At 50.9% G+C, this 51,802-nt stretch overlaps 1 protein-coding gene across 1 annotated transcript; it reads right to left on the reverse strand.

Moving 5' to 3' along the window:
- Positions 1-3,864: 3,864 nt before the first annotated feature.
- Positions 3,865-40,655, reverse strand: LOC116953951 (trafficking protein particle complex subunit 6B). The gene is made up of 6 exons (XM_032974288.2): positions 40,440-40,655; positions 30,569-30,636; positions 20,352-20,469; positions 12,524-12,607; positions 7,602-7,695; positions 3,865-5,264 (listed from the first exon to the last, which is right to left on the reverse strand). The coding sequence occupies exons 1-6, from the start codon at positions 40,518-40,520 to the stop codon at positions 5,233-5,235; spliced, it is 477 nt and encodes a 158-aa protein (XP_032830179.1). The 5' UTR covers positions 40,521-40,655; the 3' UTR covers positions 3,865-5,232.
- Positions 40,656-51,802: the final 11,147 nt, after the last annotated feature.

Consider the following 51,802-nt stretch of genomic DNA (forward strand, 5'->3'; position numbering starts at 1 on the left):
ACACCGCCACATTACCCACAGTGCAACAGTGACACCTCCACATCACACACAGTGCCACAGTAACACCTCCACATTACCCACAGTGCAACAGTGACACCTCCACATTACCCACAGTGCAACAGTGACACCTCCACATCACCCACAGTGCAACAGTAACACCTCCACACCTCCACATCACCCACAGTGCAACAGTGACACCTCCACATCACCCACAGTGCAACAGTAACACCTCCACATTACCCACAGTGCAACAGTAACGCCTCCACATCACCCACAGTGCAACAGTAACACCTCCACATTACCCACAGTGCAACAGTGACACCTCCACATCACCCGCAGTGCAACAGTAACACCTCCACATCACCCACAGTGCAACAGTGACACCTCCACATTACCCACAGTGCAACAGTAACACCTCCACATCACCCGCAGTGCAACAGTGACGCCACCACATTACCCACAGTGCAACAGTAACACCTCCACATCACCCACAGTGCAACAGTGACACCACCACATTACCCACAGTGCAACAGTAACACCTCCACATCACGCACAGTGCAACAGTGACGCCGCCACATTACCCACAGTGCAACAGTAACACCTCCACATCACCCACAGTGCAACAGTGACACCACCACATTACCCACAGTGCAACAGTAACACCTCCACATTACCCACAGTGCAACAGTAACACCTCCACATCACCCACAGTGCAACAGTAACACCTCCACATTACCCACAGTGCAACAGTGACACCTCCACATCACCCACAGTGCAACAGTGACACCGCCACATCACCCACAATGCAACAGTGACACCTCCACATCACGCACAGTGCAACAGTAACACCGCCACATTACCCACAGTGCAACTGTAACGCCCCCACATTCCCCTTTCCCAGTCATTCCAACGTACCGCAGATTGCCAAGTTCCCTGAAAAGGTGAATTATTAAAGTTTTTTTTTTAAATTAAATCATTGTTCAATCCTTTTATATTCACATTCACCATTATTATCACTTTAGTTTGTATTGTGAAAAAGAGGTTAGCAGTAGATTTGACAAATCCCAAATGTTTTGCATTAAATTAATGGTCAAAGCTGCTCCCGTTTATGCAAATTTCGTTCTCAGCGTCGCTTGAACGCACCCTTTTCGTAAATCAAGGAATGGCTGTACAAGTACGGATGTATGTATGTACAGGAATATGGAACTTCTTTCAAACCGTATGTAGCCACCCGCGCTTAATGTGAGGTATGCTGGCGGGAAGGACAAACTAAAGCCCCCAAAACAAAATCAATTCTACTTAAGAAATGGGTTTTAAAATCGAGATGATTTAAAAGTGCATAGCTCCAAGTGGCGTCCGAATTTGAAGACGATTTTTCAACACCAAGTGCAACCTCAGCCAAGGCAGTAAAGCTACAAGTCACGGCTGGTCACGTGACGTTTTACCAGGTAAGGGCCCCACTGAGCTATGTAGATCGTTTTCAGGAGCGACCTGGCCATCGGGGAAATTGAAAGCAGCCAAAATACTCTGAACGTGTGACGTCGACTCTAAAGGTGGAGGCAATGATCGGAGAAGCATCCACACGCCCACGGGGGAAAGAGACACGCAAACTTCAAATATCCAGCAGGCATCGTCGGGGTCGGGATTGAAGTCACGAACCTCCTGGTTACCAAACGAGATGGTTAACATCTCCAAAGCCACCGTGATTATGAGAGAGACACGCAAACTCCAAATACAGCAGGCGTTGTTGTCAGGGTCGGGATTGAATCCACGACCTCCTGTATGCCAGGCGATGGAGTTAACATCTCCAAAGCCACCGCGGACTTCCCGAGTGGCTTCAACCCTCGACGAGTGAGGAGCAGCCAACAACAGAAGCAGGCCACGTGGCACCCTTACGCATTCATTATTTATTCAGTTGTCTGTTCCCCACAGGTCACCGTTAATCTGCCCACGGGTAATAGGAGTGGGGTTAACTTCGATCTGGGTATTGGTTTTAGCAAATTCGTACGTGGGGGGGGGGGGGGGGGAGACAAAGGCGGCCGGGCCGGCTCAGTGCTGGTCTCACCACCCCCTCGTGTGCCACCGTCCCGGCCTTCATCGGTGCTAACTCGCTCAAAGCACTTGCCCCAACAGTCTGTTAAGGCTATACGGGGGCTCTTTGTCTTTTGACACACACAGACACGCTCACGGCCATGTGTTTGCGTGAGGTGTGTGGCGAGCGGTAGTGGAGAGGTTAGCGCTACGCTGCGCTATGAACAACACAAACAGAGTTCGATTGCCACTCACGGCCAACGCCAGTGACGATTATGTGAACAGGTCCTGGGCCTCCCCTAGGTCGACTCAGCCTCAAACGAGTACCTGGTGCGGTGTGTAGTGAACATCGCCACTGGAGAGACAGATATTTGTGTATGTGTATGTATAGCGAGGTGTGTGCATGGTGAGATGTGTGTGGAGCGGTGTGTGTGGGGGGGAGGTGTGTTTGTGTGTATGGTGAGGTGTGTGTATGGTGAGGTGTGTGTGTGTGTGGTGAGGTGTGTGTGTGTGTGGTGAGGTGTGTGTGTGTGTGTGTGGGGGGAGGGAGGGAGGTGTGTGTGTGTATGGGAAGGTGTGTGTGTGTCAGTCAACCCGTGGCACCTGGGTCTGCCCCGTGACCTCCTGCCAGCGGGTGTTCGACACTTCACGTGGCCTCAGGGTGCACATAGCCTGGCACAAGCGTCGTGGTGACGTCACCGCCATTTAGTGGCGAATGGCGGTTGTTGTGTATGTGTGTATGTGTGTGTGTGTAGGTGTGTGTGGGTGTGTGTGTGTGTATGTGTGTGTATGTGTGTGTATGTGTGTGTATGTATGTGTGTGTATGTATGTGTGTAGGTGTGTGTATGTGTATGTATGTGTGTAGGTGTGTGTATGTATGTGTGCGTGTATGTGTGTGTATGTGTATGTGTGTGTATGTGTGTGTGTGTAGGTGTGTGTGTGGGTGTGTGTAGGTGTGTGGGTGTGTGTGGGTGTCTTGTAAATATCCATTGACGAACATCGACCCCAATCAACGTTTAAGCTCGGGAATCAATTATTTATATTTCTGTGCAAATGAGATCGGAATGTTCAGTGTGTTCGTGGGGAACAAACACTCCACACACGGGGAGACAATTAAACCGCTGGGTGGGTGGAGGTGGGCGGTGGTGGGCGGAGGTGGGCGGTGGAGAGCGGAGGTGGGCGGTGGAGGGCGGAGGTGGGTGGAGGTGGGCGGTGGTGGGCGGTGGAGGGCGGAGGTGGGCGGTGGAGGGCGGAGGTGGGTGGAGGTGGGCAGTGGTGGGCGGTGGTGGGCGGTGGAGGGCGGAGGTGGGCGGTGATGGGCGGAGGTGGGTGGAGGTGGGCGGAGGTGGGTGGTGGTGGGCGGTGGTGGACGGAGGTGGATGGTGGTGGTGGTGGTGGTGGGCGGAGGTGGTGGAGGTGGGTGGTGGTGGGCGGTGGTGGTGGGCAGTGGTGGGCGGACGTGGGAGGTGGTGGAGGTGGGTGGTGGTGGGCGGTGGTGGGTGGAGGTGGGTGGAGGTGGGCGGAGGTGGATGGTAGTGGGCGGAGGTGGGTGGTGGTGGGTGGGTGGAGGTGGGCGGAGGTGGGCGGAGGTGGGCGGAGGTGGGCGGTGGTGGGTGGAGGTGGTGGGCGGTGGTGGGTGGAGGTGGATGGTGGTGGGTGGAGGTGGTGGTGGGCGGAGGGATCAAGCGTTGCCCCCTCGTGCAAGGCGTGCGTTTCCTCCCACGTTTAATTGGCCGATAGCTCCTCCACCGTGCAGCGCGAGCACGGTGGCCTCACGTCCCCAATGTCGATCGAACAAAACTATTTAATTCTCTGCGCCGGGATTCGACAACATTCAGTGAGGAACCAATTTTTATTTTTATTTTACAGAATTTATTTTGCGTGCAGCCATTGGTGAGTGGGCTGAGACCATCAACTCGCGACAGTTTCATCACAGCTCAGTCTACGTGAGTCGATGGGTCTCTGCGTGAGTCGATGGATCTCTGTGTGAGTCTATGGGTCACTGTGTTAATCTATGGGTCTCTGTGTGAGAGTCTATGGGTCACTGTGTTAATCTATGGGTCTCTGTGTGTCTATAGGTCTCTGTGTGTGTCTATGGGTCTCTGTGTTAATCTATGGGTCTCTACGTGAGTCGATGGGTCTCGACGTGAGTCGATGGGTCTCTACGTGAGTCGATGGGTCTCTGTGTGAGTCTATGAGTCTCTGTGTGTGTCTATGGGTCTCTGTGTGAGAGTCTATGGGTCACTGTGTTAATCTATGGGTCTCTGTGTGTGTCTATGGGTCTCTGTGTGTGTCTATGGGTCTCTGTGTTAATCTATGGGTCTCTACGTGAGTCAATGGGTCTCTACGTGAGTCTATGGGTCACTGTGTTAATCTATGGGTCTCTATGTGAGTCTGTGTCTCCGTGTGAGTCTATGTGTCTCTGTGTGAGTCGACGGATCTCTGCCTGAGTCTACGGGTCTCTGTGTGAGTCTACCGGTCTCTGTGTGAGTCTACGGGTCTCTGTGTGTTTCTATGTCTCTGTGCGAGTCTACCGGTCTCTGTGAGTCTACGGGTCTCTCTGTGAGTCTACAGGTCTCTCTGTGAGTCTACCAGTCTCTGTGTGAGTCTACGGGTCTCTCTGTGAGTCTACGGGTCTCTATGTGAGTCTACGGGTCTCTGTGTGAGTCTGTGGGTCTCTCTGTGAGTCTACGGGTCTCTGTGTGAGTCTACGGATCTCTCTGTGAGTCTACCGGGCTCTGTGTGAGTCTACCGTACTCTCTGTGAGTCTGTGGGTCTCTATGTGAGTCTACGGGTCTCTGTGTGAGTCTACGGGTCTCTATGTGAGTCTACGGGTCTCTATGTGAGTCTACGGGTCTCTGTGAGTCTACGGGTCTCTCTGTGAGTCTGTGGGTCTCTCTGTGAGTCTACCGGGCTCTGTGTGAGTCTACCGGTCTCTCTGTGAGTCTGTGGATCTCTATGTGAGTCTACGGGTCTCTGTGTGAGTCCACGGGTCTCTCTGTGAGTCTACAGGTCTCTGCGCGAGTCATTGGCGACCGGACTGAGAGACCATCAACCTCAATGCGCTTGAGAACCCGGCTTTAATCGTAGACAGCTGACCCCGGATTCGAATTGGCGTTCTCTGGAGATTGCTGGCTCAGCCTGTTGACCTCTGCACTGCTGAGGCTCCCTCCCCTGGTGGAGATGTTCATCCGCAGACGCTCAGGACCTCTGTATCATCACCTGAAATTTACCTGCGATACGCACGCACGCACACATCACAAGGAAGATAGAATCAATGATGAATGATTGTCTCTCTGTCTCTCTCTCTCTCTCCGAGGACGACTCCGAGAGAGAGAGAGAGAGGACGACTCAGAGAGAGAGGACGACTCAGAGGGAGAGGACGACTCAGAGAGAGAGTGAGGATGACTGAGAGAGAGAGAGGACGACTCAGAGAGAGAGAGAGGACGACTCAGAGGGAGAGAGAGAGGGCGACTCAGAGAGTGGGGACGACTCAGAGAGAGAGAGAGAAAGTACGACTGAGAGAGAGGACGACTCAGAGAGAGGACAACTCAGAGAGAGAGGACGACTGAGAGAGAGAGGACGACTCAAAGAGAGAGAGAGGACGACTCAGAGAGAGAGAGGACGACTCAGAGAGAGAGAGAGGATGACTCAGAGAGAGAGAGGATGACTCAGAGAGAGAGAGGACGACTCAAAGAGAGAGAGGGGACGACTCAGAGAGAGAGGACGACTCAGAGAGAGAGAGAGGACGACTGAGAGAAAGAGAGGACGACTCAGAGAGAGGGAGGGAGGGCGACTCAGAGAGAGAGGGCGACTCAGAGAGAGAGGGCGACTCAGAGAGAGAGGGCGACTCAGAGAGAGAGAGGGCGACTCAGAGAGAGAGGACGACTCAGAGAGAGGGGGACTCAGAGAGAGAGAGAGAGGACAACTCACAAAGAGAGAGGGGGTGACTCAGAGAGAGAGAGAGGACGACTCAGAGAGAGGGAGGGAGGGCGATTCAGAGAGAGAGAGGGCGACTCAGAGAGAGAGGGCGACTCAGAGAGATAGAGGGCGACTCAGAAAGAGAGAGAAGATGACTCAGAGAGAGGGGGACTCAGAGAGAGAGAGAGAGAGGACGACTCACAAAGAGAGAGGGGGTGACTCAGAGAGAGAGGACGACTCAGAGAGAGAGAGAGAGGACGACTCAGAGAGAGAGAGAAGACGACTCAGAGAGAGGACGACTCAGAGAGAGGACGACTCACAAAGAGAGAGGGGGTGACTCAGAGAGAGAGAGGACGACTCAGAGAGAGGGCGACTCAGAGAGAGAGAGAGGACGACTCACAAAGAGAGAGGGGGTGACTCAGAAAGAGAGAGAGAGGGCGACTCAGAGAGAGAGAGAGGGGGTGACTCAGAAAGAGAGAGAGAGGGCGACTCAGAGAGAGAGCACGACTCAGGAAGATAGAGGGAGACTCAGAGAGAGAGAAGACGACTCAGAGAGAGGACGACTCAGAGAGAGAGAGAGGACGACTCACAAAGAGAGAGGGGGTGACTCAGAGAGAGAGAGAGAGAGGACGACTCAGAGAGAGGACGACTCAGAGAGAGGGCGACTCAGAGAGAGAGAGGACGACTCAGAGAGAGGGCGACTCAGAGAGAGAGAGAGGACGACTCAGAGAGAGAGAGAGAGAGGACGACTCAGAGGCACCAAGAGGAGGAACCACCGATGAGGAGTGCCGAGGCAGCAGCAGCAGCGGCAGCAATGCCCACCGCCAAACTGCCCCGGGCCATCATCCCCCGCAAGCTCTGCGATCCTCTCCGTATGAAGCTGTTGCCCAGTGAACGAGTGTCTACAATCACTTCCCAAACTCAAGACGAAGGCTACGGAGGCAGTGGACAGATCCTGCCTGGACGTGTGTGGGCGTGTGTGGACGTGGGAGCGGTGGTGTAGTAGCGGTTAGCGCTACGCTGCGCTACGAACCAGGCGACCCCAGTTCGATTCCTGCTCACGGCCAACACCAGTGACGGTTACCAGAACCGGTCCTGGGCCTCACCTAGTTCGACTCAGCCTCAAATGAGTACATGGTGCGGTGCGTAAACATCGTCACTGGGGAGACAAAGGCGGCCGGGCGTGGTGCTGGCCACCCACCCCCTCGCGTGCCGTGCCGGCCTTCGTAGGTGTTATCTAACAGCACTTGCCCCTACATTCTGTCAAGGCTACACGGGGGATCTTTGTCTTTGTGGGAGCGGTAGTGTCGTGGTTAGCGCTACGCTGCGCTACGAACCAGGCGACCCCAGTTCGATTCCCGCTCACGGCCAGCAACACCGGTTACCAATCATCTGAACCGGGTCCTAGACCTCCCCTAGGTCGACTCGGCCTCAAATGAAAAACCCAGCTGCGATGTGTAAACATCGTCACTATAGCGAGACAAAGGCGGCCGGGCTTGGTGCTGACCACCCCCCCCCCACTCCTCCACCTCCTGTTGCCATGCCGACCTTCACAGGGGCCCACTCGCTAACGGCACTTGCCCCCAAGTCTGTCACAGGCTACACGGTGTGGGTGTGGGGGGAGCTTTGTCTTTGTGAGGGCCACTCACAGGCCGGCATGACCGACACCTCTGCCGTCACGACGCTGTTGATGCCCAGGTTGGAGAGGCCTCCTCTCACCAGGCCGCACGTGAAGGCCAGGAACTGCACGCACGCACAGACAAAGATCCCCCGTGTAGCCCACACGGACCGCTGGAGGCAAGTGCTGCTGCTGCTGCTGCTGTCGACGTCATTGTCGGCCTGTAACTTGCCACTGCTGGGCAGAGGCATCCCACATTGTCCCCCGTTCCTTCCTTTGTTGGGTAACCCTGACCCTGAGTGACCCTGAATGACCCTGAACTGGAGTGACCTTGACCTTGGGTCTCTGTGCGAGTCGAAGGCTCTCTGTGTGAGTCTATGGGTCTCTGTGCGAGTCTATGGGATCTCTGTGCGAGTCTATGGGTCTCTGTGCGAGTCTATGGGTCTCTGTGCGAGTCTATGGGTCTCTGTGTGAGTCTGTGGGTCGCTGTGTGAGTCTGTGGGTCTCTGTGTGACTCTATCGGTCTCTTTGTAAGTCTATGGGTCTCTGTCTGAGTCTGTGGGTCTCTGTGTGAGTCTGTGGGTCTCTGTGCGAGTCTATGGATCTCTGTGTGAGTCTGGGTCTCTGTGTTAGTCTATGGGTCTCAGTCTGAGTCTGTGGGTCTGTGTGAGTCTGGGTCTCTGTGTGAGTCTGTGGGTCTCTGTGTGAGTCTATGGGTCTCTGTGTGAGTCTATGGGTCTCTGTGTGAGTCTCTGTGTGAGTCTATGGGTCTCTGTGTGAGTCTGGGTCTCTGTGTGAGTCTGTGGGGCTCTGTGTGAGTCTATGGGTCTCCGTGTGAGTCTATGGATCTCTGTGTGAGTCTGTGGGTCTCTGTGTGAGTCTATGGGTCTCTGTGTGAGTCTATGGGTCTCTGTGTGAGTCTATGGGTCTCTGTGCGAGTCTATGGGTCTCTGTGTGAGTCTATGGGTCTCTGTGTGAGTCTGTGGGTCTCTGTGTGAGTCTATGGGTCTCTGCGTGAGTCTATGGGTCTCTGTGTGAGTCTGGGTCTCTGTGTGAGTCTATGAGTCTCTGTGTGAGTCTATGGATCTCTGTGTGAGTCTGTGGGTCTTTGTGTGAGTCTATGGGTCTCTGTGTGAGTCTATGGGTCTCTGTGTGAGTCTGGGTCTCTGTGTGAGTCTTTGAGTCTCTGTGTGAGTCTATGGGTCTCTGTGTAAGTCTATGGGTCTCTGTGTGAGTCTGGGTCTCTGTGTGAGTCTATGGGTCTCTGTGTGTGTTTATGGGTCTCTGTGTGAGTCTATGGGTCTCTGTGTGAGTCTATGTGTCTCTGTGTGGGTCTATGGGTCTCTGTGTGAGTCTATGGGTCTCTGTGTGGGTCTATGGGTCTCTGTGTGAGTCTATGGGTCTCTGTGTGAGTCTATGTGTCTCTGTGTGAGTCTATGGGTCTCTGTGTGAGTCTATGGGTCTCTGTGTGAGTCTATGGGTCTCTGTGTGAGTCTATGGGTCTCTGTGTGAGTCTATGGGTCTCTGTGTGAGTCTATGGGTCTCTGTGAGTCTATGGGTCTCTGTGTGAGTCTGTGGCTCTCTGTGTGAGTCTGTGGGTCTCTGTGTAAGTCTATGGGTCTCTGTGTGAGTCTATGGGTCTCTGTGTGAGTCTATGGGTCTCTGTGTGAGTCTATGGGTCTCTGTGTGAGTCTATGGGTCTCTGTGTGAGTCTATGGGTCTCTGTGTGAGTCTGGGTCTCTGTGTGAGTCTATGGGTCTCTGTGTAAGTCTATGGGTCTCTGTGTGAGTCTGGGTCTCTGTGTGTGTCTATGGGTCTCTGTGTGAGTCTATGGGTCTCTGTGTGAGTCTATGGGTCTCTGTGTGAGTCTGGGTCGCTGTGTGTGTCTATGGGTCTCTGTGTGAGTCTATGGGTCTCTGTGTGAGTCTATGGGTCTCTGTGTGAGTCTATGGGTCTCTGTGTAAGTCTATGGGTCTCTGTGTGAGTCTGGGTCTCTGTGTGTGTCTATGGGTCTCTATGTGAGTCTATGGGTCTCTGTGTGAGTCTATGGGTCTCTGTGTGAGTCTATGGGTCTCTGTGTGAGTCTATGGGTCTCTGTGTGAGTCTATGGGTCTCTGTGTGAGTCTATGGGTCTCTGTGTGAGTCTATGGGTCTCTGTGTGAGTCTATGGGTCTCTGTGTGAGTCTATGGGTCTCTGTGTGAGTCTATGGGTCTCTGTGTGAGTCTGGGTCTCTGTGCATAGTTTGTCTGTTCCCTCCCTCTCATCTACGTGGCTTTTTCTCCGGGTTCTCCGGCTTTCCCGCATAGCATTTTTTTTTTAAAACCCGTACAGCGTTACCGTACAGCGCTACACTACAGCGTTACACTACAGCGTTACACTACAGCGTTACCGTGCAGCGTTACACTACAGCGTTACACTACAGCGTTACCGTACAGCGTTACACTACAGCGTTACACTACAGCGTTACACTACAGCGTTACACTACAGCGTTACCGTACAGCGTTACACTACAGCGTTACACTACAGCGTTACCGTACAGCGTTACACTACAGCGTTACACTACAGCGTTACCGTACAGCGTAACACTACAGCGTTACACTACAGCGTTACCGTACAGCGTTTCACTACAGCGTTACACTACAGCGTTACCGTACAGCGTTACACTACAGCGTTACACTACAGCGTTACACTACAGCGTTACCGTACAGCGTTACACTACAGCGTTACCGTACAGCGTTACACTACAGCGTTACACTACAGCGTTACCGTACAGCGTTACACTACAGCGTCACCGTACAGCGTTACACTACAGCGTTACACTACAGCGTTACCGTACAGCGTTACCGTACAGCGTTTCTCTACAGCGTTACACTACAGCGTTACAGTACAGCGTTACCGTACAACGTTACACTATAGCGTTACCGTATAGCGTTACCGTATAGCGTTACACTACAGCGTTACACTACAGCGTTACACTACAGCGTTACACTACAACGTTACACTACAGCGTTACACTACAGCGTTACACAACAGCGTTACCGTATAGCGTTACACTACAGCATTACACTACAACGTTACACTACAACGTTACCCTACAGCGTTACACTACAGCGTTACACTACAGCGTTACACTACAGCGTTACCGTACAGCGTTACACTACAGCGTTACACTACAGCGTTACACAACAGCGTTACCGTACAGCGTTACACTACAGCGTTACACTACAGCGTTACCGTACAGCATTACCGTACAGCGTTTCACTACAGCGTTACACTACAGCGTTACACTACAGCGTTACCGTACAGCGTTACACTACAGCGTTACACTACAGCGTTACCGTACAGCGTTACACTACAGCGTCACCGTACAGCGTTACACTACAGCGTTACACTACAGCGTTACCATACAGCGTTACCGTACAGCGTTTCTCTACAGCGTTACACTACAGCGTTACCGTACAACGTTACACTATAGCGTTACCGTATAGCGTTACCGTATAGCGTTACACTACAGCGTTACACTACAGCGTTACACTACAGCGTTACCGTACAGCGTTACACTACAGCGTTACCGCTATTGACCCAAACAGCACAATTCTGGTAAATCCCCTGGAAATTACTCAGTGGGGTCTGCTCACGGCAGCAGCAGTAGTAGTAACAGTAGCAACATTAGCAGCAGCAGTAGTAGTAGGAGCAGTAGTAGTAGCAGCAGTAGTGGCAGCAGTAGTAGTATCAGTAGTAGCAGTAGTAGTAGGAGGAGCAGTAGCAGCAGTAGTGGTATCAGTAGTAGCAGCATCAGCAGCAGTAGTAGTAGCAGCAGTAGTAGCAGAAGTAGCAGCATTCGCAGCAGTAGTAGCAGCAGTAGTAGTAGCAGCAGTAGCAGCATAAGCAGCAGCAGTAGCAGCTGTAGCAGCAGTAGTAATAGTAGCAGCAGTAGTAGCAGCAGCAACAGTAGCAGCAGTAGTAGCAGCATTAGCAGCAGTAGTAGCAGCAGTAGTAGCAGTAGTGGCAGCAGTAGCAGCAACAGTGGCAGTAGTAGCAGCAGTAGTAGCAGTAGTAGCAGTAGTGGCAGCAGTAGCAGCAGTAGCAGCAGTAGCAGTAGTAGCAGTCGTAGTAGCAGCAGTAGCAGCATAAGCAGCAGCAGTAGCAGCAGTAGCAGCAGTAGCATTATTAGCAGTAGCAGCAGTAGTAGCAGCAGTCGTAGTAGCAGCAGTAACAGCAGCATAAGCAGCAGCAGTAACAGCAGCATAAGCAGCAGCAGTAGCAGCAGCATAAGCAGTAGCAGCAGTAGTAATAGTAGCAGTAGTAGGAGCAGCAGTTTCAGCATCACCCCCCAACTGTGAAAACGAGACTCACGGAGACTCGGTGAGGCCTTCCTGGGTAAATAAGTGGAACAACACTCACAACAACAACAACGCTAACAACAAAAACGCTCACAACAACGCTAACAACAACCCTCACAAAAACAACAACGCTAACAACAATAACCATAATAACATCGCTAGCAATAACGCTCACAATAACAACAATTCTCACAACGATACAACAATGTTCTTTGGTTCTTTCGGTAAAGTCACGTAGAATGAGAATAAAATAATAAATTGATAAAATAAAATAACACAATAATATTCTCACTATCGTGAGAATATTATTGTGTTATTATTGTGTTATTTTATTTGATCAATTTATTATTTTATTCTCATTCTACGTGACTTTACCGAAAGAACCAAAGAAGATGAATCATTAAAGTCACGAAAGCTTTCAATCGAGATACAACAATGCTCATAACAACAAAGCTCACGACAACAATGCTCACAATCACAACAACAATGCTCACAATCACAACAACAATACTCACAACAACCATAAAAACGCTCGCAACAACAACGCTCACAATCACAACGCTAACAGCAACACTCACAACAACAACAGCAGCAGCAACACTCACTCACCTTAGGGGCGTGCTCCAGATACTGTTTCCCGCAGGAAATCTGGGTCAGCATACGGAACCGGTTGTCTTGTAGCACGTACACGCCCTGCCACACACGGACACGCACACAGACAGACGAAGATCCCCCATGTAGCCTCAACAGACTGTTGGGACAAGTGCTGTGAGCGAGGAGCACCAACGAAGGCCGGAACGGCACACGGGGGGGTGGGTGGCCAGCACCACGCCCGACCGCCTTTGTCTCCCCGGTGGCGATGTTTTTACACACCGCACCAAGTTACTCATTTGACACGGGGACATACACGGACAAACGCGGAGACACACACAGACAGACACGCAGGGACACGCGCGGACACAGACGGACACACACATATACGCACGGACACACGTACACACGGGGCCACATAGGGACAAGCACGGACACACAAGGACAAACACAACAACAACAACCGCCATTCGCCACTAAGTGGCGGTGACGTCACCACGACGCTTGTGCCAGGCCATGTGCACCTTGAGGCCACGTGAAGTGTCGAACGCCTGCTGGCAGGTCACGGGGCAGACCCAGGTACCACGGGTCGACTGAGATGACGGAGATGACTGGCTGATGCACCACCTGTGCCCCCTACTGTGCCAACTTGCTGTGCTTTAGCCACCCGGTGCTCCGCTCGTTGTTGTGAACTGCCCAGTACCGTCCTTCACGAGCCTGCTCCACAGAGGCCGATCTTGACACCGCTGGTACCAGTAATCGGCAAGTCCACTCAGCTCCACATCCTCCTGTACCACATCACTCCATCTCTTCTCTAGCCTGAGCCGCGCCAGTTTAGCCCCCTCGATCCGGCCGAACCAAAGCTATTTGGGCATGCGGTGATTGGACATGCGGGCTGGATTGTGAGCTCCTCACACAATCCAGCCTGGTTAAACCCAGGATTGATCGTAGGCAGGCCAGCCTAAATGTTTCTAACCGGCGGAGATGTTACATTAGGGGGGTCCACATTTCGCAAGTGTAGAGAAGGGAAGGAATGACTGTGGCCGAGAAGACCTGAAGCTTCGTGCGGAGCGACAAACCAGGTAGCTTCCACACAGCATTACGCAACCGATGGAAAGATATTGCCGCTCGACTGATTCGGAGTGAGACCTCTGCTGTTAAACCAAAGCCGGTCATGAGCACACTGCCCAGGTATGGGAAACTCTCCACTCTCTCTACAACTGCCCCATCACCGATTGGGAGTTGTGGGGGTGGAGTGCCCGATGGTACAAAATACCCAGGCAGGTGCTTAGTTTTGGTGGGGCTGATGGTAAGGCCCCACCTCTTAGTGGCACACTCCAGTTTCAGCAGCAGCGCCTGCAACTCCTACTCTGAATGAGCAGCTATTACCAGGTCGTCGGCATACATAACGTGGTTGACCAATAGGGAGCCATCCCTTTACTACACCCGGGCATCGATCAGCCTCCCATTATATCTGTACCATATGGAAATTCCTACGGTACAGCTATTGAAGGCTTCACGAACTACGTGGTCAAAATAGATGTTAAATAATGTGGGAGCCAGAGGACATCCCTGTCGCACCCCAAGGTGTATAGGGAATGACTGACTCCCGGCCACGTAGTTTTACCCGAGCCCGCTCTCCATCATGAAGGTCCTTAATGAGCGTGAGCAGAGGGTCAGGGACTCTGAAAGCACGAAGAACAACCCAGAGCCCAGGCCTACTGATGGTATCATAGGCCTTGACCAGGTCAATAAAGCGGAGATGTACAGTGAGGGAAAAAAGTATTTGATCCCTTGCTGATTTTGTACATTTGCCCACTGACAAAGAAATGATCAGTCTATAATTTTAATGGTAGGTTTTTTTGAACAGTGAGAGACATAATAACAACAAAATCCAGAAAAACGCATGTCAAAAATGTTATAAATTGATTTGCATTTTAATTAGGGAAATAAGTATTTGACCCCCTCTCAATCAGAAAGATTTCTGGCTCCCAGGTGTCTTTTATACAGGTAACGAGCTGAGATTAGGAGCACACTCCTAAAGGGAGTAAGTTTGCCAATGAATATCTGAATGATTCAGAGGACAACTCGGTGAAAGTGTTGTGGTCAGATGACACCAAAATGGAGCTCTTTGGCATCAACTCAACTCGCCGTGTTTTGACCCCAAGAACACCATCCCCACCGTCAAACATGGAGGTGGAAACATGCTTTGGGGGTGTTTTTCTGCTAAGGGGACAGGACAACTTCACCGCATCAAAGGGACGATGGACGGGGCCATGCACCGTCAAATCTTGGGTGAGAACCTCCTTCCCTCAGCCAGGGCATTGAAAATGGGTCGTGGATGAGTATTCCAGCATGACAATGACCCAAAACACACGGCCAAGGCAACAAAGGAGTGGCTCAAGAAGAAGCACATTAAGGTCCTGGAGTGGCCTAGCCAGTCTCCAGACCTTAATCCCATAGAAAATCTGTGGAGGGAGCTGAAGGTTCGAGTTGCCAAACGTCAGCCTCGAAACCTTAATGACTTGGAGAAGATCTGCAAAGAGGAGTGGGACAAAATTCCTCCTGAGATGTGTGCAAACCTGGTGGCCAACTACAAGAAACGTCTGACCTCTGTGATTGCCAACAAGGGTTTTGCCACCAAGTACTAAGTCATGTTTTGCAGAGGCGTCAAATACTTATTTCCCTATATAAAATGCAAATCAATTTATAACAATTTTTGACATGCGTTTTTCTGGATTTTGTTGTTGTTATTCTGTCTCTCACTGTTCAAATAAACCTACCATTAAAATTATAGACTGATCATGTCTTTGTCAGTGGGCAAAAGTACAAAATCAGCAGGAGATCAAATACTTTTTTCCCTCACTGTAGATCTTGTTGGAATTCCCTACACCTCTGCTGTAGCAGACGGACAGAAAATATGGCATCTGTGCAGGACCGCCCTTTCCTGAAACCGCATTGGGGCTCCGCAAGCCTCTCCTCAGCGTGCCTGGCAAGGCGATGTTAAATAATCCTTGCCAGGACCTTTCCCGGCACACTGAGGAGTGAGATGCCCCAGTAGTTGTTACAGTCTGTGCGGTCCCCCTTCTTAAAGAGGGGGACAACCAGGGCATCCTTCCAATCCCGCGGAACCCGTCCAGTGGCCCAGACTGTTGTTATGATGTCATGTAGGGCAGTCTGCGCACAAACACCACCCTCCCAAGCACAGACACTCACAGGCAAACAGGGAATCACGGACAGACCCACACAGAGACACGTACACACAAACAAAACAATAATGCCGCTGTAATAGCAACCATGCTAGATCATCTGGGATTAAGTAGAACACACAAAGACAAAGATCCCCCATATAGCCTTAACAGACTGTAGGGGCAAGTGCTGTTAGCGAGCACCTATGAAGGCCGGAACAGTACACGAGGGGGTGGGTGGCCAGCACCACGCCCGACCGCCTTTGTCTCCCCAGTGGCGATGTTTACACACCGCACCAGGTACTCATTTCAGGCTGAGTCGACCTAGGGGAGGCCCGGGACCGGTTCAGATAATCGTCACTGATGTTGGCCGTGAGCGGGAATCGAACCCGGGTCGCCAGGTTCATAGCGCAGCGCGCTAACCGCTACACTATCGCTCCCCTTTCACACACACTCTCTCACACACTCACACTCTCTACACACACACACTCTCACACTCACTCACTCACACACACTCTCTCACACACACACTCTCTCACACACGCTCTCACACACACTACACACACTACACACACACACGCTCTCACACACACTACACACACTACACACACTCTCACACACACACTCTCACACACTCTCTCACACACACACTCTCTCACACACACACTCTCTCACACACACTACACACACACACTCTCACACACACTACACACACTCTCACACACACTACACACACACACTATCTCACACACACTCTCACACACACACTCTCTCTACACACACACACGCGCGCGAGTGCCCGCCCACCCTCCCTCCGTCTCACACACACACACGCAGACAAAACAATAACAACCACTGTAACAACAGCCACGGCTAGATCAGCTGGGATTAATGCGAGAGACCTCTGCAGCACCGCCCGAGCAGAATTGGATCGCGGCAGAAAAACTCATTACTTCTGCGAATATCACAAATTTTTATATTATTATTACTTTTTAATGATGCCCAGAATTATTGAATGAGAAAGGTGGGTGGGTGGGTGGGTGGTGGGGATTATGATTGCTGTGGTATTTTTCAATATTTGCACGCCGTCCGACGGGACTAACCCTAATCCACCCTGTAACGGCCCAGCCTCGGCGACCTTTTTTTCGCCATGGATTTTGGAAGGTGACGCTAGGAGAGAGAGAGAGGGCGGGCGGCCGCAACGCGGCTAAAGGTGCAGCTCCCGCAACTGCCCGCCCGACTGACCGCCAGGTGGGTAGGTACACACTGGCACGGTGGGGGAGGGCGGCTGCTAGCGGTAGTGTAGTGGCGGTGAGCGCAGCGAACCCGGCCACACGAGTTCGAATCCCGCTTCGCGGCCACCAAACGCCGGTGACGATTATTTATCCGAGCCGGTCCTGAGCCTCCCCTAGGTCGACTCGGCCACAAATGAGTAAGCTGGTGCGGCGTGTAGTAAACATCGCCACGAGAGAGACAAAGGCGGCCCGGGAGTGGTGCTGGCCACCCACCCCCTCGTTGTGCCGTGCCGGCCTTCATAGATGCTCGCCAACAGCACTTGCCCCTACAGTCTGTCGCAGGCTATACGGGCGATCTTTTGATATTTGTGTGTAAGTGGGAAGCGGTGGTGTAGCAGTTAGCGCGCTGCGCTATGAACCTGGCGACCCGACTTTGATTTCCGCTCAAGGCCAACACCGCTGACGATTATCCCAACGGGTCCTGGGCCTCCCCTAGGTCGACTCGGCCTCAAATGTGTTACCTGGTGCGTAAAAACATCGCCACTGGGGGAGACAAAGGCGGCCCGGGCGAGGTGCTGGCCACCCACCCCCTCGTGCGCCGTGCCGGCCTTCACAGGTGCTGCTCGCTAACAGCACTTGCCCCAACAGTCTGTGAAGGCTACACACGGGGGATCATTGGTGCATCTGCCAGTCGTCTCAGTCGGTCAACACCCATGGCACATGCTGGGGTCTGTCCCGTGGACCTCCTCCTGCGAGCAGCGAGCCTTCGACGCTTCGCGTGGCCTCAAAGTGCACCTAGCCTGGCACAGGCGCTCCGCGGGTGACGTCTGAGAGTGGCGAATGGCGGGCGCTGGTGTTGAACTTCTATCGCGCCGTACGTAGCCAGCCGCGCTAAACAGAGGCGCGGGGGAATTGCTCACTGCTGGTGTTAGGGTCTTAAAGTCGCGTTACATAATTAGTCAGAGAGAGCGCTTGAGCAGCTCAAGAGTGAGCGTGACAGAGAGCACACGCGGTGAGGGTGGGGGTCACGGAAGGGGCTACGGGGGAGGGACGGGACGGAGTGGAGGGGCGAGGGAAGGGGATGGGCGATGGAGGAGAGGCGGTGAGGCTTAGGGAGAGGAACGGAAGGAGGTTAAGGAGGGGGCTGTTTCATGTGTGGAGGCAGCGTTGGGTCTATGGGCAGTGTTGAGTCTATGGGTAGTGTTGAGTCTATGGGCAGTGTTGAGTCTATGGGCAGTGTTGAGTCTATGGGGAGTGTTGAGTCTATGGGCAGTGTTGAGTCTATGGGCAGTGTTGAGTCTATGGGCAGTGTTGAGTCTATGGGCAGTGTTGGGTCTATGGGCAGTGTTGAGTCTATGGGCAGTGTTGAGTCTATGGGCAGTGTTGAGTCTATGGGCAGTGTTGAGTCTATGGGCAGTGTTGGGTCTATGGGCAGTGTTGAGTCTATGGGCAGTGTTGGGTCTATGGGCAGTGTTGGGTCTATGGGCAGTGTTGAGTCTATGGGCAGCGTTGAGTCTCTGGGCAGCGTTGGGTCTATGGACAGTGTTGAGTCTATGGGCAGTGTTGAGTCTATGGGCAGTGTTGAGTCTATGGGCAGTGTTGAGTCTATGGGCAGTGTTGGGTCTATGGGCAGTGTTGAGTCTATGGGCAGTGTTGAGTCTATGGGCAGTGTTGGGTCTATGGGCTGTGTTGAGTTTATGAGCAGTGTGATTCTATGAGCAGTGTTGAGTCTATGGGCAGAGTTGAGTCTATGGGCAGTGTTGGGTCTATGGGCTGTGTTGAGTTTATGAGCAGTATGATTCTATGAGCAGTGTTGAGTCTATGGGCAGTGTTGAGTCTATGGGCAGTGTTGAGTCTATGGGCAGTGCTGAGTCTATGGGCAGCGTTGAGTTTATGGGCAGTGTTGGGTCTATGGACACACACACACGCACGTTAAACTTCTTTCGCACTGTACGTAAAAGCCAACCGCGCTATTTCACACAGCAGCACCAATCACCTCCCCTCGGTGAGGCTTTCCGTGCGTAAGCAAGTGCAGCGATAATAATTACGAAGAAAAAGGTCCCCCATGTAGCCTCAGACTGTTGGGGCAAGTGCTGTTAGCGAGCAGCACCTACGAAGGCCGGCAAGGCACGCTAAGGGAGTGGGTGGCCAGCACCACGCCTGGCCGTCTTTGTCTCCCCAGTGGCGACGTGTACACGTCCCACCAGGCCCGGTTCACATAATCATCACTGGCGTTGGCCGTGAGCGGGAATCAAACTCGGGTCACCGGGTTCATAGCGCAGCGTAGCGCCAACCACCACACAGGACACCAACAGTGCCACTCATTTTAACAAGTGATGGAGCGTCATCGGAACGGAACCGTGAGAGAAAAAAAAACCGTCCAAATACTTTTATCGGTACCGAGGCTCCCGCAAGGCCACGCAGGAGGACGAGTGGCACAGTGTTGGTGCCGGCTATGGTAGAGCAGTAGCTGTCGAGTCGCCACGGTTCTCTGCGGTGAGCAGATCGTCGTCATCGTCGTCATCGTCGTCGTCATCGTCGTCATCGTCGTTGTCATCGTCGTCGTCATCGTCGTCATCGTCGTCATCGTCGTCGTCATCATCGTCGTCATCGTCAAACTCCACGGGTAGAAATCCTGCAAGCGTCCACTGCAAAGTTACAATGGCGAGCACAACGTCTTGATAAATGAACGGCGCTACTACCGCCGAGCCGCTGCAAATAAAATTAACGGTGAACCCGCTCGCGCGTTCCGAGATTCGGCGGCGAACGGGACCATCCCAGCCTGCAACTTGCCGAAAAGCGGGAAAGGGTTGCGATAATGCAACGAGGTGGCAGAATAGCGGGGAGGGGGGCACAGGTGGTGCATCGGCAAGTGATCTCAAGTCCGTCAACCCATGGCACCTGGCTCTGCCCCCCGTGACCTCCTGCTACCCAGCAGCGAGAGCCTTCCACACTTCACGCGACGGGCCTCCGGGTGCACCTAGCCTGGCGCAGGTGGCGCGGTATGTGTGTGTGTACGCACGCATGTTGAATTTCTTTCGCACCGTACGTAGCAGCCAAGCGTGCCGATCGCAGGCGCGGGAGGAAGGACAGCAAACTTAAACGCACGAAGCAGTTCCACAGAAAAGAGTTCTCATTTTTGGTACTGTGTGGCGCATAAGGAGTGTGGTGTGTGGCGTAGTGTATAGTGCATTGCAATGTAGCGTGTCGTGTGCACTGCAGTCTATAATGTAGTGTATGTATGTTGAACTTCTTTCGCACCGGAGGTAGCGAACCGCGCTAATCGGAGGTGCGGTGGAGGGGAAGGTCAACAAACATCAACAACATCAACAACATCAACAACAACGCAGCTCGAGAGAAAGGCGTCTGTCAACGTAGGCGACACTTTCAAAGTGCACAGCTCCACCGTGCACGTGGGGACACCTGGTGGTTTGTCCGCAAGTTGTCGATCTGCTTCTTGAAGACGCTCGTCCAGAAGTCCTTGCAGATGAACTTCATCACGTCGAGCTCGTCCTTGAAGCGGGGGCTGTCGCGGGTAAACCTGACGCAAAGGCAAAATTCCCCCCCCCCCCCCCCCACACCCCCGTGTAGCCTTAACAGACTGTTGGGGCAAGGGCGGTTAGCGAGCGGCATGGACGCACGCACGCACTGACACGCACAGGGACACGTACGCACACGGAGAAATAATCCCGCTGTAACAACAGCCACGCTAGATCAGCTGGGATTAAGTCTGACACAGACGCACACACTTACTCGCACAAAGACAAAGATCACCGCCGTGTAGCCTTCACAGACTTGTAGGGGCAAGTGCTGTTAAGCGAACAGCACCTACGAAGGCCGGCACGGCACACGAGTGGGTGGGTGGCCAGCACCGCGCCAGGGCCGCCTTTGTCTCCCCAGCGGCGATGCTTAAAAAAACCGAACTAGGTCGCTCACTTGAGGTTGAGCCGACCTAGGGGAGGCTCAGGACCGGTTGAGATAATCGTCACGGGTGTCGGTTCCGTGAGCGGGAATCGAACTCGGGTCGCCGGGATCGTAGCGCGGCGCAGCGCTAACCGCTGCGCCACCGCTCCCCCCACTCACACTCACACACACACGCAGGGGGGCTGTGCGAGTCGCAGGCTGAACGCCGACTCCACACACAGGGGGCGTGTGCACGGCGCCCTGCAACAAGCAAGGCCGGCTACAAGCTTTGAGGGCCGCAGCCCCAGTCCGGTGATGGCCGGCACGCGAGGGCCTCGCTCGGATTCATGGGGAGCGCCGTAGCAGCTCGTGGCGCTGCCACGTACTTCTGAGCGTGGTAACGAACACCAACCAGAGTGATCTGGGCGGCGAGGTCAGCAGCAAGCGACCGATGAGCGAGTGGGTGAGCGTGACAGAGAGCACACGCGGTGGGGGTCACAGAAGGGGCTACGGGGGAGGGACGGGACGGAGTGGAGGGGCGAGGGGGAGGGGATGGGTCGATGGAGGAGAGGCGGTGAGGCTTAGGGAGAGGAACGGAAAGGAGGTTAAGGAGGGGGCTGTTTCATGTGTGGAGGCAGCGTTGGGTCTATGGGCAGTGTTGAGTCTATGGGCAGTGTTGGGTCTATGGGCAGTGCCGAGTCTATGGGCAGTGTTGGGTCTATGGGCAGTGTTGGGTCTATGGGCAGTGTTGGGTCTATGGGCAGTGTTGGGTCTATGGGCAGTGTTGGGTCTATGGGCAGTGCCGAGTCTATGGGCAGTGTTGGGTCTATGGTGCAGTGCTGAGTCTATGGGCAGTGTTGAGTCTATGGGGAGTGTTGAGTCTATGGGCAGTGTTTGGTCTATGAGCAGTGTTGAGTCTATGGGGAGTGTTGAGTCTATGGTGCAGTGCTGAGTCTATGGGCAGTGTTGAGTCTATGGGCAGTGTTGAGTATATGGGCAGTGTTGAGTCTATGGGCAGTGTTGAGTCTATGGGCAGTGTTGAGTCTATGGGCAGTGTTGAGTCTATGGGGAGTGTTGAGTCTATGGGCAGTGTTGAGTCTATGGGGAGTGTTGAGTCTATGGGCAGTGTTGAGTCTATGGGGAGTGTTGAGTCTATGGGCAGTGTTGAGTCTATGGGCAGTGTTGGGTCTATGGGCAGTGTTGAGTCTATGGGCAGTGTTGAGTCTATAGGCAGTGTTGAGTCTATGGGGAGTGTTGAGTCTATGGGCAGTGTTGGGTCTATGGGCAGTGTTGGGTCTATGGGCAGTGCTGAGGCTATGGGCAGTGCTGAGTCTATGGGCAGTGTTTAGTTTATGGGCAGTGCTGAGTCTATGGGAAGTGTTGAGTTTATGGGCAGTGCTGAGTCTATGGGCAGTGTTGAGTCTATGGGCAGTGCTGAGTCTATGGGCAGTGTTTAGTTTATGGGCAGTGCTGAGTCTATGGGCAGTGTTGAGTTTATGGGCAGTGCTGAGTCTATGGGCAGTGTTGAGTCTATGGGCAGTGCTGAGTCTATGGGCAGTGTTTAGTTTATGGGCAGTGCTGAGTCTATGGGAAGTGTTGAGTCTATGGGCAGTGTTGAGTCTATGGGCAGTGCTGAGTCTATGGGCAGTGTTGAGTCTATGGGCAGTGTTGAGTCTATGGGCAGTGCTGAGTCTATGGGGAGTGTTGAGTCTATGGTGCAGTGTTGAGTCTATGGGGCAGTGTTGAGTCTATGGGCAGTGTTGAGTCTATGGGCAGTGCTGAGTCTATGGGCAGTGTTGAGTCTATGGGCAGTGTTGAGTCTATGGGCAGTGTTGAGTCTTTGGGGAGTGTTGAGTCTATGGGCAGTGTTGAGTCTTTGGGGAGTGTTGAGTCTATGGGCAGTGTTGAGTCTATGGGGCAGTGTTGAGTCTATGGGTAGTGCTGAGTCTATGGGCAGTGTTGAGTCTATGGGCAGTGTTGAGTCTATGGGGCAGTGCTGAGTCTATGGGCAGTGTTGAGTCTATGGGCAGTGTTGAGTCCATGGGCAGTGCTGAGTCTATGGGCAGTGTTGAGTATATGGGCAGTGCTGAGTCTATGGGTAGTGTTTAGTTTATGGGCAGTGTTGAGTCTATGGGCAGTGTTGAGTCTATAGGCAGTGTTGAGTCTATGGGGAGTGTTGAGTCTATGGGCAGTGTTGGGTCTATGGGCAGTGTTGGGTCTATGGGCAGTGCTGAGGCTATGGGCAGTGCTGAGTCTATGGGCAGTGTTTAGTTTATGGGCAGTGCTGAGTCTATGGGAAGTGTTGAGTTTATGGGCAGTGCTGAGTCTATGGGCAGTGTTGAGTCTATGGGCAGTGCTGAGTCTATGGGCAGTGTTTAGTTTATGGGCAGTGCTGAGTCTATGGGCAGTGTTGAGTTTATGGGCAGTGCTGAGTCTATGGGCAGTGTTGAGTCTATGGGCAGTGCTGAGTCTATGGGCAGTGTTTAGTTTATGGGCAGTGCTGAGTCTATGGGAAGTGTTGAGTCTATGGGCAGTGTTGAGTCTATGGGCAGTGCTGAGTCTATGGGCAGTGTTGAGTCTATGGGCAGTGTTGAGTCTATGGGCAGTGCTGAGTCTATGGGGAGTGTTGAGTCTATGGTGCAGTGTTGAGTCTATGGGGCAGTGTTGAGTCTATGGGCAGTGTTGAGTCTATGGGCAGTGCTGAGTCTATGGGCAGTGTTGAGTCTATGGGCAGTGTTGAGTCTATGGGCAGTGTTGAGTCTTTGGGGAGTGTTGAGTCTATGGGCAGTGTTGAGTCTTTGGGGAGTGTTGAGTCTATGGGCAGTGTTGAGTCTATGGGGCAGTGTTGAGTCTATGGGTAGTGCTGAGTCTATGGGCAGTGTTGAGTCTATGGGCAGTGTTGAGTCTATGGGGCAGTGCTGAGTCTATGGGCAGTGTTGAGTCTATGGGCAGTGTTGAGTCCATGGGCAGTGCTGAGTCTATGGGCAGTGTTGAGTATATGGGCAGTGCTGAGTCTATGGGTAGTGTTTAGTTTATGGGCAGTGTTGAGTCTATGGGCAGTGTTGAGTCTATGGGCAGTGATTTGGCAGTTTACCCAGGACTAGTCCATCTATATTCTGAAAAGAGGAGGGGGGAGACGAAATTTTTTATAATGTATGCTGTCTGAAAGCTACTGTAAGCGTGAACAATCAATTAAGACCTGAAATGGTTTATCAAATCTTTCCAATGATTGCTAAGATAGAATCCATCTTCTCGGTTGAAATTGTCTCTGTGCTTGTATATGTGGATAGCCTCATGAACGAATCTCTCATGGAAGCCACATGGCTTACAAAGAACCTCTGTCTTGGAAAAGTCAATGGCATGTGAGCCTACTGAATTAGAACAATGATCTGCCACGGCCGAGGTGTTGGTCCTACCGTGTTTAAGGTCTGCTTTGTGTTCACGAATGCGGTCCGAGACATGGCGTTTGGTTTCTCCAATGTAACTACTACCACAGAGGCAACTTAGTTTGTAGACACCAGGGTATTGTATGTCCGGAATCACATCTTTTACAGACGGAACCAGATCACGGATTTTATGTAATGTAATATATATTTTATTATTTTGTTGTTTCTCTTCAACGTGATTTTACCGAAAAAATTAAGAATATGAATTACTGCAGTCACGAAAGCTTTAAATCAAAATTCTATGGGCAGTGTTGAGTCTATGGGCAGTGTTGAGTCTATGGGCAGTGTTGAGTCTATGGGCAGTGTTGAGTCTATGGGCAGTGTTGAGTCTATGGGCAGTGTTGAGTCTATGGGCAGTGTTGAGTCTATGGGCAGTGTTGAGTCTATGGGGAGTGTTGGGTCTATGGGCAGTGTTGAGTCTATGGGCAGTGTTGAGTCTATGGGCAGTGTTGAGTCTATGGGCAGTGCTGAGTCTATGGGCAGTGTTGAGTCTATGGGCAGTGTTGAGTCTATGGGCAGTGTTGAGTCTTTGGGGAGTGTTGAGTCTATGGGCAGTGTTGAGTCTTTGGGGAGTGTTGAGTCTATGGGCAGTGTTGAGTCTATGGGGCAGTGTTGAGTCTATGGGTAGTGCTGAGTCTATGGGCAGTGTTGAGTCTATGGGCAGTGTTGAGTCTATGGGCAGTGTTGAGTCTATGGGCAGTGTTGAGTCCATGGGCAGTGCTGAGTCTATGGGCAGTGTTGAGTATATGGGCAGTGCTGAGTCTATGGGTAGTGTTTAGTTTATGGGCAGTGTTGAGTCTATGGGCAGTGTTGAGTCTATGGGCAGTGATTTGGCAGTTTACCCAGGACTAGTCCATCTATATTCTGAAAAGAGGAGGGGGGAGACGAAATTTTTTATAATGTATGCTGTCTGAAAGCCACTGTAAGCGTGAACAATCAATTAAGACCTGAAATGGTTTATCAAATCTTTCCAATGATTGCTAAGATAGAATCCATCTTCTCGGTTGAAATTGTCTCTGTGCTTGTATATGTGGATAGCCTCATGAACGAATCTCTCATGGAAGCCACATGGCTTACAAAGAACCTCTGTCTTGGAAAAGTCAATGGCATGTGAGCCTACTGAATTAGAACAATGATCTGCCACGGCCGAGGTGTTGGTCCTACCGTGTTTAAGGTCTGCTTTGTGTTCACGAATGCGGTCCGAGACATGGCGTTTGGTTTCTCCAATGTAACTACTACCACAGAGGCAACTTAGTTTGTAGACACCAGGGTATTGTATGTCCGGAATCACATCTTTTACAGACGGAACCAGATCACGGATTTTATGTAATGTAATATATATTTTATTATTTTGTTGTTTCTCTTCAACGTGATTTTACCGAAAAAACTAAGAATATGAATTACTGCAGTCACGAAAGCTTTAAATCAAAATTCTATGGGCAGTGTTGAGTCTATGGGCAGTGTTGAGTCTATGGGCAGTGTTGAGTCTATGGGCAGTGTTGAGTCTATGGGGAGTGTTGGGTCTATGGGCAGTGTTGAGTCTATGGGCAGTGTTGAGTCTATGGGGAGTGTTGGGTCTATGGGCAGTGTTGAGTCTATGGGCAGTGTTGAGTCTATGGGGAGTGTTGAGTCGATGGGAAATTGTCCATTTTGTGAGGTTATCCCTAACTAGCTGCCAGGATATGCAAGCGAATAAAAAACAAAAATCAGCGGACGCTCTGCTACATGTGACGTGATAAGTTCACACTCACTGGTTACTCTTGCAAACCAACATTGTTTACAATCAATGTGTTTGGGAAGATATTTTATATCGTTCTAGGTTACCGTATTGATTCACATTTTACCGTAGTTATTTTATATCGGCAGATTGATACAACGTGATCATTCTAACGTATACGACATCATTTCACGCAGTTATAAATCAGCTCGAGTACCCCTCTGGGGCATTCCAACATAACCTTCCCCAGGGTCGCGTGTACCCCGAGGTTGAGAACCACTCTCGTGCATGCCTGTGAGACTCTGTGAGTGTGGGTGTGTCGGAGGAGGGAGGGGAGGAGATTGAGGGACAGGGAGGGAGGGAAGTGGAGGGACGGATGGAGGGAGTGGAGTGGGGGGAGGGAGGGGAGGGAGGGGAGGGAGGGGAGGGAGGGAGGGAGGGGAGGGAGGGAGGGAGGGGAGGGAGGGAGGGAGGGAGGGTGGGAGGGAGGGAGGGAGGGAGGGTGGGAGGGAGGGAGGGAGGGAGGGGAGTGAGGGAGGGTGGGAAGGGAGGGAGGGAGGGAGGGTGGGAGGGGAGGGAGGGGTGGATGGGGGGAGGGAGGGAGGGGAGGGGAGAGGGGGAGGGGAGGGGATGGGAGGGAGGGAGGGAGGGAGGGTGGGAGGGTGGGAGGGAGGCAGGGAGGGAGGGAGGGGAGTGGAGGGAGGGAGGGAGGGAGGGAGGGGAGGGAAGGAGGGGAGGGGGGGAGGGGAGGGGGGGAGGGAGGGGAGGGGAGGGATGGATGGGGGGGAGGGGAGGGGAGGGAGGGATGGATGGGGGGAGGGAGGAAGGGAGGGAGGGGAGGGGAGGGAGGGAGGGAGGGAGGGGAGGGAGGGAGGGGAGGGAGGGAGGGAGGGAGGGAGGGAGGGAGGGAGGGGAGGGGAGGGGAGGGAGGGAGGGAGGGAGGGAGGAGAGGAGAGGGAGGGAGGGAGGAGGGAGGGAGGGAGGGAGGGAGGGAGGGGAGGGGAGGGAGGGAGGGAGGGGAGGGAGGGAGGGAGGGAGGGGAGGGAGGGAGGGAGGGAGGAGAGGGGAGGGGAGGGAGGGAGGGGAGGGAGGGAGGGGTGGATGGGGGGGAGGGAGGGAGGGGAGGGGAGAGGGGGAGGGGAGGGGATGGATGGGAGGGAGGGAGGGAGGGAGGGTGGGAGGGAGGCAGGGAGGGAGGGAGGGGAGTGGAGGGAGGGAGGGAGGGAGGGAGGGAGGGAGGGAGGGAGGGGAGGGAAGGAGGGGAGGGAGGGAGGGGAGGGGGGGAGGGAGGGGAGGGGAGGGGAGGGATGGATGGGGGGGAGGGGAGGGGAGGGAGGGATGGATGGGGGGAGGGAGGGAGGGAGGGGAGGGAGGGGAGGGGAGGGGAGGGAGGGAGGGAGGGGATGGAGGGAGGGAGGGAGGGAGGGAGGGAGGGAGGGGATGGAGGGAGGGGAGGGAGGGAGGGAGGGAGGGAGGGGAGGGAGGGAGGGAGGGAGGGAGGGAGGGGAGGGAGGGGAGGGGGAGGAGGGAGGGGAGGGAGGGAGGGGAGGGGAGGGAGGGAGGGAGGGAGGGAGGGAGGGGAGGGAGGGAGGGAGGGAGGGGAGGGAGGGGAGGGAGGGAGGGAGGGGAGGGAGGGAGGGAGGGAGGGAGGGGAGGGAGGGGAGGGGGAGGAGGGAGGGGAGGGGAGGGAGGGAGGGAGGGAGGGAGGGAGGGAGGGAGGGAGGGAGGGAGGGGAGGGAGGGGAGGGAGGGGAGGGAGGGAGACTCTTGTTGCCATGGCTACACCACGGGAAGGAAAGTGGAGAATCGTCACGGTGGCCGGAGGATTTTAACTCCCTCACCTGGTCCGCAACCACCACTCTAGACAATGAGAACCACCGCTCTAGACAATGAGAACCACCACTCTAGACAATGAGAACCACCACTCTAGACAATGAGAACCACCACTCTAGACAATGAGAACCACCACTCTAGACAATGAGAACCACCGCTCTAGACAATGAGAACCACCACTCTAGACAATGAGAACCACCGCTCTAGACAATGAGAACCACCACTCTAGACAATGAGATCTCTAGACAATGAGAACCACCACTCTAGACAATGAGAACCACGCTCTAGACAATGAGAACCACCACTCTAGACAATGAGAACCACCGCTCTAGACAATGAGAACCACCACTCTAGACAATGAGAACCACCACTCTAGACAATGAGAACCACCGCTCTAGACAATGAGAACCACCACTCTAGACAATGAGAACCACCACTCTAGACAATGAGAACCACCACTCTAGACAATGAGAACCACCACTCTAGACAATGAGAACCACCGCTCTAGACAATGAGAACCACCACTCTAGACAATGAGAACCACCACTCTAGACAATGAGAACCACCGCTCTAGACAATGAGAACCACCACTCTAGACAATGAGAACCACCGCTCTAGACAATGAGAACCACCACTCTAGACAATGAGATCTCTAGACAATGAGAACCACCACTCTAGACAATGAGAACCACGCTCTAGACAATGAGAACCACCACTCTAGACAATGAGAACCACCACTCCAGACAATGAGAACCACCACTCTAGACAATGAGAACCACCGCTGTAGACAATGAGAACCACCGCTCTAGACAATAAGAACCACCACTCTAGACAATGAGAACCACCACTCTAGACAATGAGAACCACCACTCTAGACAATGAGAACCACCACTCTAGACAATGAGAACCACCACTCTAGACAATGAGAACCACGCTCTAGACAATGAGAACCACCACTCTAGACAATGAGAACCACCGCTCTAGACAATGAGAACCACCACTCTAGACAATGAGAACCACCACTCTAGACAATGAGAACCACGCTCTAGACAATGAGAACCACCACTCTAGACAATGAGAACCACCACTCTAGACAATGAGAACCACCACTCTAGACAATGAGAACCACCGCTGTAGACAATGAGAACCACCACTCTAGACAATGAGAACCACCACTCTAGACAATGAGAACCACCACTCTAGACAATGAGAACCACCACTCTAGACAATGAGAACCACCACTCTAGACAATGAGAACCACCACTCTAGACAATGAGAACCACACTCTAGACAATAAGAAGCACCACTCTAGACAATGAGAACCACGCTCTAGACAATGAGAACCACCGCTCTAGACAATGAGAACCACCACTCTAGACAATGAGAACCACCACTCTAGACAATGAGAACCACGCTCTAGACAATGAGAACCACCACTCTAGACAATGAGAACCACCACTCTAGACAATGAGAACCACGCTCTAGACAATGAGAACCACCGCTCTAGACAATGAGAACCACCACTCTAGACAATGAGAACCACCGCTCTAGACAATGAGAACCACCACTGTAGACAATGGGATCTCTAGACAATGGGATCTCTAGACAATGAGATCTCTAGACAATGGGATCACTAGACAATGAGAACCACCACTCTAGACAATGAGATCTCTAGACAATGAGAACCACCGCTCTAGACAATGAGAACCACCACTCTAGACAATGAGAACCACCACTGTAGACAATGGGATCTCTAGACAATGGGATCTCTAGACAATGAGATCTCTAGACAATGGGATATCTAGACAATGAGAACCACTGCTGTAGACAATGGGATCTCTGGACAATGAGATCTCTAGACAATGGGATCTCTAGACAATGAGAACCACCACTGTAGACAATGGGATATCTAGACAATGGGATCTCTAGACAATGAGATCTCTAGACAATGGGATCACTAGACAATGAGAACCACCACTCAAGACAATGAGATCTCTAGACAATGAGAACCACCGCTCTAGACAATGAGAACCACCACTCTAGACAATGAGAACCACCACTGTAGACAATGGGATCTCTAGACAATGGGATCTCTAGACAATGAGATCTCTAGACAATGGGATCTCTAGACAATGAGAACCACCACTGTAGACAATGGGATCTCTAGACAATGGGATCTCTGGACAATGAGATCTCTAGACAATGGGATCTCTAGACAATGAGAACCACCACTGTAGACAATGGGATATCTAGACAATGGGATCTCTAGACAATGAGATCTCTAGACAATGGGATCTAGAGACAATGAGAACCACCGCTGTAGACAATGGGATCTCTAGACAATGGGATCTCTAGACAATGAGATCTCTAGACAATGATATCTCTAGACAATGAGAACCACCGCTGTAGACAATGGGATCTCTAGACAATGGAATCTCTAGACAATGAGATCTCTAAACAATGGGATCTCTAGACAATGAGAACCACCGCTGTAGACAATGGGATCTCTAGATAATGGAATCTCTAGACAATGGAATCTCTAGACAATGGGATCTCTATGGGGGGGGGTCTCCCATGGGGGGGGTCTCCCATGGGGGGGGTCTCCCATGGGGGGGGGTCTCCGATGGGGGGGGGTCTCCCATGGGGGGGGTCTCCCATGGAGGGGGGGGGGTCTCCGATGGGGGGGGGTCTCCCACACCGCCGCCGGCCAACAAAATCTCACGAAGCGCTCCGCCCTCTCACCTCTCCACCAGACCTTGTCCCACTCTGTATCCCAAGTTCTCCAACTTGGCCGTCACTTTCCCATTCTCCTGCAGGGGATCATCGAACCACAATCAGAATCCATTGTATTTGTTCTGCAGGAGGAATCCGCTGAGCTATGAAGGGGAGGCCGAGGTGGGGAGATGTTCACTACCTTGACTGATATTCTTAGCTCTTTCGGTAAAGTCACGTTGAAGGGAAACAATTAAATAATAAAATATATTTATTAAACAATAAAAATTCTCACGACGTTTCGACCATAACACAAACGGTCATCATCAGGTGTGATGATGATGGTTGGTTTTTCCGCACCTGATGATGACCGTTTGTGTTATGGTCGAAACGTCGTGAGAATTTGTATTGTTTTATATATATTTTATTGTTTTATTGTTTCCCTTCAACGTGACTTTACCGAAAGAGCTAAGAATATGAATTACTGCAATGCCGAAAGCTTTATACCTTGACTGACATACACGAGGTCATGGGTTCCATCCCGACCCTGATGATGCCTTCTGTATATTTGGAGTTTGCATCATCAGAATCAAAATCAGTGTATTTATACTGCAGTAGGAGGAATCTGATTAGCTATGAAGCTCTTTTTCCACAGATGGGTAGTAAGGGCACGGGGTAAGAATGTTACAACAACACAAAAACACGATAGCAGTTGCAAAGTACAAGAAAATAAATCACCCAAACACGAACAAATACAACACTAAACCATTCCCATCATAGCAGACAACGCCCACTCAGGTATTCACTTGTTGTTTCAGAAGCGACCTGGCCACAAATGATAGCTCAACGCAGTGGCACCCATCATTTTTAGACATTTATAGCAGCGACGTAAACGTGGAGGGGGAAAACCGGAGGACCCCGAGGAATAAATCCACGTGACCACGCGGGGAGAGAGAGACGCAGACTCCAAATATACAGCAGCAGGTGTTGGGGTCGAACCCACGACCTCCTGTATACCAGGCGAGGTAGTAAACATCTCACCACCGTGCAAACTCCAAATCTACAGCAGGCGTCAGGGTCGGGATAGAACCCACGACTTCTTGAATACCTGGCGAGGTAGTTAACATCTCACCACCGTGCAAACTCCAAATATACAGCAGGCGTCAGGGTCGGTATAGAACCCCCGACTTCTTGAATATCTGGCGAGGTAGTTAACATCTCACCACCGTGCAAACTCCAAATATACAGCAGGTGTCAGGGTCGGGATAGAACCCACGACCTCCTGTATACCAGGCGAGGTAGTAAACATCTCACCACCGTGCAAACTCCAAATATACAGCAGGCGTTGGGATCGAACCCACGACTTCCTGTACACCAAGCGAGGGAGTAAACATCTCACCACCGTGCAAACTCCAAATATACAGCAGCAGGCGTCGGGGTCGGGATCGAACCCCCGACCTCCTGTATACCCTGGCACTCCTTTAATAAATACATTAATACAGCATATAAGTTCAAATTGCATCGATTACCAAGCTTCTGAAAGGGCAGTAAAACAACAGCAGCCACAGACCACACCAAGACAAAAACACACGGTATTCCATCAATGTAAATTGTGCACTAACACTGAGCTCTCAATACACTGCGTTAACGATCACACTCACGAATCACATTTTGCGAAATGTGGCTGTAGTTATCCGGCACCAATCTTCCGCTTGGAATGGTTTTCGAAGCGGAAGATTCACGATGTCACCGGAGGAAACAAGGCTTGCTGTTGTCGGTGCTGTCGCTGTTTCCAAATCTATGTCGGCGCTGCTGCAGTGGCGAAGGATTTGTGTCGCCCATTCCGATCCTCGTTCTTGGGACGGCTGCAAGGCAAATAGAGCGACGCCCTGGGAGGATTTCTCGGACTTGACAAAGGGGTTCGGAGTGGTAGCGAAGCGCAGATTTGCCAACGAGGATTGCACGGATGAAGAGGGCATCAATGCAGATGGTCTTCTTGCGTCAAGTGATGAGAGATTGGATTTCACGTGACGCACCTCACTTGAATGGGCTGCGTCGGGTGGTGGTGGCTGGCGATTTGTGACGACGCATTTATATTCTTCACCATGGAACCTCCTTTGCCAGCGTCGAAATATAAGAAGAGGTTTGACCCTTTTTTCTGGCAACATAAGAGCTGTGTTGAGATGTTAAAACACCAAACTGAAACCTTTTGCTAGGGATCATGTCTGCATGCACCACAATACTTGTGGTGAAAATACGAACAAAAACAACATGCTCTGACAGTATGGTGCATTGTCCTTGAAACTGATTGGTCCACGCCAGAGACGGCTTTCTTTAGAGCCTAGTCTCACTAACAGCGTTAGACCAGAGGACGCCAAAAGGTGAACAGCACAAAGGCAATGCCACCATCAGGACATTGAGAGCTCGGGGTGTGAGCAGCTACCTCATTGAGACCTCCTTTGCCAGGATCAAAATATAAGAATAGAATAGTGGCATTGTCTTTGTGCTGCTCGCCTTTTGGCGTCCTCTGGTCTAACACTGTTAGTGAGACGGGGCTCCCAAGAAAGCCGTCTCTGGTGTGGACCAATTAGATTCAAAGACAATGCACATACTGTCAGAGCATGTTTTGTGTTTGGATTTCCACCAGAAGTACATGTGGTTAATGCAGACATAATCCCTTGCAAAAGGTTTCAGTTTGGTGTTTTAACATCTTAACAGAGCTCCTGGTTTACTGCCAGAAAAAAACAGGGGAAAAACTCTTCTTATATTTATATTCAGGCAAATCTAATCCACACAAGAAGCACTTCATCATGGATACGCACGGCCGTACACTGGGCACGTAGGTAGGCTGGACAACAAGAGGACAGAGAGGAAGACCGAACAGAGTACAGGGGTTGTCACTGTGTCTGGTAGTGTCTGGTAGTGTCACTGTGTCTGGTAGTGTCACTGTGTCTGGTAGTGTCACTGTGTCTGGTAGTGTTGCTGTGTCTGGTAGTGTCGCTGTGTCTGGTAGTGTCTGGTAGTGTCACTGTGTCTGGTAGTGTCACTGTGTCTGGTAGTGTCACTGTGTCTGGTAGTGTCACTGTGTCTGGTAGTGTCACTGTGTCTGGTAGTGTCTGGTAGTGTCACTGTGTCTGGTAGTGTCTGGTAGTGTCACTGTGTCTGGTAGTGTCACTGTGTCTGGTAGTGTTGCTGTGTCAGGTAGTGTCTGGTAGTGTCACTGTGTCTGGTAGTGTCACTGTGTCTGGTAGTGTTGCTGTGTCAGGTAGTGTCTGGTAGTGTCACTGTGTCTGGTAGTGTCACTGTGTCTGGTAGTGTCACTGTGTCTGCTAGTGTCGCTGTGTCTGGTAGTGTCGCTGTGTCTGGTAGTGTGGCTGTGTCTGGAAGTGTGGCTGTGTCTGGTAGTGTCACTGTGTCTGGTAGTGTCACTGTGTCTGGTAGTGTGGCTGTGTCTGGTAGTGTCACTGTGTCTGGTAGTGTCGCTGTGTCTGGTAGTGTCTGGTAGTGTCGATGTGTCTGCTAGTGTCACTCTGTCTGGTAGTGTGGCTGTGTCTGGTAGTGTCACTGCGTCTGGTAGTGTGGCTGTGTCTGGTAGTGTCACTGTGTCTGGTAGTGTCACTGTGTCTGGTAGTGTCGCTGTGTCTGGTAGTGTCGCTGTGTCTGGTAGTGTCACTGTGTCTGGTAGTGTCACTGGTAGTGTCACTGTGTCTGGTAGTGTCACTGTGTCTGGTAGTGTCGCTGTGTTTGGTAGTGTCACTGTGTCTGGTAGTGTCACTGGTAGTGTCACTGTGTCTGGTAGTGTCACTGTGTCTGGTAGTGTCACTGTGTCTGGTAGTGTCACTGGTAGTGTCACTGTGTCTGGTAGTGTCACTGTGTCTGGTAGTGTCACTATGTCTGGTAGTGTCTGGTAGTGTCACTGTGTCTGGTAGTGTCGCCGTCTCTGGTAGTGTCACTGTGTCTGGTAGTCTCACTGGTAGTGTCCCTGTGTCTGGTAGTCTCACTGGTAGTGTCCCTGTGTCTGGTAGTCTCACTGGTAGTGTCACTGTGTTTGGTAGTGTCGCTGTGTCTGGTAGTGTGGCTGTGTCTGGTAGTGTCGCTGTGTCTGGTAGTGTCTGGTAGTGTCGATGTGTCTGCTAGTGTCACTCTGTCTGGTAGTGTGGCTGTGTCTGGTAGTGTCACTGCGTCTGGTAGTGTGGCTGTGTCTGGTAGTGTCACTGTGTCTGGTAGTGTCACTGTGTCTGGTAGTGTCGCTGTGTCTGGTAGTGTCGCTGTGTCTGGTAGTGTCACTGGTAGTGTCACTGTGTCTGGTAGTGTCACTGTGTCTGGTAGTGTCGCTGTGTTTGGTAGTGTCACTGTGTCTGGTAGTGTCACTGGTAGTGTCACTGTGTCTGGTAGTGTCACTGTGTCTGGTAGTGTCACTGTGTCTGGTAGTGTCACTGGTAGTGTCACTGTGTCTGGTAGTGTCACTGTGTCTGGTAGTGTCACTATGTCTGGTAGTGTCTGGTAGTGTCACTGTGTCTGGTAGTGTCGCCGTGTCTGGTAGTGTCACTGTGTCTGGTAGTCTCACTGGTAGTGTCCCTGTGTCTGGTAGTCTCACTGGTAGTGTCACTGTGTTTGGTAGTGTCACTGGTAGTGTCACTGTGTTTGGTAGTGTCACTGGTAGTGTCACTGTGTCTGGTAGTGTCACTGTGTCTGGTGGTGTCACTGTCTGGTAGTGTCACTGGTAGTGTCGCTGTGTCTGGTGGTGTCACTGTGTCTGGTAGTGTCACTGTGTCTGGTAGTGTCACTGGTAGTGTCGCTGTGTCTGGTAGTGTCACTGTGTCTGGTAGTGTCACTCTGTCTGGTAGTGTCTGGTAGTGTCTGGTAGTGTCGATGTGTCTGGTAGTGTCACTGTGTCTGGTAGTGTCGATGTGTCTGCTAGTGTCACTGTGTCTGGTAGTGTCACTGTGTCTGGTAGTGTCACTGGTAGTGTCGCTGTGTCTGGTGGTGTCACTGGTAGTGTCACTGTGTCTGGTGGTGTCACTGTGTCTGGTAGTGTCTGGTAGTGTCACTGTGTCTGGTAGTGTCGCTGTGTCTGGTAGTGTCGCTGTGTCTGGTAGTGTGGCTGTGTCTGGTAGTGTCACTGTGTCTGGTAGTGTCACTGTGTCTGGTAGTGTGGCTGTGTCTGGTAGTGTCACTGTGTCTGGTAGTGTCGCTGTGTCTGGTAGTGTGGCTGTGTCTGGTAGTGTCACTGTGTCTGGTAGTGTCACTGTGTCTGGTAGTGTCTGCTAGTGTCACTGTGTCTGGTAGTGTGGCTGTGTCTGGTAGTGTCACTGTGTCTGGTAGTGTCACTGTGTCTGGTAGTGTCACTGTGTCTGGTAGTGTAGCTGTGTCTGGTAGTGTCACTGTGTCTGGTAGTGTCACTGTGTCTGGTAGTGTGGCTGTGTCTGGTAGTGTCACTGTGTCTGGTAGTGTCGCTGTGTCTGGTAGTGTCGCTGTGTCTGGTAGTGTCACTGTGTCTGGTAGTGTCACTGGTAGTGTCACTGTGTCTGGTAGTGTCACTGTGTCTGGTAGTGTCGCTGTGTCTGGTAGTGTCACTGTGTCTGGTAGTGTCACTGGTAGTGTCACTGTGTCTGGTAGTGTCGATGTGTCTGGTAGTGTCACTGTGTCTGGTAGTGTCGATGTGTCTGCTAGTGTCACTGTGTCTGGTAGTGTCACTGTGTCTGGTAGTGTCACTGGTAGTGTCGCTGTGTCTGGTGGTGTCACTGGTAGTGTCACTGTGTCTGGTGGTGTCACTGTGTCTGGTAGTGTCTGGTAGTGTCACTGTGTCTGGTAGTGTCGCTGTGTCTGGTAGTGTCGCTGTGTCTGGTAGTGTGGCTGTGTCTGGTAGTGTCACTGTGTCTGGTAGTGTCACTGTGTCTGGTAGTGTGGCTGTGTCTGGTAGTGTCACTGTGTCTGGTAGTGTCGCTGTGTCTGGTAGTGTGGCTGTGTCTGGTAGTGTCACTGTGTCTGGTAGTGTCACTGTGTCTGGTAGTGTCTGCTAGTGTCACTGTGTCTGGTAGTGTGGCTGTGTCTGGTAGTGTCACTGTGTCTGGTAGTGTCACTGTGTCTGGTAGTGTCACTGTGTCTGGTAGTGTAGCTGTGTCTGGTAGTGTAGCTGTGTCTGGTAGTGTCACTGTGTCTGGTAGTGTCACTGTGTCTGGTAGTGTCACTGTGTCTGGTAGTGTGGCTGTGTCTGGTAGTGTCGCTGTGTCTGGTAGTGTCGCTGTGTCTGGTAGTGTCGCTGTGTCTGGTAGTGTCGCTGTGTCTGGTAGTGTCACTGGTAGTGTCACTGTGTCTGGTAGTGTCACTGTGTCTGGTAGTGTCGCTGTGTCTGGTAGTGTCACTGTGTCTGGTAGTGTCACTGGTAGTGTCACTGTGTCTGGTAGTGTCACTGTGCCTGGTAGTGTCACTATGTCTGGTAGTGTCTGGTAGTGTCACTGTGTCTGGTAGTGTCGCTGTGTCTGGTAGTGTCGCTGTGTCTGGTAGTGTCACTGTGTCTGGTAGTCTCACTGGTAGTGTCACTGTGTCTGGTAGTCTCACTGGTAGTGTCACTGTGTTTGGTAGTGTCACTGGTAGTGTCACTGTGTTTGGTAGTGTCACTGGTAGTGTCACTGTGTCTGGTAGTGTCACTGTGTCTGGTAGTGTCACTGTGTCTGGTGGTGTCACTGTCTGGTAGTGTCACTGTGTCTGGGAGTGTCACTGGTAGTGTCGCTTTGTCTGGTGGTGTCACTGTGTCACTGTAGTGTCACTGTGTCTGGTAGTGTCGCTGTGTCTGGTAGTGTCACTGTGTCTGGTAGTGTCACTGTGTCTGGTGGTGTCACTGGTAGTGTCACTGTGTCTGGTAGTGTCACTGTGTCTGGTAGTGTCACTGTGTCTGGTGGTGTCGCTCTGTCTGGTAGTGTCACTGTGTGTGGTAGTGTCACTGTGTCTGGTAGTGTCACTGTGCCTGGTAGTGTCACTGTGTCTGGTAGTGTCACTGTGTCTGGTAGTGTCTGGTAGTGTCACTGTGGCTGGTAGTGTCACTGTGTGTGGTAGTGTCACTGTGCCTGGTAGTGTCACTGTGTCTGGTAGTGTCTGGTAGTGTCACTGTGTCTGGTAGTGTCACTGTGTCTGGTAGTGTCACTGTGTCTGGTAGTGTCACTGTGTCCGGTAGTGTCTGGTAGTGTCACTGTGTCTGGTAGTGTCACTGTGTCTGGTAGTGTGGCTGTGTCTGGTAGTGTGGCAATGTCTGGTAGTGTCACTGTGTCTGGTAGTGTCACTGTGTCTGGTAGTGTCGCTGTGTCTGGTAGTGTCACTGTGTCTGGTAGTGTCACTGTGTCTGGTAGTGTCGCTGTGTCTGGTAGTGTCACTGTGTCTGGTAGTGTCACTGTATCTGGTAGTGTCACTGTGTCTGGTGGTGTCACTGTGTCTGGTAGTGTCACTGTGTCTGGTAGTGTCGCTGTGTCTGGTAGTGTCACTGTGTCTGGTAGTGTCACTGGTAGTGTCGCTTTGTCTGGTGGTGTCACTGTGTCTGGTAGTGTCACTGGTAGTGTCACTGTGTCTGGTAGTGTCACTGTGTCTGGTAGTGTCACTGTGTCTCGTGGTGTCACTGGTAGTGTCACTGTGTCTGGTAGTGTCACTGTGTCTGGTAGTGTCACTGTGGCTGGTAGTGTCACTGTGTCTGGTAGTGTCACTGGTAGTGTCACTGTGTCTGGTAGTGTCACTGGTAGTGTCACTGTGTCTGGTAGTGTCACTGTGTCTGGTAGTGTCACTGTCTGGTGGTGTCGCTGTGTCTGGTAGTGTCACTGTGTCCGGTAGTGTCTGGTAGTGTCACTGTGTCTGGTAGTGTCACTGTGTAAGGTAGTGTCACTGTGTCCAGTAGTGTCTGGTAGTGTCACTGTGTCTGGTAGTGTCACTGTGTCTGGTAGTGTCACTGTGTCTGGTAGTGTCACTGTGTCCGGTAGTGTCTGGTAGTGTCACTGTGTCTGGTAGTGTCACTGTGTCTGGTAGTGTCACTGTGTCTGGTAGTGTCTGGTAGTGTCACTGTGTCTGGTAGTGTCACTGTGTCTGGTAGTGTCTGGTAGTGTCACTGTGTCTGGTAGTGTCACTGTGTCTGGTAGTGTCGCTGTGTCTGGTAGTGTCACTGTGTCTGGTAGTGTCGCTGTGTCTGGTAGTGTTACTGTGTCTGGTAGTGTGGCTGTGTCTGGTAATGTCACTGTGTCTGGTAGTGTCTGGTAGTGTCACTGTGTCTGGTAGTGTCTGGTAGTATCACTGTGTCTAGTAGTGTCACTGTGTCTGGTAGTGTCACTGTGTCTGGTAGTGTCGCTGTGTCTGGTAGTGTCGCTGGTAGTGTCACTGGTAGTGTCACTGTGTCTGGTAGTGTCACTGTGTCTGGCTGTGTCTGGTAGTGTCGCTGTGTCTGGTAGTGTCACTGTGTCTGGTAGTGTCTGGTAGTGTCACTGTGTCTGGTAGTGTCACTGTGTCTGGTAGTGTCACTGTGTCTGGTAGTGTCACTGTGTCTAGTAGTGTCACTGTGTCTGGTAGTGTCACTGTGTCTGGTAGTGTCGCTGTGTCTGGTAGTGTAACTGTGTCTGGTAGTGTCGCTGTGTCTGGTAGTGTCACTGTGTCTGGCTGTGTCTGGTAGTGTCACTGTGTCTGGTAGTGTCACTGTGTCTGGTAGTGTCACTGTGTCTAGTAGTGTCACTGTGTCTGGTAGTGTCACTGTGTCTGGTAGTGTCGCTGTGTCTGGTAGTGTCGCTGTGTCTGGTAGTGTCGCTGTGTCTGGTAGTGTCGCTGTGTCTGGTAGTGTCACTGTGTCTGGTAGTGTCTGGTAGTGTCGCTGTGTCTGGTAGTGTCACTATGTCTGGTAGTGTCGCTGTGTCTGGTAGTGTCACTGGTAGTGTCACTGTGTCTGGTAGTGTCACTGGTAGTGTCACTGTGTCTGGTAGTGTCACTGGTAGTGTCACTGTGTCTGGTAGTGTCACCGGTCGTGTCACTGGTAGTGTCACTGTGTCTGGTAGTGTCACTGTGTCTGGTAGTGTCACTGGTAGTGTCACTGTGTCTGGTAGTGTCACTGTGTGTGGTAGTGTCACTGGTAGTGTCACTGGTAGTGTTCCTGTGACTGGTAGTGTCACTGTGTCTGGCTGTGTCTGGTAGTGTCGCTGTGTCTGGTAGTGTCACTGGCAGTGTCACTGTGTGTGGTAGTGTCACTGGTAGTGTCACTGTGTGTGGTAGTGTCACTGGTAGTGTCACTGTGTGTGGTAGTGTCACTGGTAGTGTCACTGGTAGTGTTCCTGTGACTGGTAGTGTCACTGTGTCTGGCTGTGTCTGGTAGTGTCGCTGTGTCTGGTAGTGTCACTGGTAGTGTCACTGTGTGTGGTAGTGTCACTGGTAGTGTCACTGTGTGTGGAAGTGTCACTGTGTAGTAGTGTTACTGTGTGTGGTAGTGTCACTGGTAGTGTCACTGTGTGTGGTAGTGTCACTGGTAGTGTCACTGTGTGTGGTAGTGTCACTGGTAGTGTCACTGGTAGTGTCACTGTGTGTGGTAGTGTCACTGGTAGTGTCACTGTGTGTGGTAGTGTCACTGTGTCTGGCAGTAGTGTCACTGGTAGTGTCACTGGTAGTGTCACTGTGTGTGGTAGTGTCACTGTGTGTGGTAGTGTCACTGTGTCTGGTAGTAGTGTCACTGGTAGTGTCACTGGTAGTGTCACTGTGTGTGGTAGTGTCACTGTGTGTGGTAGTGTGACTGGTAGTGTCACTGTGTGTGGTAGTGTCACTGGTAGTAGTGTCACTGGTAGTGTCACTGTGTGTGGTAGTGTCACTGGTAGTGTCACTGTGTCTGGTAGTGTCACTGTGTGTGGTAGTGTCACTGGTAGTAGTGTCACTGGTAGTGTCAGCTCACCGTGTCGTCTTGCTGCACTGAGTGACAGACGTACGAGACGACCTCCATGTGAAGGAACTCGAACAGAGCCTCGTCCCCCATCGCCCTCGACGACGACGACGCCGATTGTACCTTGCGATGTGAACGAATGCGATGTTACTGTTGTTGTTGTTGTAAAGTCGTTTCCACCGTGGGACTAGCCGCGACCAGGCCTCCCGGAAGTGTAGGGGGCGGAGCCGCACGTGACGGTGGGCGGGGTTTAAATTTGCATGTTCATGAGGAGGGCGTGGCCAATGTGAACGAGGCGGACCTTGGTTGGTAAGTGGGCGGAGACTTTCCCACTGGGAGGTTGGCGAGGGGCGGGGCTAGACCGCAAGAGTTTCTGTTTATTTATGTTGGTATAGCCCTGTGAGCCATTCGGCTCTTGAATCTGGTGCAACCACAACAAACAAAAAAAACACGAACAAGAAAATCATCTTAAAGTGACTATGTGTTGACTATGCAAACAGAAAATCCATGGGAAAAAAACACAGCTAAAATATTCCTGAAATAAGCATCGTACACCAACGCTGCGTGCAAAAAATCCCAGTGGGATGCAAGTCAAACAACAACAACCACAATGAAACTTAGATTAAGTCATCAGTCTAACTCCGTAATACAACAAAACAAACATGTCCAAACCAAAAAATAAAGCCATAATTGCAACGTAACAGTGATCACAGGGACTGTGACCGAATTTTTACAATACACTACATAAATAACATGTAACGCCAAAGCTGAAAGGGCGGGGCATTATATTAATGGGCGGGGCTTACGAACATAGAGGCGGGGACCTGAAAAGGTGAGGGCGGGGCCTGATAGCAATGGTGGGGGCGTGGTCAAATTTAAGGTCGGGGCTTAACTTGAGGGGGCGGGGTCATAGGACTTACGGAAGCCGTCCGTGTCCAAGTTAGAAACCCAATCCTTTTTTCAAAACGCGATTTGGAGAAAATCACTCAAGACGAGCCTCCGCGTCCACGTGGAGAAGACTTTTAGACCGTGTCTCTGTCTGTATCCCGGTGTCTCTGTCTCCCGGTGCCTCTGTCTGTCTCCCAGTGTCTCCTTTGTCTCGGGAGCCTTTAACATTTAAGTCTATGGGAGGATTTGTTGGTTCGGTCATTCAGCGAGTGTCCATGTTGGTTCGGTCATTTAGCGAGTGGCCATGTTGGTTAGGTCATTTAGCGAGTGGCCATGTTGGTTAGGTCATTTAGCGAGTGGCCATGTTGGTTAGGTCATTTGGCGAGTGGCCATGTTGGTTAGATCATTTAGCGAGTGGCCATGTTGGTTAGATCATTTACCGAGTGGACATATTTGTTAGGTCATTTAGGGAGTGGCCATGTAGGTTAGGTCATTCAGCGAGTGGCTATGACGCCATGTTGGTTAGGTCATTTAGCGAGTGGCCATGTTGGTTAGGTCATTTAGCGAGTGGCCATGTTGGTTCGGTCATTTAACGAGTGGCCATGATGGTTAGGTCATTTAGCGAGTGTCCATGTTGGTTAGGTCATTTAACGAGTGTCCATGTTGGTTAGGTCATTTAACGAGTGGCCATGTTGGTTAGGTCATTTAGCGATTGGCCATGTTGGTTAGGTCATTTAGCGAGTGTCCATGTTGGTTAGGTCATTCAGCGACTAGCCATGTTGGTTAGGTCATTTTTGCGAGTGGCCATGTTGGTTAGGTCATTTAGCGAGTGGCCATGTTGGTTAAGTTGTTTAGCGACTGGCCATGTTGGTTAGGTCATTTCGCGAGTGGCCATGTTGGTTAAGTCGTTTAGCGAGTGGCCATGTTGGTTAGGTAATTTAACTGGCGATTCCTCCCTCCCAGGATCCGTGGGTCCATTCCAATTTCCACCACCAGAGGTCGCTGGGGACAACCCCCAGCAACTCGGGGCGGAAAGGTCTTACCCCGAAACGTTGCCTGTAGTACGCGTTATTCTATTTTTAAAAAGTCACGGGTTAAATTTCGATTTAAAGCTTTCGTGACTGCAAGGATTCATCTTCTTTGGTTCTTTCGGTAAAGTCACGTAGAATGAGAATAAAATAATAAATTGATCAAATAAAATAACACAATAAAATTCTCACGACGTTTCGGCCACAACACAAGCGGCCTTCATCAGGTGAAGAGACGAGACTGTCTGGAGGACAGCGCTGGAGGTCCTCCAGACAGCTTTCCTCCAGACAGTCTCGTCCCTTCACCTGATGAAGGCCGCTTGTGTTGTGGCCGAAACGTAGTGAGAATTTTATTGTGTTATTTTATTTTATCAATTTATTATTTTATTCTCATTCTACGTGACTTTACCGAAAGAACCAAAGAAGAATCATGGGTTATTGACGAGTGTCGAAGTTGATGGTAAAACTTAGTTCGTGCCAACCCGCTTGCCCCAATCATCTGCGCAGCCAATGCACGTGCATTGCAAGCCCGAGCCAATGCGTTGTGGAGTTAGTACACAGTCCTGTTCTCCCATAACGATCTCCGTAGTTGATGTCACTTGAAGTTTCACGGTGACCCTTCTGAACCACCAGACGCTGCGCAAGTAAAAGGGGCGATCGATATCACAGGGACTCCTCAACTTACGAACATTCGACTTACGAACTTTCAGAGATACGAACAAAGCCGTCCGTATGTCCAGTTGCAGCTGTTCATGACGCTATTGCCTGTTACGAGTTGATTCGTGAATAGAAGAAGAGAGCAATTGTGCAGACAGCTCTTGGTACGTTTTTTCAAGAGAGAAAACACGAGCACCAGAGGGAATTAGCATCGACATCTGCAGAACGTGAAGAACCAGTGGCATCTACATCTACAGAACATGAAGAACCAGTGACATCTACATCTACAGAACATGAAGAACCAGTGGCATCTACATCTACAGAACACGAAGAACCAGTGGCATCTACGTCTGCAGAACGTGAAGAACCAGTGGCATCTACGTCTGCAGAACGTGAAGAACCAGTGGTATCTACATCTACAGAACACGAAGAACCAGTAGCATTTACGTCTACAGAACGTGAAAAACCAATGGCATCTACATCTGCAGAACGTGAAGAACCAGTGGCATCTACGTCTGCAGAACGTGAAGAACCAGTGGTATCTACATCTACAGAACACGAAGAACCAGTGGCATTTACATCTGCAGAACGTTAAGAAAACAGTGGCATTTACATCTGCAGAACGTGAAGAACCAGTGACATTTACATCTGCAGAACATGAAGAACCAGTGGTATCTACATCTGCAGAAGACAACTTTTAAAGCCATTCCCCGTGTTTAGTGTACACACGGTACAACAATCGACAGAAATCGACTTACGAACAGACGTCTGGAACCTAACTAGTTCGTAAGTAGAGGAGTCCCTGCATATCCCCCGTATAGCCTTAACAGACTGTTGGGGCAAGTGCTACGAAGGCCGGTACGGCACACGGAGGGGGGGGGGGTGTGGCCAGCACCACGCCCGACCGCCTTTGTCTTTCCCAGTGGCGAAATTTACACATCTCACCAGGTACTCACTTGAGGCTGAGTCGACCTAGGGGAGGCCCAGGTTCCCGGGGTCCCCCAATGGGAGACAATGTTGCAACACTGCGAGGCAGAATGAGCGGCAGGTGGATTGGGGGTACAAAGACACACAGACAGAGACAAGTAACCTGACAGCTAAGAAAGGTGAATATGACGCGAACACAGTCTGGTGTTTGTTGTTGTTGCTCGCCTACAACGCGGTGGTAAGTTGCGCTCCTGAAGAACACCGCGTTATGGAACAATCTCGTTTATAATAAATGAATAACGTATTGTATAATGTAGGGGGCAAGGCGAGTCCCGCGGTAACATGCGAGATGCGTACCAAGGGGCTGAACATCGACCCAGGCGCGTGGTAGGTAACGTCTAGAAGCATTCAGTAGCATCCCAATGCCTCGTGCGATGATGACGACGACGATGACGATTATGATGATGATGACGACGATGACGATTATGATGATTTTCGATTTAAAGCTTTCGTGACTGCAAGGATTCATCTTCTTTGGTTCTTTCGGTAAGGTCACGTAGAATGTCGTCCCGACAGGTCTGTACCTTTCACCTGAAGACGGCCGCTGGCGTTGTGGCCGAAACGTCGTGAGAATTTTATAGTGTTATTTTATTATTTTATTCTCATTCTACGTGACCTTACCGAAAGAAACAAAGAAGATTATGATGATGATGACGATGATGACGACGATGACGAATATGATGACGATGATGACAATGACGATGATGACGACGACGATGACGATTATGATGATGATGATGACGATGATGACGACGACGATGATGATGATGACAATGACGATGATGACGACGACAATGACGATTATGATGACGATGACGTAGATGACAATGACGACGATGATGACAATGACGACGATGACGATTATGATGACGATGACGTAGATGTCAATGCCGACGATGACGATGTTGATGATGCTACGCCGAGGCGACCACACGACCGCTTTAATTCCTCCTGGCGCGCCACGTGGTCCACTCGACCGCGTTATATCCGATTCGCAGCGTTACGTGACAACATGGTGCACCGTGCTCAACCAGGTCCCCCATATCCAAACAGGGTGGCGGCTCCTTGCCACGAACTAATCGGGCAGTTCCCCAGTGACTTCTTGGGTTCAAGCGAGCCTGACCGCTGATGAGACCCCGAGTGTCGAAGCTTGCCCCGCCGCGTTGCTTGTGTTGAGTCAGCGCTGCTGATGAGAGGCACTCTGAGATGGCTGTGCGGCTGATGGCATGAGGAGGATGAGGAGGAGGAGTAAGAACCCACGCTTGGCAGGGTTCCTGTGGAGAGGCGGCTGCGTGGACGGCTGTCGTCTGCTCAGTTTTGTTCCATGCAGGGCAGCGGCTGCAGTTGTCCGCTTGTCCACGAGAGGGCATCACGTGACTTGTGTAGACCCTAGAGCAGTGGTTCTTAACCTTGTTGGAGGTACCGAACCCCACCAGTTTCATATGCGCATTCACCGAACCCCTCTTTAGTGAAAAATAAAATGTGATTTTTTTCAAATTCAAGACATAGATATGTTTTTTACTGGTACACAAAATGAGCCGTGCATGAACATTACCTTGTTCAAAGAATAAAACCAACACAATGCATAAACTCACAACAAATTACATACCTGGAAATCAATGTGACTTCTGCTGTTGCCTTTGAGAGATCAGTTCAGATATGCGTGGCTTCACCTTGGCAAGTGCCACTCTCATGTCATTTTCACAGCAAAGTCTGTTCCTTTTCTTCGTTTTTATGTCCAGCATCCTCGAAAAGGATTGCTCACAAAGATATGTTGTAACAAATGGTATAAAAAAATCCAGGGCTTTCTTAGCAATAACTGGATACTTGTTCATTTGTCGACACCAAAACGTTGAGAGCGTTGTTGTTCTGAAGAGTTGCTGTTGAACCTGGCTCTGTTAAATTTCAATGATTTCGTCGAGGAATTCATCATTGACATCTGCTGTTTCAACAGCAAACGTGAACGGCTGTCTCACCCATGCTGGATATGACTCTCTTGTAGGGAAATATCCGTCGAGAGACTTTGCAAGCTCATCTAAGTGCGTGGCAATTGTTTGCTTCAGTTCCGTGGATACAGAAATATCTCCGATTCCAGACACATCTTCGATCTTACTTGCACAGTCGTCCAGAAGCGGGAAGTTTGCGAAGTTATTGTTCTCTGTTCGTCGTTTCCATAACGGTAGCTTTTTTTGAAAAGCCTTCAGGTGTTCTTCCGCTTCCATGATATTGACTCCACCACCCTGCATCTGCTGATTGAGATGATTGAGAGCTGCGAATATATCAGCCATGTACGCTAAAATGAGAATGAACTCAGGATTTTTGAAGCAATCTGCATGGCAGTGTTGGTGCTCTTGCAAAAACAGGGCTAATTCCACACGCATGGCAAAAACACGATTCAGCACCTGTCCCCGGGATAACCACCGAATATTAGAATGGAGCAGAAGTACCTCAAATTCAGAGCCCATTTCTTTACACAGCTCACTGAAGATGCGGTGCCTCAGAGCACTTTTTCGCACATAGTTCACACATTCCACCACAGTTTTTAATACTTCTGCCATTTTTGGAGGTAAGGTTTTTGTTGCCAACGCATGCCTGTGCAGAATACAATGCGTCACAATGATGTGTGGTGCATCGGCCTTTACTAGCGCACCAAAACCAGACTTTCTTCCCAGCATGACTGGAGCTCCGTCCGTACAAACTGCAGAAACCATATCCCATGAAAGATTGTTGTCTCTGAAGAAGTCATCCGCAAGCTTCTTCACATCGGCTGCCTTCGTTGTTGTTGTAAGAGGCTTACAAAATAAAAACTCTTCTTTTATCATGTCGTCTTTCACATAGCGTACAAAAACAGCAAGCTGGCTTAGATCAGAAACGTCTGTGGTTTCGTCGAGTTGAAGGCTGAATTTTGCCGGGCTTGAAATCAGATCCGCGACTACTTGAGCCAAGATGTCTTTACTCATGTCTTCTATTCTGTCACTGACGGTGTCATTTGAAAGGGGAATTTGGGATAATTTACCTTCGGCCGCTGTTCCGAGTATCAGATTCGCCATCTTTAATGCAGCTGGTTTCACAAGTGTTTCACCAATGGTGTGTGGCTTGCCCTGCTTTGCGATCAGGTAAGCAACTTCGTACGATGCTGTCAGGATCGGTTTGTTAACAGGTACAAATCCAAGAGCAGGCAGAGTGGCCCTTTCATCGAATCTGGCTCTCTTCACCCTGAATTCAGCAAGTGTTGTGTTCTTGTATTCCCCGTCTCCATGCAGCTTCAAGAAGTGTTCCTTTAGTTTTGCCGGTGCAAGACTAGAGTTGCTCAACTTGGCGTTGCAAATCATGCAGATAGGACGCTCACTCCCATCACGTTCCGTGATACATGAGAATCCATGTTGTACATATTCGTCCGACCACTTTCTTCTTTTGCCCGACATAGTTAGTATGGATAAAATATTAAAGAAATCACACGACGTACGACAACAACAGTCACACGTTGACTACTGAATACGCACTAAATTCCCCGCAGCGCTGATTGGCCAAGCAGTGTAGCATGATCATCTGCAGCCAGTGATGGCCAAGCGGGCCGTGTGTGTCATCACAAATTTACACAATAATTCAAGTGTGTCCGGACCTCCGTGGCGGGGGCTCTGCCGAACCCCTGAGATCGACTCACCGAACCCCTGGGGTTCGATCGAACCCAGGTTAAGAACCACTGCCCTAGAGGGTGCACTTCTTTCGCAACCCTAATAACCCTAAGCCCTAAACCCGGATAACCCTAAACCCGCAACCCTAATAACCCTAAACCCTCAACCCTAATAACCCTAAACCCTCAACCCGGATAACCCTAAACCCGCAACCCTAATAACCCTAAACCCTCAACCCTAATAATCCTAAACCCTCAACCCGGATAACCCTAAACCCTCAACCCGGATAACCCTAAACCCTCAACCCTAATAACCCTAAACCATCAACCAAAAGTTAACCCTTATCCATAACCCGAACCTCTTACCCTACAACATCATCACGGCCCATGGGCAGATAGCCCGCTTTCCTCTCTGTCTTGTGCCAATCTCCACAAACAGTTGTCACATCTTTCTGACACCATCTGCTTTAGTGTGGCCGCTGATGTAGATGCAGAGCAGCAACTGAAATTCACATGCAGGTGGTCAAGCCAGCCGATAACTGCGTAAGGAGCAGCAATCAGTGTAGTGGTGTATCATCGATGTGATGATGTCTCCTTCATCGTATATTTGTGGATTGGGGCATTGCCCATAGACTAACACTGCACATAGATGGACTAACATTGTCCGTAGGCTAACATTGCCCATATACTAACACTGCCCATAGACTAACATTACCCATAGACTCACAGTACCCATAGACTCACATTACCCATAGACTAACATTACCCATACAGTAACATTACCCATAGACTCACATTACCCATAGACTAACATTGCCCATAGACTAACATTACCCATACACTAACATTACCCATACACTAACAATGCCCATACACTAACATTGCCCATAGACTAACATTACCCATAGACTAACATTACCCATAGACTAACATTACCCATACACTAACAATGCCCATACACTAACATTGCCCATACACTAACATTACGCATAGACTCACATTGCCCATAGACTAACATTACCCAAAGACTCACATTGCCCATAGATTAACATTGCCCATAGACTAACATTGCCCATAGACTAACACTGCCCATAGACTAACAATACCCATAGACTAACATTACCCATAGACTAACATTACCCATAGACTAACATTACCCATAGACTAACACTGCCCATAGACTAACATTACCCATATACTAACATTGCCCATAGATTAACATTACCCATAGACTCACATTACCCATAGACTAACATTGCCCATAGACTAACATTACCCATAGACTAACTTTACCCATAGACTAACACTGCCCATAGACTAACATTACCCAAAGACTCACATTGCCCATACACTAACATTACCCATATACTAACATTGCCCATAGATTAACATTACCCATAGACTCACATTACCCATATACTAACATTGCCCATAGACTAACATTACCCATAGACTAACACTGCCCATAGACTAACATTACCCATAGACTAACATTGCCCATACACTAACATTGCCCATAGACTCACATTACCCATAGACTAACATTGCCCATAGACTAACATTGCCCATACACTAACATTGCCCATACACTAACATTGCCCATAGACTCACATTACCCATAGACTCACATTGCCCATAGACTCACATTACCCATAGACTCACATTGCCCATACACTAACATTACCCATAGACTCACATTACCCATAGACTCACATTGCCCATAGACTAACATTACCCATAGACTAACATTGCCCATACACTAACATTGCCCATAGACTCACATTACCCATAGACTAACATTGCCCATAGACTAACATTACCCATAGACTAACATTGCCCATACACTAACATTACCATAGACTAACATTACCCATAGACTCACATTACCCATAGACTCACACTGCCCATAGACTCACATTACCCATAGACTAACATTACCCATAGACTCACATTACCCATAGACTAACATTACCCATAGACTAACATTACCCATAGACTAACATTGCCCATAGACTCACATTACCCATAGACTAACATTGCCCATAGACTAACATTACCCATAGACTAACATTGCCCATAGACTCACATTACCCATAGACTAACATTGCCCATAGACTAACATTACCCATAGACTAACATTGCCCATAGACTCACATTACCCATAGAGTCACATTGCCCATAGACTAACATTACCCATAGACTAACATTACCCATACACTAACATTATCCATAGGCTTACATTGCCTTCTTCTTGTTGACGTACGGCTGATGTAGATGCAGAGACAACAACAACTACAATGTCACATCCAGGTGGCCAAGCCAGCAGACATCTGCGTCAGCAGGAGCAGTAGCAGAGTAGTGGTAGTGGTGTGTCATCGCTGTGATGATGTCTCCTTCCTTGTGTTTGTGTGTGTCAGCGTTTTGCGTCGTCACATCTTGTGCGGTCTGTTCACAGATCGCATCTTCATGAACAGCCGGATACGTCGATTCTCCTCCTCAGGCCAACTCCTCCTCCTCCTCATGCCACCTCCTTATGCCACCTCCTTCTCCTCCTAATGCCACCTCGTTATGAACGCCGATCGCGTCATTCGCTGCATCCGCTGTATTTTATTTCTCATGATTTTTGTGACGTCGTTGACCCTGATCCCTCGTGCAAATGAGACTCTACCCCGGTTGGTGTGTTGAGTTGTCGCCTCCTTGAAGCAATTCAACTTGAAACGCGGCGTTTTCAATTTGCGCTGCCTAAGAAGTTGGAGCCCGGAGCCAGAGTGCAGGGCTTTCTCTCAGCCTGTTTTTTAAGATGTTCAAACACCATGTCGATTACCGTCTGCATTCACCACACAAACTCGTGGCAAAGCATGCAAGCAAACACGCCATGGTAATAATAATAATAATGATACAGGGTGTTTAAAAAAAGATGGACCCGATTTGAAATCGCTATATCTCTGAAATTGGTCCATCTTTTTCAAACACCCTGTAGATGCATTGTCCTTGAAACTGATTGGCCGACACCAGAGACTGCACTTGAAACTGATTGGCCGACACCAGAGACTGCACTTGAAACTGATTGGCCGGCACGAGAGACTGCACTTGAAACTGATTGGCCGACACCAGAGACTGCACTTGAAACTGATTGGCCGACACCAGAGACTGCACTTTAAACTGATTGGCCGACACGAGAGACTGCACTTGGAACTTGATTGGCCGACACCAGAGACTGCACTTGAAACTGATTGGCCGACACCAAAGACTGCACTTGAAACTGATTGGCCGACACCAGAGACTGCACTTGAAACTAATTGGCCGACACCAGAGACTGCACTTGAAACTGATTGGCCGACACCAGAGACTGCACTTGAAACTGATTGGCCGGCACGAGAGACTGCACTTGAAACTGATTGGCCGACACCAGAGACTGCACTTGAAACTGATTGGCCGACACCAGAGACTGCACTTTAAACTGATTGGCCGACATGAGAGACTGCACTTGGAACTTGATTGGCCGACACCAGAGACTGCACTTGAAACTGATTGGCCGACACCAAAGACTGCACTTGAAACTGATTGGCCGACACCAGAGACTGCACTTGAAACTAATTGGCCGACACCAGAGACTGCACTTGAAACTGATTGGCCGACACCAGAGACTGCACTTGAAACTGATTGGCCGACACGAGAGACTGCACTTGGAACTTGATTGGCCGACACCAGAGACTGCACTTGAAACTGATTGGCCGACACCAGAGACTGCACTTGAAACTGATTGGCCGACACCAGAGACTGCACTTGAAACTAATTGGCCGACACCAGAGACTGCACTTGAAACTGATTGGCCGACATCAGAGACTGCAGCCTTCTTTGGGGCCTAGTCTCACCAGTGTCAGACCAGAGAACAACGACAAAAGGCGAACAGCACAAAGACAATGCAAGTGTAATGACCTGTTGGGCCAGGAGGGATTACCACGGGTATGGGTGCGTTTTATAATAACCAACTATAAGGGTGACGTAAATGGGATGAAGGTTAAAGGCGGTGGGCAGTCAGGAAGCTCTGGGAACCTACTCGAAGTTTCTAGAAGGGGGCATGGCCGGAGGCGGGGCCTGGCCACGCCGAGGAGTATATAAGGGGGAGACGGGATTGGAGGTTCGAGGCTGTCGTGGAGTCCGGGCCTTGGCAGCTGTCG

The sequence above is a fragment of the Petromyzon marinus genome, chromosome 53 (assembly GCF_048934315.1).
Source record: "Petromyzon marinus isolate PM22_M1 ecotype Great Lakes invasive population chromosome 53, UKy_Petmar_22M1.pri1.0, whole genome shotgun sequence".
NCBI lineage: Eukaryota > Metazoa > Chordata > Hyperoartia > Petromyzontiformes > Petromyzontidae > Petromyzon > Petromyzon marinus.

Coding starts and splice junctions, on each gene's coding strand:
- LOC116953951 (XM_032974288.2), bottom strand. CDS start 40,520: ATGGGGGACGAGGCTCTGTTCGAGTTCCTTCACATGGAGGTCGTCTCG. Junction 20,470..30,568: donor GGACAAGGTCTGGTGGAGAG/GTGAGAGGGCGG, acceptor CCTTTGCGTCAG/GTTTACCCGCGACAGCCCCC. Junction 7,696..12,523: donor ATCTGGAGCACGCCCCTAAG/GTGAGTGAGTGT, acceptor GCGTGCGTGCAG/TTCCTGGCCTTCACGTGCGG.